The sequence below is a fragment of the Rhipicephalus sanguineus genome, unplaced genomic scaffold, assembly GCF_013339695.2.
Source record: "Rhipicephalus sanguineus isolate Rsan-2018 unplaced genomic scaffold, BIME_Rsan_1.4 Seq441, whole genome shotgun sequence".
Taxonomy (NCBI): domain Eukaryota; kingdom Metazoa; phylum Arthropoda; class Arachnida; order Ixodida; family Ixodidae; genus Rhipicephalus; species Rhipicephalus sanguineus.
Genome location: NW_023615264.1, coordinates 5,453 through 77,541, shown reverse-complemented (window position 1 = coordinate 77,541; position 72,089 = coordinate 5,453). Strand labels below are relative to the sequence as shown.

The following is a 72,089-nucleotide window of genomic DNA, read 5'->3' as shown; positions in this document are numbered from 1 at the left end:
ATCCGACGCCACGACCTAACCGCAACGCAAGACGACGGACTAGCGACCTCGATGTTCTTATCGACGGCCACAGCGTCACAGCTCTCGTCGACACCGGAGCCGACTATTCCGTCGTCAGTGGGCCATTCGCCACCAAGCTGAAGAAAGTAAAGACCGCTTAGAGTGGACCCGAAATCCGGACCGCTGGATGCCATCTGATAACGCCGATTGGTGTCTGCACGGCGAGAGTCACCATCAATAACCGGACTTATCCTGCGAGCTTTGTAATCCTACAAAGCATGCTCCAGGGATGTGATACTCGGAATGGACTTCCTAAGTGACCACGCGCCGTTATCGACCTGAGGTCTGTCTTCCGTCGCAACGCCGGAGTCTTCCGTCGCTGGCAATCTCGGCAGGTCTTAACGTAGTGGGCGACGTCGGCAGCAAGGCGTGGCCAGTAGTATTTTTCCTGTATTCTGGCGAGCGTGCGGGAAACACAGAGGTGCCCAGCCGTCGGGTCGTCGTGTAGGGCCTGGAGGACCTCTGGTCGCAATGATGAGGGCACGACAAGAAGGTAGTCGGTTCGAAGTGCCGAAAAGTTCTTCATGAGAACGCCGTTCCGTAAGAAAACGACGGCATTGCTCGCTTGAATACCTTCGGAACAACGGCGGTTGCACTCGAGGTACTCCATAAGGCCCCCCAGTTCCGCGTCGGCTCGTTGCCTTTCGGCGAAGTCGTCGGTACTTATAGTGCCGAGGAAGGAGTCGTCGTCCACTTGCGGCGGCGCGTCAACGGGAGCTCGGGACAGGCAGTCGGCGTCAAAGTGTTTTCATCCGGACTTGTACACGACGGTAATGTCAAATTCTTGAAGCCTCAGACTCCATCGTGCGAGACGACCTGAAGGGTCCTTCAAGTTAGCTAGCCAACATAAGGCGTGATGGTCACTGACAACTTTGAAGGGCCTGCTCAGCACCTCCACCAGTTGTCACGTGGTCGTGACGTCGACGAAGACAGCAGTCAGCACGTCCGAGATGAAACTGTTTATTTGGCCGAACTTGTGGCCGGGAAACTGAAAGTCAAACTACAGCAATACACTGATATCGTCGAACAGAGCGTCGACCGTCGATTCACTGACGAGCGGTCAAGTGCGTCGGCTTTTATACAGGTGCTATCGAACTTTCCAGCGATGTCGCTGGTGGCGGCGTTATCTCTCGATAAAGCTGGAACATTCGCGTGCGGCGCGAAATCTTAACAAAAATATCTACTACAATCGAGAAGCTTCTCGAACACTGCTTCGCGGACAGCCTCGAGCGTTGATAACCGTCCTTGCTGGTGTGGAGATAGGTTTAGCACAAAGTTTACCCTATGAGGCGACCGTGAAGGGACGCGACGTTCTCCACTGCCGCAGTTCGTCGACTCCGGCACGGCGCAGAAAAGGCACTCGAAGCAGGATGTCAACAAACAACACGGGTTTATTAACCCAAGATGCAGCACAGTACGACAGTCACGGGCTTGCAGGCCGTAAAGGGAACTCCGCAAGACCGATCGAGTACGCTTGCCAGCGGCGCTGCGACTATCACACAAAGGGCAGCAGTCGAGCACACGAACGAGAAGCCGCCTGCAGAGCAGCGCGTCAACCTCTCGTGCTAGCCTGAGAGCATCTGACGCGGGCAAGCCCGCGCCAGACGCTCAAGGGGAAGGGATTGTCACTCGTGGCCAATGAGGACAGGCGCAGCGCAGTGACGTAGGCTAGCGGGGTGCGTGAGCACGTGAGCATGTCGAGGCATGCCCGGACGCGTGCCCGCGCTCCGGGAGGCCGACGCATGGCTCGCACCAGACAAAGAGGCCTGGCGCTGCCGCCGTGGTCGCCATACTGCCGATTAACGGTGGTCCCCGGCGCTCGAGCCGCGCGCTATGGAACGAGGCGCCAAAGGGGAGGGCGCGCTCGATTCCCACACTGGTCAAACCCAAAAAACATAAAATAAAACAAGAAGTGGGCGTGGCAATACAACCCTCCTTCTCACCACTGCCTTGCCTCCTCAACTCATGAGACACGCTGGCGATTGCAGCGCTCTCGTGAGCGCACTCGACGGTTTGAGGTTCGCCCAGTCATGGCCTCCGATATTGCGCACCGACAGGTTGCGCGCAATATCAGATGCCATTAGAGTTACTGTAATGCTACCTTTGGGTAGCAGAGTTGCGCATAGGTCTGGCAAGCAACCATGGCTATGTCACGAAGACTCACTCCGTTTTTGCAGGCGACATGCCTTCCGGGTCACCGGTCGACATGTTCGGCGTGTCGAAGACCGGTGATTTACTTTAACGTGAATGACTAGTGTCAATCCAGTTCGCTGCAGCGGCGCCATCGAGAAATACAACACTTTGCCCCAGCGTCAGCTTCTCCGCAACGCATGGCTGCTAGCGGCGTTTGCAAGACAGATGCGCAACTCTGCTACCTAAAGGTAGCATATTCAGTAAATCTAGAGGCCATGGTGGCCACCCTAGCCATGGCACAGTGCGCCCGCCTCACCGCACGCCACAGGTGCCGCCACACTACCAGCCGATCTTTTTTTTTTTTCTCCTGTACGGTGACAACCTGTAAAAGCATGCGGACAAACAAAGAGAATTCGATAACGATCACCGATAAGCGTAAACTCTGGCAATGTGGTTGTGTCTTCAGGGTTGAAGTTACAGCCGTAGACACGTGGATGGTGGGGTTCAGGGGCGTAGCCAAGGGGGGGGGGGGGGGGTTGGGGGGGTTTCAACCCCCCCCCCCTCGGAAATTTTTCAATTTTGTTTGCGTATATATACACGCACACATACAAACGCACGCACGAACATACATAAAGCATGGTTGAACCCCCCCCCCCCCCGAAAAAAATTTCTGGCTACGCCCCTGTGGGGTTGACCGGATAGCGAGAGAGAGCGCGACGCTCATTGCAGCGAGGAGCTGCAGCGCTTCCGCTCGCCAGATGCCTCACAAACATTACGAGATGTCGCAGTTTTACATGTCACCAATTGCTATGTATTTGGCACACAACATAGCTAGGGCAATTCAGCTGTGTCCACTAGAAAAGAAACCTCGCGTCGAGATAAACACTGTCGCTCAGGTCACGTCAACACGGAGCACGTTGTAACACAGGCAGACGACGCTCGCTGCATACAAGGTTCAGTGACGTGGACTGGGCATATCCAATCAGATCGGTCGCTGGGTGCTACGTGTATTGGAACAATTCTATGTGTAAAAGGCGCGAGTGTGGTACAATTCTACGTGTAAAAGGCGCCTTACATTGCAGTGAGTGTGGCTCACTGTAATGTAAGGGGCCGGCACGTGACGACACCCCGTGGCAAGAAGCGCATCTGATCCAACGCCGCTCTTGATTTATGTTGGCTATTGACCAATAGTATGTTATCCGCTGTTCGACGTCTAAGAGCAGGCGCCGGGAGCTCCGAAGAGAGTGAGCACAGACCTCTGTATGAAAATAGGGCGCCTGAGAAAATGGGAATTTCAACCCCTTTAAACGAAAAGTCACAGTGAGTGAGTGAACAACTTTACTGGGTTTCTGCAGGTTGCCGGGTTGGGTTCCCCGGCCGAGAGACCGCATCTCTCACCGGCTTCTGCTGGATCGCGCAGAGTTCGTGGTCCAGCCCTGAGCTGAGCAGCGCGGCCCGCCAACGCGCCTGAACGTCCTCATTGGAAGCCACGTCCCCAGTTTTGGCAATTATATAGTGTTGGAAACTACCGGAGAACATGAGCTAGCCTAGTGAGGTCGTATTATTAGTACGAAAGGCGTTAATATTTATTGAATAGCCACAATGCGAAAAAAGAAAAAAAATATGGGTGTTCCCTCCGTCATAGGAATCGGTATAACACGAAAGTGAAACGTGTCTTCACAGAGGTAGTTGGCCCTTTATTGTGCATCGTTTCGCCGTAAGGGCGAAGCAATGAATGCGACAGCAACAAATTGAAATGTCACGCGAAGAACGACAAGCAGCTCGAAACTTGCAGCGTGCTGCTCAAGCACAAAGGACGCGTGAAAAGAACACACACAGGGCGAGCGCGAACTGTCACAACTGTTACTTCTTTGTGTTTGAGCAGCACGCACATTTAGCAAACGCGGCCGCTGCAGCGAACTAAGTGACTTTCGTGCACTCTGTAACTTCAGCGTAAACTTGCGGTGAAAGCACAAGACGTACAAACAGCCCATGGGGCATAGGCAAGAATTTGGGCAAAATGTGTCATAGGCAAAATGTGTCATTTGGCAAACGTAGGCAAAATGTGTCACGTGAAACGGCCTTTAAGGCCGTTTCACGTGACAAAAAACAGAGCGATTTTCGGGCTGCGAATTCGCTCGCAGCGAAAAAAAAACGGCCGATCGCTGTCGCTGCAGCGGTCAGCGGCGAGCGACCAATATGTTGGAAATTTTTCGCTCTGTTCGCAGCGGCGGAGCGATTTTTCAGTCCAGACCCGTCGAAATTGCGTCGACCCGGCCGAGCCGCCGAAATTGCGTTTTGGTTATGGCCGTTGTTGCGTGTTCTCAAGTGAATTTAGATTGGAAAGTGCTTTTAAATGACAAAACACGCGTGCTCTTCGCTACCGGTGATGAAAAGTTAAGAATATCATGACGCACAGATTGTTACATTACATTCGAAAATTATGCAGTGTCTGCCACAAACAACGGCAGCAAGCAGCTTTGCGCGCCGCGTCAGTAGCAGAGCGAAACCGCTGTTAGCGGCGGTTGCGAACCGAGCGATTTTCTTCGCTGCAGTCGCGGCATGTGAAACAGCCTTTAGCTGGCGGGAAGCGCGTGCTTTCTGATACTCGCCGAACATCGCAGCCCCGACGCAGTAGCGAAAGTCTTCGTCGCGAAAGTGCTTGTAGCATACACAACTCGCAGCCGACGGGTACCGGTGCAGGCTGCCAGGGCTCCGTTGCGTAGGCCCAGCACTGCGGCACCGAGATGTTGAGCAACATGTTCGTCGCCTTCGGAGGCAGCCACTTCTATTACAATGGGTTGTGTTCAAAATGCGAGAAAACCTCCGCATTTCAACAGACCGCAGCGCAGGCGGAACTTGAAACTCGTTTTCAAAACACGCTGCAGCGCTCCACAATCAGCCGACGCGGCCGCTGAGACCACGTGATCCTGCCAAGCACGTCGCGTCGACGGTGGTGCCGGCGTTTCCAGTGGTGGGATTCGCGCCCAATATCTGCCAAACAACAATAGACATTGCCATAGGCGTGCGCAGGGTTCCCCTCCAGGGGGGGGGGGTCATCGCGGCGCCCCCCACCTCCCTATTAAGTCAATGTATGGGGCAGACTTTGCGCCCCCCTCTTCTTCAGTGACTAGACGGGGGGGGGGGGGGGCCCCCCCTCCCGTGCGGACGCCTATGGAGATTGTACAAGCTCTCATGTACCAATACACTATAAAGAATCAACTACTGCGGTGACGACGCGTTACACTTTCGTGTTATACCGATTCCTGTGACGAAGGGATCAGCCATTTTTCTTTGTCATCTGTTAGTGTACATTTTGCAACGTCATATCCGTGACGGAGAACGTCAGTGAAGTCTTGGTGGGCCCAGGCATTAAACACTTCCGTGTTAAAAAAATTGCGTACAGCGGTGAGCACTGTTAGGGTGAACACGCGAGCGCGTGGCCGACGGCACTATCGGCGCCGCGTAACAGCCATTGTTGGAAACTTTGCACATGAGCAGCATGTGCTTTGCGATACACTCTTTCCACCACGCGCACTGCGTCATAGATATGCTTGTTGGGGATACGCTTGTGTGCGCGCGGTGGAAAGAGTATTTCGTAGAACGCACGATGCGCATGCGCAATGTTTCCACCGATGATCGTTACGCGGCGCCGACAGTGCCGTCGGCCACGCGCTCGCGTGTTCACCCTAAGAGTGCTCACCGCTGTACCTCGCACTGGAGGCGCTACCCTTAATAAAACAAATTTAGACAGTCTATTGACTGTCTAAGCCAATTTTTAGACAGTCTACATACTGTCTACATACATTTTAAATGCGAAGCATTTCTTAGCGAACTTCTGCGACTTTGAGCGTATCTATCTATCTATATCTATCTATCTATCTATCTATCTATCTATCTATCTATCTATCTATCTATCATCTATCTATCTATCTATCTATCTATCCAGCCGCCTACGACTTTGTGCTCTCCTGACCGTTTCGTTAATCGGATGTATACCAAAATTGGTGTGTCATAACATGGCCTTATTACGAACGGAAATGACAGGTCATATCATGAAAATCATGACACGCATGTCATGAACAGCATGATTTACATTTCACGGCATTTGGGCTCCCTGGCCGTTCCGTTAATCGGATGTGTGCCAAAATTGGTGCGTCATAACATGGCCTTATCACGAACTAAATGACAGGTCATATTATGAAAATCATGACACGCATGTCATGAATAGCATGATTTACATTCCACGGCCTTTGGGCTCTTGCGGCGGTTCCGTTAATTTCATATATACCAAAATTGGTACGGCGTGACAAGTGTTCATGACGAACATAATGACAGGTCCTAACATGCAAATCATGACGCGCATGTCATGTGCAGCATGATTTACATGACATGGTCTCGGGGTGCTCGCGGCCGTTTAAATGAAGGGATACATACGAAAACTGGTATGACGAGACATTTCTGTATGACTAACATAACTGACAGGTGGTAACATGAAAATCATGATATGCATGTCATGTATGACATGATTTACATGCCACGCTCATGGCGCACTCGCGGCCGTTTCGCTGGATTGATATACACCAAAATTGGTACTGTGCGCTGTGACTTTATGAAGAACATGAATAACAGGTGGTAGCATGAAAACCATGACATTCATGACATGTATGTCATGATTTACATGCCACGCTCATGGTGGATTCGCGTCCGTTTCGCTTGCGTCATGTACACCAAAATTGGTGTTACGCGACACGACAGTATGACGAACGTAAGTGAGACGTGGTAGCATGAAAATCATGACATGCAAGTCATGTACGTCCTGATTTACATGCCACGCTCATGATGCGCTACCGGCAGTTTCAGTAGATTGATATACACCAAAATTTTTATTGCGCGATGTGACTGTATGAAGAGCATGAATGACAGTTGGTAAGATGAAAACCATGACATGCTGTCATGTATGTCATGACTTAATTGCCACGCTCATAATGCGTTCGCGGCCGCTTCGCTAGCTCGATGTACACCAAAATTGGCAGGGGCGTAGCCAGAAATTTTTTTCGGGGGGGTTCAACCATACTTTATGTATGTTCGTGCGTGCGTTTGTATGTGCGCGTGTATATATACGCAAGCAAAACTGAAAAATTTGGGGGGGGGTTTGAACCCCCCGAACCCCCCCCCCCTTGGCTACCCCTGAAAATTGGTATTTCGCGAAGCGACTGTATGACGAAGGTAAATGGGACGTGGTAATATGAAAACCATGACATGCATGACATGCACGACATGATTTACATGTCATGCTCATGACGCACTCGTGCCGTTTCGCTTGCTTGACATACACCAAAATTGGTACTGCGCTACGCGACTGCATGAAGAACGTAAATGAGAGGTGGTAACATGGAAATCATGACATGCAGGTTATGTATGTCAAGATTTACATGCCGCGCTCATTGTGCATTCCCGGCAGTTTCGCTAGCTTGGTATACACCAAAATTGGTATTGCGCGACGCCACTGTATGACGAACGTAAATGAAAGCATGACATGCATGAAATGTACGCCAGATTTACATGCCATGCTCATGGCGCACTCGTGGCCGTTTTGCTAGATCGATATGCACCAAAATTGGTATTGCGCGATGTGACTGTATGAAGAACATGAATAACAGGTGATAACATGAAAACTATGACATGCGTGCCATGTATGTCATGACTTACATGCCACGCTCATGCTGCATTCGCGGCCGTTTCGATAGCTTGATATACACCAAAACTGGTATTGCGCGATGATACTGTATGATGAACATTAGTGAGAGGTGGTAACATGAAAAACCATAATATTCATGTCATGTATGGCATGATTTACATGCTCTGCTCATGGTACACTCGCGGCCATTTCGCTCCTTTTATATACACCAAAATTGGTATTGCGCGATGTGTCTATGACGAACATAAATGAGAGGTCTTAACATGCCAATCATGTTATGCATGTCATGTACGGTATGATTTACATGCCACTGTCATGGTGCGCTTCTGGCCGTTTTGTTAACATGATATATACCAAAATTGGTATGGCATGACACGAGTGCGTGATGAACATAAACAACAGGTCATGCATTTATATACCAGAATATGCGTTTCATTGGCATGGTGCACACTACATTGTGCATGCATGCTGAGTGGCAAACATGCGATATATGATGGACTAGATGCCATGGCATGAATGATTTCATTTGTCTCAAAGACAAACAAGGCGATGTATGCAGCTCTTTGCTGGCTGCTTCGCATTACATCGATTCCCACAGTGCGTGGGATCTGCCGAATTTTTTTGTAAGGGATTTGCTAAAGAGACAGCGGAGCTGATGGGGACCTAGGTATAGACCTGGCTGCAGCTGTTTTGCCAAACTTTGCACATTTTCTGTTTCTTTCTTCCTCTATTTCTTTTTACAGCGAAGCTGCTACCCCGCAACAGCTTCGTCTCCGTGGGCAGAAACGCCAGGCCCTTAAACCATCAACAGACGCTCGCGCTCACGTGCTCCTCTGCTAGCAGATGCGCGCGCTCCTTGCGTTTTCACCTCGGACACTAGTCTAGGCGAAAAACTTTCTTCGCGAGGCGAGATTCGAACCCGCGTACCTACGATCCGAAGGCTACGCTAGCAGAGCATAGCATAGCCTTGTATAGTAAGTATAGAAAGGAGGTGGAAAAGGGAAGTGAGGGTGAGGAGGAGGGGAGAGAGTAAAAGAAAGAAAGGGAAAAAAGAGGAATGTATATATATATATATATATATATATATATATCGCTACACTATAGTATCGCCTAGAGTTACTGTATATGCTGCCTTTAGGTAGCAGAGTTGTGCATAGGTCTGACTACAGCTATGCGGGGAAGTCGCACTCTGTTTTTGCAGGCGGCATGCCTACCGTGTCGCTGATTAAGATGTCTGGCGTGTTAATCATGTCTCGCGATAAACATCCCCTGTCGATGACTAGTGTTAATTCAGTTCGCTGCAGCGGCGGTGTCGAGAAATACAAAAAAATTGACCCGATCCGTCAGCTTCTCCGCAATGCATGGTTGCTAGCGGCGTTTGGAAGACAGATGCGCAACTCTGCTACCTAAAGGTAGCATATACAGTAACTCTAGTATCGCCAGAGAACATCTACCACTTTGTATCGCCATATCGCCTCTTGCCTGGGCACGCATGCGCAGATAACCTTTTGTGTCTACCTTCTTTCCCGCCGCTGTGCGCCTTTTTCAGTTGTTGGTTGCGTTTGTGTGGACTGACTTTTTCTCTCCTGTGTCCGTGTTACAGGGGCGTAGCCAGGGGGGGGGGTATTGAACCTCCCCCCCCCCCCCGAAATTTTTCGATTTTACATGTGTAATATACACGCGGACATACAAACGCACGCATGAACATCAAAAAAGGATGGTTGAAATCCCCCCCCCCCCGAAAATATTTCTGGCTACGCTTCTGCCATGTTAGTACGCCCAGTCTTTTTAACATGAATACCTACCAACTAGCTCAGCTCTTAGATAGTTTAAGGTTCTCTGCCGTGAGGAGCAGAAAGTTGGCCCCGCTGCCCACAGAGCGAAGCCTGTTGAAGCCATAACTCAGTTCAAATCGACCGCCTCATCAGAGCTGCGTATGCACAACCAGTGGGTTCACTGCCGTATTATGCCGTATCCCTGCGCCGCGCCGCCGCGGCTCCGCGGCCCTCTCCCCGTCGACAGCTTGAGCGCCCGCCAGGGGCGCTGCCACCAGTTTCTCCTGAAACTCTAGCGGGGTGTGAAGCGCGTCCCCTTGGTCGGTGGGGGTTAGGCTGGTTACGCTGTAGTTGCGGGGTATCAACAAACGCGATGTTGGTGGCGGGGAGAGGGCCACCACAATGACACAAGACACAAAAAAAAGAGGAGGAGAGGGTCGATTATTTTATTTTTTTTTTAACTGACCCAGGCTTTAGTTGAAGCTGCTGTTTCCATTTGTGTGTGCCCTGCAGCGCATGTTCACGCCGTTCATTCGTTTGAAGGACCTTTGTCGGCACCACGCGTGTCACTTTAGCACTTATATATGCTTGTTTTTCTGAAGGACCGGCATCTGTCTATCCGCAAATCGCAACTGTCTCAAAGACGGCCCGCCGTTTCATCTGGACGGGAGGGACGCGCTTTTTTACAGCCTCAGGCGGTCGTGCACATAGAGCATGAAGCGTACGTGCAGAGAAATTTCTGTGGCAGCGTTGACAACAAAAAAACAGCTGGACCCAACGAAGCTAGGAGTGACCGCAGAGTCAAGTGCGACAACAATAAAAGCAATGAAAACCATACTCGTGCTTTGTAAACGGGGGGGGGTCAGGGTACTTCTAAAAAAATAATAGAACGCTGGTACGTTGCTGCTTGTTTCGCTATCGAAGTCCTGAGCACAGAACTATACGGATGAAAAGGGCTGGATAGGACGTACAGAAAAAGGAGATGTAGAGGGGGCCCGGCTGAAGTAGCAGGGGAGGTCCAAAGGGATTGGGCTCTCTTTGGGATGCCCCAGTGCCTGGTAGATTGACGTTGTCGTCGGCTGTCGACTGCAAGCATCGCCGGCGTTTCTTGCTGTCCTTTATTTTCATTTTCGTAGTCGATTAGCAGATGTTCATACACGTTTTATGCATCTGTTTATCGTTCGACCACGAGTGAAAATTTCTGCATTGTTGATCCATATTGTGATATGGGAACATTCGCGCATACATAGGCAGGGTTTTGTGTAAATAAAATCAGTTTGTCAGCGCGTGACGCTGTCGAGTGTTTCTTCGTGTCCTGTTTTATCCGCGCTGCTGAAGAACTGGTGCAATAAAAATATGTGTACGCACGTGATGCATGTTACTTGTTATGTACTCATAATGCTATGTATAATTTTTTTTTCATTGGGCATACGAGTCCAATTGCAGTTTTGGTAACCCTGTACGATCTACGTCTGCAAATGAAACATTTTTTAAGAGTACGGTGCGGATACATTTATTACGAAGCCGAGTGATTCCGCCCATTATTGATTCGCGAAAAAAAAGAACATTAAGTGGGTTAGTTACACAGACCAGCTCATATATATGCGAAAAAAAATATTAAAAAATGAGGCGTTGTTTATATAGTCGCTATGATCGCTACAGTGGCGAAAGTGCATTGAAAATCGTATCGATCCAGAAACAAAAAAAAAAAAAACTAACGCCCCCACTACACACCCTGTTATTGCAGCGGCTGCGTGGGAGCATTCATCTAGCATATGCGCCGCTTAAAACATCACCCGCCCTCCGTAAATCAGTCACAACGACAGTAACTTATTTTACAACACACAGAAAACTTGCATCAAGACAACTTCCGTGAATTGCGCACCACAACTTTGACTTTCTTGCGCGCAAAACAGCAACGCGCGCTAGCCGCGCCCTGCAACCCGCCGGAAAGTTTCAGGTGATGCTGCGAGCCGCGCCGCCTGTCGGCGGCGACATGAAGTGCGTCACGCTCCGCCGCTCAGTGAGCGCACTACAAACTTCTAGAACACGTACTCGAAACCAGTGAAAATGCTCCCCACGGATTGGAGCAATGCGGATACTAATCTTGATCCGAGCCAGAGAAAGCATGTATGAGCTACAGTGCACTGTATTTGAGCCGAACCAAGCACTGATCTCCACTAGGAGGGGCTGGATGGCGCATCGAGCTTCACCGGAAGCCGCCGTTTTGTCCCGGAAAAGAGCTTTTCTTCTTTTTTTTTTAAAGAAATACTTGTCTGTAGCGCAGTAAACTGTACGAATCAACCGGAAAAGTCGTCAGGGAAGATATTTAATGCGTAAGTACCTCAAAGCTGCATTACTTTTTACGCGTTTTGTACGTTGCAGCACTCCGCTGTATTCGGACGGTGTCGGCACGGCGTCTGTCATCTTTCGTATAGCGTTCGTCGGCGTCTAAAGTGAGGCGTAATCGCAGAGTTTGAACAAATAAAAAAACGATCATAACAACAGCTGCCACCCGAGAATATTTGAATTGCGCGAGTGAGACGCACAGAAGACGCCAGCTTCCGGGACAAACAGGGGACCTTCCGGTGGCTTCACAAGCACCCCCTCGCAGAGCGGGGATGCGCCGTCCAGCCTTTTAAATGGAGGTCAGTGGAACCAAGGAGGATAAAAAAGAATTCTGGAGTGGAAGCTCTCGCAAGCCGGTGAAGCCCAGGATGGGTTCTGCCATTCCTCTAGGAACAACCAACCAACCAACCAGTGAAGTGGTAGCTGCTTGGAGATAAAGTGGTTTTGCTCCGTTAATGTAAACGCTGGGCTCATTATGAAATAAGAGATCGTTGTTCCCGACTTAAGTAATACTTTTATTGACGAACGTTCAACTGGTTGACCGTTCGGCAAGGTGTTCACTGCATGGTTCACTGGTTCAACCATGCTCGAGATAGAGTGTACTAGAACTTTTGAGTGGCGCGACCGAAACGCTCTCCCCTTGCTTTCCCATCCCCAACTTGCGGCGAAAGTAGCGGCGGCGCTGCCATCGCCCAATCTTCCACTTGGCTTGCTCGGCGGCATGGCCGGCATCTCTCTTTTGGTCGCGAAATGTAAAAAAAAAACAGCGTTTAAACATTTTACGCGCCAGGTTGCACAAATGGACATCCGCGTGTGTAACAAAGTCTCAAGTTATCCCTTTTTAAGGCCCCGAATGACGAAGAACAACGACTCCTTTGGGACGGAACCTCCATCGGCTTGACAAACCGCTTGACGCCGATTGTGCTGTGTGCGAATTACATTTCGAACCGCATTTCATTGTGAGAGACTACGTGCATATTATCAATTTTGCTGAAGCTACTTACATGCAGAGATTGCCTATGCATACCTTATTACAAGCCGCTTAAGCGAAGATAAAATTGAAAACCTCTTCGGTATTGTCAGGCTGTCATCTGAATGCAATGCTCATCCCACTCCGCAACAATTTCTCACGACCATTAATTGTCTAAGCTCCTTGCCAAGAGTGTTGCTGGATCACACTTTCAGAGGGGGTTGTAAGCTCGCTTTCACTGTCGCAGACAAGCCTGCTAACTTGTATAAGCAGCAGCAACTGATTGACTTGTTGCTTGATGAAGGATACTTGGAAGGTGCTGAAGGTTCGCTTCACAGAAGCTCTTTGACTGCACCAGACCACCCATACGTCAATCAGCATAGCGACTCCAGGCGTACGTACTTGTGGCAGGCTATGTTGCTAGAACATGTGTGCTCCAAAGTGCAGTGCATGCATGAATGAGCTTCTGCTGCTGCCTTCAGAGATGGCCAGTCCCTAAATGGTGCTGTTTTCACAAAATATTGTGATTTCGGTGTTCTTCTGTACCCTTCACAGAAAGCTTTTGTTTTTATTAGTGAACTTCAAGAAATTTTCACTGGTTGTTTTAGTACGAGTGACTTACACAAAGACAGCATCTTGGATGCCTTGGCAGTAATCAACAGGAGAAGCATTTTGGGGGTGTTGGCTGCAACGAACATTGCAAGCCATTGACTGCTCAGCTGATCCGTTTTTATGTGGTCACACGTATGCATGTTTATGTGAAGGGTTAACACGACGCGGGATGAGAAACAAAGCGCACAGCAGTACCTGAAATTGAGTAGGTTATAATTGCTACAGCGGCGTAAAAGGATGTCTTTTTCGTGCATATTTTATTGCACTCCTAATTTTTTTAAGGTACACCAAGAAGAAAACATTTTTCCGAGAAGAGGCTTGTAAGTGAGAGAACGTGCAAATTCTGACGCGATATCTCAAAATAAAACTTTGATTTTGAATCTTTTTGTATTAATAAGCCTGTGATGGTAAATTTAGCAGCATTATGGGTGTCGGAGCACAATTAATCGATCTAAGCCGATTCACGGTTCCACTTTAGTGTCCCTTCAAACGACTATGCAACCATAACATATTTTTTTTATTTAAATGTATTTTGGAAAAACAACCTAAACACTGTCTTTGTGTTTTCTTTGTTTTATGTTATTTTTGTATCCTGGCTCTATAATTTTGTTTTTTACAATTTGCTAATTTGCAAATGTATTGTTTCATAAATATGCAAACCTTGTATTTTGTGTTATCAATGATTATATCATTACAGTTACGACTCTGCTTTGCAGTGGTGCTGCGTTTTTTAAACTCTCAAATCTTCCATGACTATGTTTCACTGAAAGCCTTCTTCTGCAGTATTACGTATTTGAATTTTTGTGGGTCCTACAACAATGAATCTAATCCCATATTTCAAAATCAAAGGAGGTTTGGAAAAACTCTGCTGTTATTCAAACAATGTCAAAAGCCTGCTTTTTTGTCGTGTGTGCACGCAGCCACAAGCAACGCGCCCTTTGATTCCAGCTTTAGTGTTTTACATGGAACGGGCCAAGAGTTCTTCGTTTTGTGGGCAGCATACTCATTTTTTTTTCGGGGAGATGGGGGGGGGGGGGGGGGGGGGGGGGAGGGGGGGCTTCCGTTGTGTACCAGCCAGCTGGTTCTCATTTAATTGTACACTGTAAAACATGGCAAAAAAAAAAAAAAAACGCGCTCCTTATACTGTATAATGTGCTATGCTGCTTCAGTGCGGTCAGCAGCAACTTCAATAACAATAATGTCAATAATATTTATTTGCATTAATATTTATGAAAGAGAGGAAGTATAAGAATAAGAAAAAAGTGGGAGATCATCTTGGCCGGCACACTATAGGCGCGACGGAGAGGCACCAACACGTACGCGGAACGCCTGCCAGCCATCCGCCCGGGAAGATTGGTCGACGCCAGCGCCACCGCATCATTCCACGCTGAAACGCCCGCTCCCAAGCAGCCACTCGCGCCACTCAAAAGCTTCTAGTACACTCTACTCGAGAGATGCTCGAGAGCAATTGGGGGCCGGAATAGGAAACACGTCACCGCTTCTGCAAGCGCGAAAAACTGCCCCACGATGTCTACAGTGGTACCACTGTAACCAACGCACATCTCGCAGCCGTCGCAGCTAACCACACCCAGAACGGAAGCGCTCTGAGCTGGAGCGTGCTGCTCTGAAAGAAGCAACCGAATGTATTCACTATTTATACCAGTCGATTTGACGCACTTCGCCAGAGCGGATGCCAGGGCTGCACTTTGCCAGTGTGCTGCATAGATTTTTCTATTCCACTGATCCTATTCGGTGTGGAGAAGGAGGGTGAAAGGTGGCATCTACAGTAGTGGCATCGCAATCTACATCGCAAGCGATCGCAGCACCCTCTTGCCGACCGTTTCCGACTGCCTCGTCAGCGGTCTCCTCTCCTGGCGCTTGGATAGGCCGGCCCGCCTGAGCAGCCCAGCCCAGCCAGTCCAGCGGTATTTGCCGTTGTTTTCTGGTTCTTGCCGCCATTGTTGAACGTAGGTGTGTTTTATGTTGTTTTATCTACCAGTTTCTCACTTTAACTTAACATCCATGAGCGTTTTGGTCAAGTATTGCGTGCTGCTTGAAGATACATTTGAATCTTCAGCCAGCAAGCAATGGAGAATGCATGGGTTGCCGGTAGTCCTCGCGCAGGAGCCGGTGATTGTTAAGCCTATCGCATCTGACTGCACACATGCTTTTGTACTGAATTTCGCGTCATATTTCTGCGCATTAGGAGCTGTAACGAGTCGAGCGTGTTGTGGTGCGTGTGACATTTGTTTATGCGCTGTTGTGCTTTGTTTGCGTTACATTACACTTCTCTCTGTCGCTTCTTGTTCGTCGTGCCGATCGGCTGAAATGGCGATAGCGGAGAAGCTTCAATCGACGTCTGCGTGGGTGATGTAGATGAGAACGCCTTAGCGTAATTGCAATATGTCGCGTGCGTGATATGTTTTTTACATCGGACGCGGATGTGTTCGTATACTTTTTTTCTATACGCTGTTGACAGTAACATTCTTTTTGCTCGATGTTCGATGTCGCGCGCGCGCGGGAGGCGGCATCGTTTTACTAATTGCTAGTTTTGGCTGCTGACTGGAAGTGGCTTTTGAGCTGCTGTGGAAATATGGTAGGCTGATTGGTACTCTTGAGACTCAAGTATTAGCGATTTCCTTTTGTACATGTTCGGCTGCCTCGCTCGCATACTGCATGTAGCTGTTAACACTATTGTGCAAGCGAAGGATCTGCTAATTTCTTACAGAACAAAATGACAACTCCTGTGGACGACGAAGGGTTTGTTCTGCGCATTCGGGGCCTTCCGTGGTCAACGACCAAGGAAGAGATTTTGAACTTCTTCACCTCAAAGGGTAAGCGCGCCTGTTATGCACATGTAAAAGTAGCGACGTTTCTGGGAAGTTTTAGCTTGCTGTGTCATATTTTAAACGTTTAGTTTAAGCGTTGCACTGACTCCATAAAGCGTACACCTCACGATAAAGCTCGCTTAATATGACTTCAGCATCTGGTGAGGCGTTGCAGAGGTTCTTGTGAATCGCAAGAGTAGACGTAGGTAACTTGTGTATGTAGGTCAGGTCGAAAAAGCCACTAAGCCATTTTGCATGGTTTCATGAAGATACATAATATTTTTATGTTGACTTTGCTCTTGCTGTGGTGGCTTACTGACTGCTGTGTTGTTCAGGGTGGGTTTTGATGGCTGTGTTTCAATTATTGCAAAATGCAAAATATACCACTGTGTAAGATTTGAGAGCATGGGAAAAACCTCAAGTGTTCAAAAGTACCACACACCATACATTGGTGCTTGGTACTTGCAATAAGCGCCCTGATAGTTTGCAGTGGGCTCTCAGAATGTCATTTCTCTATTTTATGTTGCGACTGTGCTGAGTTCTACACAGGCCTGAAGTTTAAAGGTAACATATTTTTTGCTTCTTCTGCAGAGTGCCACATCAAAGGAGGCATTAATGGAGTGCACATGACACTTTCAAGAGAAGGCAGGCCCAGTGGTGAAGCATATATTGAGCTTGAAAGCGAGCAAGACATGGAGATAGGCCTGCAGCGTCACAATGAGCACATTGGTCACAGGTACATTGAAGGTGAGCATATTTAAACCATTTTAGGTTTGTGCCTTAATGAACTTGTAATGTTTGCTCACAAGTTACAACAGCAGTCGGCAAGGGTATGCACACATCATCCACAAAAGTGCTTGCATTGATCATGACTGTTGCCATTGCTGGTCGCAATTTCAACTTTAAATGATGCTTACATTTGTTAAAGCTCACGTGGGAAGTCACAGAAAAGGAATCTTGGTGGTTTTTAGACCTGAAGTTGTCTCTTTCAAGTCAACATGTTTGTTGGACGTATGAACTACGAGCAAAATGCTGTTTCCGCCGGTTTCGTCAGCCCACAGCTAGGTAGCCAGGAGGGCTGTCGCACATGCATGTACCGTATTTGCTCGAATCTCGGCCGACCCTGGAAATTCGCAAGGCCAGAAAAAAAAAAAAAAAACTAAACCCGAACGCAGGCCATCGCTTCTGAAGCACAGTTGGCGCAGGCGTTTCGCGATCACGTTTTAAGGCACGACTACACTGCATGATCGCTTCCAGAAAACTGACCAGCTCGCGCTCTGCCACCTCTGCGTCACGCGACAGGAAGAGAGAGGGTGTCAAAGTGTGTGGCATTTGCCGACGCTGTAATCATGTGACCCGATCCACCTTTGCCCGCCTTTGCTGGCGTGAAATCTCGCCGGCTCGATGACGACCCTTGCTGCATGAATGTGGGACTGTAAGATTTCGAAACAATGGACAGTACGAAGCAGACGACGCGGTTGGCCTGAGTAGCCATGGGGACCACCACTTTGCCGCTGAGCCTGAGCGACCTCGTCACCATGCAGCTACTGTAGGATGTCGCGAAAATGACCCTCGGACGCGCGTGCAGAGCCGTCTGCATACGGTAGCCTGAGATCTGTGCATGGTGAGCTGCCATGCCACTAGCGCAGCCTGCCGGGCCTTTAGGTAGGTGCCGGCTGCGGTCAAAGCATGGTACTGGAATCTTAAGCCGACCCCCCCCCCCCCTTTCGCACACCGTTTTTTCGAAAAAACATCGGCTTAGATTTGAGTAAATACGGTATGTGGAATGCACTCAGTAGATCTTGTCCCCATGCCATTAATTACTTCACAGTGAAATGGCTTCTTCGGGAAGAAGCTGGTTACCCAGCACACTTGTTCATCCTGGTGTCTGAGATGCTGTGCAAGAGGACAAGATGAGGTGACACTGTTGGTGAAGCACAAACAAGGAAGAAAGTGGCACACATCGCGGCCTGAATCATGTGTTTGGACATGGCTTAAGAAAGTTGGACAGTGCACAATAATTGCCATTGGTTTTAATGTGCTGTGCAGACTTCTATTTGTGTAGGCATGCTGGGGTGCAACAGCGATGCAATTTCGTTTTCTGTGCCAGAACTGCAATATTTGTCGAAATTGCACCACGCTGCGCCAAAACGCCCCAGGTAACCACATTTTTAGGTTGCGCTAGTTTTAGCCTGGTTTTAGTGCAGAACGAAGCCTGCATTGGCGACCTTATGTTGGGAAAGGCACCTTCTCTAATCCAGTCCGATCCAGTGGCGCTCGACTCAAACAAGACATTAATCTGTTCCGGCGTGTTTGCTGGTGGGCCGATGGGCCTAAATGAAGTGTTTGCTGCTGGTTCAAACACTGCTTTACAGGGTCATTCACCATGAGCAAAGGTGAGCACCCATTTATGTGGAAGCACGGCATAAAGAAAGTTAACTGACAAATTGGCCCTTTGACACGTACTGCAATCTTAGTGGGGATGTCGTTATTGTTAGGTGGCGTCCGGTTCAATACTGCCTTTGTTCAACTAGCAGTACTCACGTGCACGAATTCGCGAGTTGTATATACAGTAAAGTCTTTTTAAATGTATTGACGAGGAAAGTGTTGTTCAGAAAGTGCTACACGCGAAAACCCTGACCGCCTTAGCCGAACGTGTTCGTCAAGGTACTTGTTCCCCCCCAACTAGCGGTGAGGCCGACACCACAATGTGCTGAGAAAGGCCTTCTGCTTTTTGGTCACTAAACGCTGTACTTGTGTAGCATTGGCATTCTTGTCAAGTACAACAAAGCCAATATGCATGGGGATCATGTTGCTACAACTGCCTTTTCATTAGCAGCTTAGTAGAACATAGCCTGTCATTGCAAAATTAGTTCTGCCTGTAATTAATTATATCACATAAGGTGTCATGCTGCTAAGCTCGACGGTGCAGGTTCATTCCCGGCCATGGCAGCAGCATTTCGGTGGGGGAAAAAACAGTTGTATGCTTGTACTTAGGTGCACAAGATGGAAATTCGTATGGAGTCCCCCACTACAGTGTGCTTCATAATTGCATTGTGGTTTTTTTCACATGAAACCCCAGAAATTATTGTGCAGTTAAATATCAGTCCAGAAAAATAGATTTGCTCAAAAAAGTGTTTTATTCCACAAGTAGCCTTAAAAGGACATTAATACATTGTTACATGCCTATCAGTATGGGTTCTATCCGTTGCTGCTGAAACTGTACAAATAACAGGACACAAGGAGAGGGACAAACCATACTGCTAACTGAAACAAGTAAGGGGCAGGTCTCTTGTCATGTTCTTTGTGCCATTTCCGTGGCAAGTATGAACCCAAATGGGCACACTTTTGCATTCCAGCCACTGTCATGGTTTTGCTGTACATACACAAAAGTACATCTCATCACATGCGCCAAATATCCATCCCTTAGCAAATGAACAGGGTTCAATTACACTATTATGGGCTTCTTCAGATCAGTTGTGCAGTACCACTGCCCCTGTTAACACAGATGTTCGCATTGTTGGCACAATTTGAAGCTGTTTGGTGGTCTTGAGCGACAGTTGCTCGAGGTGTTAATCAGCATGTAAAAAGGCACAATACGAGACTCAAATTAAGCTTTGCAACTGTGGCTTGGCTTGGTTTGTCCCATTGTGTTTGTGCAGTCAGAATTGGCAGATGCATTACACTTCAGGGGGCACTCGATGTATACCAGAATTAATATATTGCTCCTTCTGCGACTAATTCATCACGCAGTCATGATAGGGAATCTGTTCTACTGAAACATGCTTTGCAAGGCATTCAGGTTTTCACTCGTCTTGGTAATACAGTCAAACCCACTTATAACGATCCCACATATAACGATCTATCGGTTTAACGACCATATTTGGGTGCACTTACGATTTTCCTATGCTAATCATTGAAGCTGCGTCCAGATATAGCGAACATTTTTCAAAGCCTCCTACTTTTACAACGAACATTTGAGACGCGGTCGCAGTAAAAATATGGCGCATACGAAGCGAAAAAAAGTTAAAGCATGCCTTCTAAAGCGTGACAGGGGCCCGCGCTCGCGCGTGCCCCGCCCTTTACTCGCGACAAGATACCCAGATCAGCGAGCACCGCACGCAGATTTCGGACGCTGCGAGCGAGGTCGCTCACTTTCGAGGCGTTTCTTCAGTGGTAGAATGGCAGTGAGGAAAAAAAAAAAAAATAGTAGGCAGCTGAAGCCTTGTGGTCAGCTTTCGCACGGGGACCTTTCCTGACGCCGTTCTCTGTAGCTATAGTATACGACCGCCTGCGATAAACCAAACAATGCCTTGGAACGCAAGAAGGCATAAATGCAAGAAGTGATAACCGCGATAACTTTTCATCGCAAAAAGGTTCACTGCGTCCCTAAACTCGTCGACGCCACAATGTGCCGCAAGAAGTCGTAGTCTTTTCGGTAACGGCAGAGACCGGTCGATCGGTGATTACGACTTCCGCGCGATTGCGGCGATGCCTTCGCGGATAAGCATCAGAAAAGAGCGAAGGCGAGGTGGCGGCCGTCGATAAACGTGCCGTTATGCCTTATAGCCGACAGCCTTATCACAGTCATCTGTAGATATCTGCTCGGCGCTGCGTGTGGCGTACGCCGTACACTGCGGATTGACGGCGGTACGAGCATGGCCGTTCGCAAGTTTGCCGCCGCCGCATCGTGCGAGACCGCTTTAAAGTGCGCGTCGCTTTGTAGAAACGAAAGTAGCTCGCTGTTGTTGAGCGGCGCTGGCATTGAGAAACGTCGATGCACTGACAGCGAGCGTATACTGCGTGTTTGACTAGGTGACAACTGAAGTGCGCCGCACATCGTCGTGCAGGGCCGCGAGAGCATCGCGGAGACGTGGTGCGCGTTGCTTGGAAATGCTTGTTTTCGCCGCGTTGACCGAAGAGGCTAGTCGCCGCATCCGTGCACGATCCGGAGTGAAGCAAGCACGAAGAACGTACATACAAACGCGCGCATACGGCATACAGCAAGCGGCCCGGCAGTGACTCCGCGACCCGAGTAAACGACGCTGCACGCAACTAGCCAGGGACGATCGGCTCCACATCGCGTATGCGCTTCGTGAAACGGTGTCAGCTCATTGCAAAGGTGGTTAATTCACTCGTGAGCACGCAGCGGCGTCGCTTCAAGACGCGAAAAGGCTTAGCTTGTCACCGAAGGGGTTGTTAGCACTTTAATAAAAGTGCACAAAGGAAAAAAGAACGGCTTGGCCGCAAAGCGCACGTTTTTAAGGGCGAGTCCATATACAACGAACTACTGATATAACGACCACTTTTCGCGACACTTTCGAGTTCGTTATAAACGGTTCGACTGTACGTGTATGGGGTAAGCGATCGTGTCATGAAGTTGAGGGTATTGCTGTCTGGCGACTGCTGTGGGAGTTATTTGACTATTGTTTATGAATTGCTGGTAAAATATTTACTTTTGTCGACAGTGTTTAAATCAAAGCGCAGTGAAATGGATTGGGTCGTGAAGCGCAGTGGAGCACACCAACAGGACTCTCTCAATGATGGCTGCGTCAGGTTGAGGGCCTGCCCTTTGGTTGCTCCAAAGAAGAAATCGCACAGTTCTTTTCAGGTAAGTTTCTTCATTAAGTAGTCTCTTAGGTGAGAGAGGTTTTTCTGCGGCAGTGATTGATTGGCCTGCATCATCACTGGGGAAACAAATAATGTAGGCTTATTATGGAGACATTGTGGCAGGAGGAAGAAGCACTGCTGCATTGTGCTTACCTGCACTTGAAACCTAAGTTCCAGTAATGCGTACCTTTTAGTGAGCACTTAGCCGGGAAATGGCGTCACTTGTCTTCAGTAAGCCTTTATGCAGCGCTCGGAAAGGCACTTTATGTATTGCATGTTTTGTGAACTGGGCTGCTTTCTGACGACGTTAAGGGGTTGGGGGTTCTGGTCTGTATACAGCAGAAAAGAAAGCGTCCTTTAACTTGTTTGCATCTTGTAACGATGTAATTACCTGCTGTGGGAGGAGTGTTCTTTGCATCTAGTGGTGAGGCAGCTGATATGGCGTTGCTTTAAAAGTTTTTATGTTCGAAATGCAAAACAATTCGACTGCTAGAAGTTAAGATGGAGCTGTGAGCATTGTTGCATGGTGGCCTTAATTTACAGCCGTGTTGTGGTGCATTGTTGATGAGTTAGTGTGCCTCTTTGTGTGCAGCGAGAGCAGAGCGAGTGACAATGTGTTTTTCTCCCATTCTGGGCCTTATTGAAGGGTTGGAGATTGTCCCCAATGGGATTACACTTCCTACCGACTACCAGGGGAGGAGCACGGGGGAAGCTTTTGTGCAGTTTGCCACACGGGATATAGCTGAAAAGGCGATGGGGAAACACAAGGAAAAAATTGGGCACAGGTGGGAACAGAGTGCTACCAGGCGGTCAACTCGTTTGGGCCTCCATTTCTCTCTTCATTTTTCGTCTCTCCTGTGCCAATTCTGTGTACCATGCTCATTTATCGCTGCTTGTATTTTGGCGTGTTGGAGCACTTTTTCCTTCAGAAACGTTAATCTTGAGTGCTGCTTGCCTAGCTTTATCTATTTTCACTGAATCTGGCAGAGCTAACTTGAAGTGAAAACAAACTGCATTTGTGTAAAGTTAATTCTTGGAAAGGATAGCAATGCTAGTGTTTGAAAGGTGTGAATGCAGCTTTCTTGTTTCACATTTTGGTTAGAGCACTTGAAAGGGATGTGTCAAGTCTGGAAGAAGATTGCTGACTGAAATTATAGCAGAAGGTAGTCGTTCATTTATCTTACATCTATTACTTCTATTGCAGTTTTCTTACTTCAGTATACTCTGCCTTGTTCAGTGTGCATTTCTACACATTGAAAAGATTTTAAATGAATTTGCAGTCTCTCTCTGCAATTTTATTGTGAGCCAAGCAGCACTCAAAGATCTGCCATTTTAGCTTTCTACCCTGTTGTAAAATTGAGCCTTTGTTAACGCAATATTCAACAAACTTAGTGCCGATAGACACTTCTCCAGCCTTACATCGATTAGCCACTAAGTTGTGCTTTAATAAAGCATTTTCCTGTTTGTATCTCGCATAATTCGGCGTAATTATTCTAACAACTTTTCTTTCAGTCTCTATTGTGTCTCGCCTGTTAGAAGGAAAAAAAAAAAAGCTTCTGTAAAAGTTACTGCAGTTGATATCGCTGTCAGGATGTTCAGCTTGTCGCATGCTGTTCATTTCACATATAAGACATTTCTATGCTCATAACACTTTATTAATGATTTCCTAAAACTTACTTGTTTAAATACTGAAGGGCATCTGACCAAGTTTCAACATAAGAAAACGCTGCTGCACAGTGAGGTCATGATTGAATGTGTGGACTATTTATCATTGACAAGACTGAAATATCAAACAAATGCACTTGTGCTTTGTTTGGAATATGTACCTGGAATATGTGTATGGATTGCATGTGTACTGAATAGTTTCATTGGAGGCATAGGCTCTCTTCTTGCAAACAGTACAGTACGAACAGTGGCAGATACCTGCGCAAGGAAACATTTGCCCTATAGGTGTTGATACTCGTCCTTTCAAACAGTAACTGGACAATGCTTGCCTGGCGTTGCCATGTAGTTGCCTTTGAGCAGTAGAACCGTATTGCTTTTTTAAGTTTTACTTGCTATCTTGCTACTCGCACACGCTTAACCAAAGTCCACAAACTTCAGATTCTGGGCTTTTGCTCATTTTTTTTACTATTCCTGCGAGAAACGTTAACGCGTTCTGCACTCCAAAACAATTGCACCCCTTGGGAGTCGTTTTGTCTCTGAACGATAATCATAATCTCACTTAAAAGGCCCCAAAACCACCTCCGATATTTTTTTTTTTTTAACATTTCAAACGAACACATGCATTTAAGTTAAGAATTCCGTCACAATCGACAATGCCAACGCAGCAACGCTATGCGCCACGGGCGCACCACAAAATTAAAAAAAAAAGGATCCATCTTGTGCTCCTCTCGGGCCTTTCCGGTATCGCTAGCGCTGGCCATGACGTCACCTGTCGAAGACGCAGATAGTGACATCACAAGAACGTGTTCCTGTGCTAGCAAACACGTGCTCCCTGCTCTTCTTTCATTCGTGACAAGAAGCTCTTGGAGAGAAGGAGATCAGAGCTGACGAGCTGAGCGAGCGAGCGAGCGGGGGCTGTTTCATTCGTCAAATGCCTATAACTCTATTACGGTACCATTTTGCAGTATCCTGGCGGCTGTGTGTTTGTTGTTGACTCATGCACAACTGCGGAGCCACTAAATTTTGACCTCTGGGTGGTTTAGCGGCTATTTAGGTTTTCTTGAAAAACTGCACTTCTTATTTTTCTATCAGAATGCCATGTCACACTGGTAGTGCACAGACCATTCATGACTTGAAAGTATCAGGCGTGCAGCGTTAAAGCAAGAAAAGGCATGCAACATAGATTACAATTATTGTCGGGGCACAATGACTCCAAAAAGGGAGCGTTTTTATAGCATATCAAGTTCTGACTACATTGGTTGCGGGTCCATTAAATCTATTTAAATGGGTGTAGTAAGCTTCTGCTCAAATGTGTGATGATCGTGGTGTAAGGCGGGACCCTGCTTCAGAAACATATTTTTAAAAATTTTTAGTGGATTTTTATAAACTTCTCACAGTTTATGTGCATTCGAACCTTGTTCTATTCAAATGCATATAACGAAATAATGGATATAACAAAGTAAGTGAAATTCCCTTTCAAAATTCGCGTGACAGGAGTTCGGTTTACTGAGAAATGAACAGGAGTGCAGAATACAAGTATGAAACCAATATTGTCAGAAGCACTTGTTCCATTTAAGAGATTTCTGTGTGCTGGGAGTCTACTGTACTTGCATTTGAAACCTCATTTTAAAGAAGTAAAATTGACCTGTCTCTGAAACCAAAAAAATCCCCACGTTTGTGCTGACCATAGGGCGTTATAGCGGCGACAGTAACCGTACTGTTTACACTATCGTATTACCGTTCTGTGTTAAATGTCGCACATTTGGAAAACAATTAGCTGCGCGACTTGCTTGCTGTGTATGGTTATTATAGTGTCCAATGCAGGTCTTGCAGATTAAAATAGTGACGTGCTGCCATGACGGTGGGATATTTTCGCACTTAGCGCACGTTAACTGACACTGCTAGAACACCTTTATATAGCTTCCCACTGCCTTCCGTACTATTGCAGTCTCATAAAATTCTGTTCAAAAAACATAACATGTTTTCTTTCCTGAAGGCTTAGTATTTCTGGATGTCCATATAAGTTGAACAGAGTGTCAGTTGCATAAAGTATTGGGCCATAAGGGCTTTCCTGATCTGACTGTGCAGCATCTCTCTAATATTTGCTGGCTTGCTGTTACTTGTTGATTGTGAAGTTAACCAAGGTGGATTATAGGCTACTGTACATGTCTGCAGTTGCACAAAGCTTTGCAGCATTATCCTTCTTGAATGTTTGAAGGGCTTCCAGTAATTATGATATAACTAATGCACTTTTGCATTTAGATACCTGACTGCTGTTTGTTTAGGGCATGATGTGTCGCACCTAAAAAAAAATCTAGTTCATATTTAGTTTTGAACCCTGTTGATAGGTTTTTATAGATGGCTATGAAAAAGTAACGCATGATTCGAAAAGATTAACGTCTGATAACTCTTCTGGCAACAGTATGGCAAAAAGCTTCTTCTAAAGACTTTGAAGTTAAATAAAGAGCAGACTTTTAAAAACACTAAAGAGAGCTTTAGAATAGGTGCAGCCTATCTTTTTAAGCCTCAGAGATCTTCGCATACAATGGCCTCAGGTCACACAGGTTCAAGATTTAGAATAGGCTACTGTGAATTACCAAGCCACTACGACTAAAAGCTGATACAGAACACTCCTCAGCAAACATGGTTTTAAATTTTTTCAATGAAAAAAATAAAATCACTGGTAATCACCAGCAAGGAAATTGTATTTAGTTTCTGGTTTGTCTTTAATAGAAAGCCAAGTTTGAGTGCCCTAGTGGCTTTAGGTCTCCATGTCAACAACTAATATTACTGTGGTGATTTATCGCCAAACATTTTTCATGCGTATGAGACAAAAGCAAGCAATAGGCTACATCAGCATCTATTTTTTAATGTTATGAGTTATTCAGAAGTCAGTCCTGTATGGTCCTGGATGAGAGTAGACTGCAGCAATGTGTGTCGCCGTCCATTTCTTATTAACTGCAAAAATGTAGCAAGTATCTGTCAGCGAGGTTTTACCGAAGATTTTGAGAGCTCGTGTTGCAAAATTTAGATTCATTTTTAGTACATCCCATCTGATACCATAGTTGTACCCCTTCTCTCACTGATTTTCCTAGTTGAGCCAAGGCAGTGCATTATGACTTCATTGTGGAAATTCTAACTGTATTGTTTTATATGTGAAATGGCACAGCACCAAACGATGAACTACATGTGTTTAATATTGTAGGGCTACTTTACATTAAAAATAGGTAATATGGCAAAGCTGCTAACAAGACTTAAAATTGAACACACCAGTAATACCTGCTCTCCAAGTACCCTTTGTTTTGCAGCTTTGTCAAAAAAAAATGCAGACAAATAGCACTAAAATGTAATTGATGCATATGTATTTACTTTCTGGCCCATGCTCATAATTGATTAGTCTAGCTTAATTTAACCTACTTTTCTTTATGTTAAGTGCTATTTTTTCTACAGCTAAACTTGGCAAAAGGCAGCGCAAAATTGAAACAGGACACAAGACGAAGGAGGCACGTTATCGTGCCTTCTTCGTCTTGTGTCCTGTCTCAATCTTGCGCTGTTTTTTGCCAAGTTTAACCATGAACCAATTAGCCCAAGCCTCGACCATAGTAAGCTTTAATTCTTCTACAGAATGTAGTTTCCTCTGTGTAAAGAACTGGTTCCTCTAAGGTATAAACTGAGCATATTGCAGAGGATTAATTTCAAAAGACAAGTGGACAAGGAGATGTGCTTACTAGTTCTTGTGTCCTATTCAGTTCTGTCAATGTGCAGACCTGCGTGTCCATATACTTTATGTGGCATTTCCAGTTTCTGCCCCAACAGCTTTACGATACATCGGTCCCGCTGGTTCTCAAGTTGTGCAGGAGAACTTGATTAAGCAGAAAAGTCTCCTGTGATATTTTGGCAGTGCATGTTTTTAAAAAAAACACGTGGCATTTCTTTGCATATTTATTGCATGCAGAGGTTGTGAACAGCACAGTATTTTTAACTGACCTGAGTGAAAAAAGCACAGTTTGAGCTTAACATAGACCCTTCTCAATAACCTCTACTAAACTACTACTGACACTTGTGTTGTGAATTTTTCATGGTACTATGCTGTGCAGAACTACTTTGTGGGTGTGGAGCCCTAAACAGCTGCGGTGCTACAAGTCTGTCAGATATGTTTCTTGTACTTTACTGTAATTTGGTCATATACCTGTGAAGGGTTCACAAAACATAGTTATTTAAAGGGCGTCTTTGTGTGTGTGTGTGTGTGTGTGTGGTGTGTGTGGTGTGTGTGTGTGTGTGTGTGTGTGGATAGATAGATAGATAGATATTTTTTATTGAAGTGCTATGACAGTAGTGCTCCTTACGTCTTCGCACACAAACTATACGTCCTGGAGGAAATGAAGTCAAAACTGACTATCGAACTCTCGTAAATCAATCAATGCTATAACGTCAATGCATAAGGAAATATACGGCTACGCCATATAGTGAAACGCTATTTCACGATCTGGCGCTTCGTGCTGAGGGTGGCAGCAGTGATCTGCTGCCACCAGACTCGGCGGGCTGTATTATATCAACGTTGTCGCACAGGAGTTGCACTATTGCGGGGTTTTATTTGAGCTCATTATATGACACTGCATGCCGCACACTTGAACCGGAGATTTCCAGCTGGCCCTACGACGTACACACTTTTGCAGAAATTTCAAATGCATTGTTTCAAGTCACATGCACCCTGTCATTTTTTAGTCAGTGCTGGAAATTGCGAAGTGGCGAGGGGCATACTGTTATATATAATTATTGCGAAATCTCCACATTACATTGAAGAGACTGAGTCGTTATAGTTTAATTAATGAGATTACGTAGAAGTTCAAGTGCCAACGTGCGAACCGCGCACTATGCACACACAGCACACGATCTGGATAGATTGTGAACTTGCCTTTCCATCGGGAAGGAACAAAGACGGCAGTGCGTCGGCTTTGAGGGGATACCTCTTCACACCGAGGCCGAGTCGCTGCATAAACACGGAACTGACGCGTAGTCTTCCGGCTTAAAGTTGACTGCAAACACGTATGTCCTGCCGTCGATGCGATACAGAGAGTCTGATGCACTGCAGCCACTCGGCGCGCCTGCTGCCTTCCAAAGGCACACGGTGTCATATTTTCATTTGTTGCCAATCGCTGGACTTCCAGCCCACAATGCAGCAAGGGCGATTCATGATGTCAGACAAAAACCTAGTGATACACACTGGTCGCGCAGCTCATGTCAACATGGAGCGCGTGGCATCACATGCAGTTGACGTTCACTGTGCGCCGGAAGTACTGAAGCCTAGTTGTGAATTGCAATTGTGTTCGCTTTATTAGTGACTGGTTTTTAACGAAAACAAATTATAAAGAGTTTGAAAGATCACGAACAACATTTGTTTGCAGTTATGTCGAAAAAAATTACCTGTGACGTGTACTGCGGGTCCAATCAGATCAGCCGCCTGCGTGACGTCGCACTTCCAATACACGCACACTGGAAGTTTGGCGGCTTGAAAACGCTTTGGCTGAGCTGCTGTGATCGATGGTAATTCGCAGCTTTAAAGCCTTGTAATTGGGGATGCTGAATAGTGATTTGGTCGAATAATTTCTAATCGAATAGTTCGAATAGTATTTACCGCATATTATTGAAAAAATTTGCAGTGGCTTAGCTCTGCTATGCCAGGATATACGTAGCGTTAGCAAAGTTCAGCTGATTATTCTTAGCTTTCCAGATTGTGTAGGATTATTAGCCTTCTTCTGTTCATTCTTCGTACGCTGAACCACTAATTGCCAGGCAACTACTTCTGGATCCGATGAGATAACTTCTCGTCTCTTCTGCACCGTTGAGCACCATTTGCGTTCTCCTTCTCCATGGCGTTACCCACCTGCAAACGCCAGTCAGAGGCCTATCAGCGGCTCCAGCACAATGTCAGAGGGCGACTGCACAGCGAAGGCGAATAGCTGCACGTGCGCTGGCGCCAATACATCTGCCAAGGCTACGACGTCACTCCTCTAAAAGCGCAGACCGGTGGCGGCGAGTCGCGCTCTGCGGTGGCGGAGTCTGCGCACGCAAGCGCGCCGCCGCCAATTTGTCTGCCACTGCTACGACGGCACTCCTCCCGAATGTGCAGACAAGCAGCGGCAAGCCACGCGCGGTGGTGGCGGAGACGCGTGAGATGCCTCCGGTGAGCCAGCTGTGTGACATCACTGATCCTCGCGCATGCGCCACGGCTCTTGACCATCCACGCGAAATCGGCTCCGGCTAAGCAAGTGTAGCTCACGCTACAAAATGAACGTTTTTGTCATGACCCTTGCACAATATTTTTTAGGATTGAACTAGGTATGAGTGAATGTCACTTTTTTGGTTTGAAATGAGTGGAAGCCTTGAATAGTATCAATATTTGAATAGCAGTAGGTGCAAGTTATATGTGGTGCAATATTACAATTGAAAAATTACTATACTTATCGCATATAAGCCCATACAGTAAAAGCTCGTTAATTCGGATTTCTAGGGACCAGAAAAATGTCCGAATTATCGAATGGTCGAAATAAGCACAATAAAAATTACACCATCTCCCGCTAGGGGACCATGAGGCGATGCGAAGCCGGAGCACTTGCACGATCGCGTTCCGTTGGCGTTCGTTGGGCATGCTACCGACCTCGCGTCGTGGAACAAAGAGGGACGCTACGCGCCTCGTATCTTCCATCTAGCCTGGCCGTTAATTCTCACAGGGCGAGCGGGGAACGCGGTCGACAGGCGGCGAGAGGGGGGCAGCGTAGGAGAGGAGAGAGAAGGGGAGGGGACGCGCATGCGCTCGAGCTCATCGCGGCGTTGCGCAGGAGAGAATTTCGGCATGTCTAGCCCGCGTTTGAAGAGTGGAAAGGGGGAGGGGGAGTGGAGAGGTGTGTGGAGAGGGTATGCGCATGCGCAGTAAGGTGGTCACGCCGCACACCACCGGATTGAGCTCGGCCTTAAGATACTTCGCATCTAAAATGCAAGTTTTTCAACATACCTTTACTTTACAAGGTAATCGTGGATGCGTCTCTTGTTTTCGAGCAGAAATTCGCACGGACAATTTTTCTGAGCCCTTCAAGGTGCTCAGCAGCTTGCATGCTGTCTGCAGTGCCAAAACAAATTCTTTAAGGATGACGTGGGCTTCCGCGGCTTCCTTCACAGTATGAGGGGCCCTGTGTGGCTCATAGTGTGGCTGCTCCTCTTCAGGCTCATCGTTTTCGGATTCGTCGCCATGCATCACTTCCTTGACGATTTGCTCATCAGTCAGAGAGCCGGCAGTGGCAACGCCATCAATGCCGATATAATCGTCTAGTGTCACTGCATCAGGCATAAAGGTACATGCACACTGACGGGAAGCATGCCGCGGCGGCGTCCCGCCCGTCGGCGCCTCTGCGCGGCAAGCAGCAACACGCTGTCCACATTGCCGGCGCGAGAATCACGAGACAGAGCGGACATGTCGAGGAGCGCGCACCGCCGCTTGCTGCCGGCTCGCGATTTCCCAGAAAGACGGAGAGGATTGCGCGGGTGAGGAGAACAATGTCTGGTTGCTATGACGTAGCCCGCTGAGAAGGAAGAGGAGGTAAGCAGGCGCTGATTGGTGGTTTGCTTGCGCGGCAGCCGGCGGTAGCGGCGAAAATAGGTCCCCGAGCGATCGAGTCGGCGGGAGAAAGATTTTGACGCTCCGCGGGAGAGAGAGAGAAAAGCGGCATCGAGCGAGCGGTGAGCGGGGCGGGAGAGTGCCGCGCCGCCAGTGTGTTCGTACCCTAACACTTCCGAATCCTGCCCGTCATCGGCACCGTCGTTCGGCGACACTTCGGCCACTGCGGCATCGCTGGAGTGGGGTACAACAAAGCCACTGTGCCTGAAACAGTTGACAATGGCGTGCGCAGGCGTGCTCTGCCACACATACGCGAAGAATGCTAACTGCGCTCAGGAGACTCACGTCGTATTGTTTGCCGATGTCATGGCACAGGAGCTACTTCTTGCCGGGGAGCCCATTTTTCAGGGCACGCGAAATTTCTACTTTGGTGGTGAAGTCCTTGGCCTCGTACTTGGGCCGCTTCGCCGGCGTTGCCATCGGCGGAGAGTGCGTTCACTGAGAAGTCAGCACAAAGGCACCAGCAACGATCAAGCTAAAGGAGCCATACTGAATTGTTCCTCGATAAAACGGCATTCAAACGATGCAGCACACAACGGGAACAAAGCAACGAAAATGACACCGCACCAAACCCACACGCTATCACGCGCGAAGACTGCGTTCAACCAGTCTCAAGTCAAGCCAGCCGATAATTGATGTCCGTGGCGATGCTGCGTTTGAGCTTCACTTTTGTTGGGAATGGTTCTTTTTTCGTTTGCGAGCCTCGCCAGCGGCCCGAAGTCGCCGATGATGATCCGATTTGTGGTCAAATCTGTCCGAAATAACATAACGAGCGCCCAGTCTCATAGAGTGATGCATATATTTACAGGGACCAGATGACGTGTCCGAATTAACCGATTTTCTGAAAACGAGAGTCGAATTAACGAGCTTTTACTGTATAACACGCTTTTAAACTTTAAAAAATGTGTACATTTAACCTTGAAGTGCGGCTTCGCGGCAGTGCAGATTTCCCCTGGATGGGTTGTTTCACGGCACAGGAACTAGACGCTGCAGTGAAACCACCTTTACAGGGGGGTGCAGTGAAATGTATACATATCCGTTCATTTGGAATACTTCGAAATTTCGAATAATCCAAATTCGTATCGAAGCGAATTCGAACACTGTAATATTCGTTCGAATACAGTAGAACCTCGTTGATACGTTTCCGCTTACTACGATTTCCCGGCTCCTACGCTCGAAATCGCGAAAATTAAAATAACCCAATACAGCTGTGTGTAATACGTTCCGGTTAATACGTTCCCGGAAAATACGATTATCGTAGCAACGTTCAGCACAGCGGAAAACTGCGGTCGTATGATACGTTTGTACTCGGAAACTCCCATTCAGGCGCGCAAAAGGGCCCTCTCGTGTACTTGTGAAGCGAGAACGGCAGACAGCCGCCACGCGGCGACGGCAGCTTCTCCGCAGTGCCTTTCCCCCCTCCGCGCTTTCTCTGCTTTGCACAATTGTCTCCTCCGCGTCTCTTCCGAATTGCTCGATCGCCGCTCTGTCAACCACACACCGGAAGGCAGGCGGCGACACTGGCCGTCAAAATCTTCTAACGGCTTGCCGTGGAAACACATGCCGCCGCCGCATCGCCACCGCTGCACAACACGCCGCAACCCGTAACCATAGCAACGTTGCCATTGTGCCCAGTGAATATGGCCAATAATTTCCCCACGCTTTTCTCCCGGAGCGCATTTGTTTGTGGTTGCTGCGCCCGGCGCAATTCCAGTCGGCGATTCTGCCTACCAGCGGGTCGTCAGAAGCTGCCAGAAAAGATTTGTTCTGGAAGATATCTGGAAAGTTTTTGGTTATCAGACGCCAAAACGAGACGATGCGCGCTCGCCGCCATCTTTTTGAGGACTCGACAGATCAAAGTGCAGGTGCTTAGGGGCTTCACCTTCAGTTGGCATTACGCCGGGCGTTTAAAGCCCGTTCCGCCGTGTGAGATGGTGCGATTATGAGTGGCGGCGAACATAGCTCGTGTCTGAAGTTAAGACAGAACGCAAACTGATCAGCGCGAGTATGCAACGTAGTATGTGATTGCCGCGAACAGCTGTCGCTTTCGGGGACGCTTATCACTTTCGCGAGATTTCGCATATCGCGTTGTACCACGATTGTTTCGTGCACTGCGAAGAGTTGAGCTTGTTAAGCCTTTAGTGGGGCGGATTTTTCTTCACAGGGGGCAAGTCACGCGTGATCTCGCGAACGTACGTTAGCGTATCCCAAATGCGTATGCTCGAGAATATCACTTCTGCTTTTCGGCAAACCTAGCCCCATATTTCCAAGCGGCAATGCAGAAAGGACCGACGCTCATGCGGCGCAAAGTTTCGTCTGCTGACATGGTGGTAGCGTTTCTTTACGCTTGCGCTGGTTGCCACAGAGTTTGATTTTGCAATATTCGGGTTGTCTCGGGATTTCAATACACGTGACCACGACGTTATTTTCGGTCAGGACCGGAACTAGCTGGCTGACCTCTGGCTGCCAGCGAGATGCCAGGAGTACGAAAATCGAAGAGTCCCTCCATGTTTCTTGAGAAATAAATGTTTTTTTCCCTTGCACCTCAATATGGCCTTGTCAGCCTCAAGTTTTACTGGATTCGGATCGTACGTTTTCCCGGATCATACGTTTATTTTCCGCGTTTTTTTTTTTTTTTTTTCGGAAACGTATCGAGGTTCTACTGTATTCGAAAGGCCCGAATATTCGCCCATCCCTGTTTGTAATAAATTGCATAGTTTACGCACAGAGCTTAAATAGGTCTGTGAATGATCCTTAGGACTTGCTCTACCGGCCTGGTGTGTTTGTACAAATCGTCAAAAGCATTTCAGGGTCCCTTTAAGGCATACCCATTTTTAGAAATCTTAAAGGTACAAATTTGAAATTTAATGGTGATATTAAAACTGATCACGCACGAAACACAGGAAACGCAGCCATTGTTACCACAGTGGGACTACACATGAAAAGGAGGTGGGGGACGAAATTGAATGAAGCCATATCTGGGCAGTATTTGTCGTAGAAAGCACCGAATCATCTCACTCGCACCAGTGGATGCCTTGCAGGCAGACAGAAGTGTTTTGGTGCCTGTTTATAGGTTAAGCACCACACATCGTACACAAAGAATAAGGGGTCTACTCAGGTATTTCAGATGAGGTGCAGATTTCCTGGCCAGATTCTGCTTCAAACCGCACCTTGAGTTAAACTTCGTCACTTCTTGTCACGGTAGTTCTGGTCTGATGTAACAGTGGCCGCGTTTCCTGCGCACCGGGCACGGTCAATTTCGATACGCCTTTAAAATTGCCCTGCCACCGTGGTCTAGTAGTTATGGCACTCAACTGCTGACCCAAAGGTCGCGGATCGAATCCCGGCCGCGGTGGCTGCGTTTTCGATGGATGCGAAAATGTTTGAGGCCCGTGTACTTAGATTTAGGTGCGCGTTAAAGAACCCCAGGTGGTGAAAATTTCCGGAGCCCTCCACTATGGCGTCTCTCATAATCATATCGTGGTTTTGGGACGTTAACCCCAGATATCGTCATCATCGCCATTAAAATTCGATTTTGAATATCTGAAGTTATGTACAACTTTTGTAGTCTCTAAAAAATAGATGTGCCATAAATAGTGGTGCCCTACAACTTTTCCATAAGCAACTGCCCTCTTGTCAATAATGAAAAGTTAATGCTTAATTTGTCGCTTTAGCTGTGTCAGCTAAAGTGACAGCATCAGCTTGTGTGTGAAGACAGGGGACTGTCATAACATTTTTATTTTAAAAGTCTGTATAAACAAAAAAAAACTCCATGTGTGGGTGTTTTGATATATAATATATATATATATATATATATATATAATATACACATACATCCCACACACCGGGTGTCCCAGCTCTTTAGTCAGGGTTAAAGATGCAATATTAGAGGCAGGCGAGTGAAATCAGTTGCAAATTGCTGATAGTCACCTTGCGCACTACAATTTTTTATTTTGTAATTAATTTGTTAATAGAATTTAACTAAATTGCTAAATATTGACTTTAGGCAAGAAATGGACTTGTAAAGTTCAAGAGAGTCTTCAGAAACCCCCATTGCATTATTTGCGATAAAGTCTCACATATACCATTTTTTCTAAGCTGCAAGGAAAGCCCACGAAATGCGAAAAAAAAACATGTAACTAGGATTCGTGTGCAGTGGGCCTGCTGCTCTCAGCCGTTGTTTGAGCAACGAATCAGCTGCGACCACAACTCGTCGGCTCCGTTGCAGCGGTAGGCCGATAAGTTAACGGTGGTTTCTTGGCCAGCACTCGCTACAACTAGCACAGTCACGCGCGCTAACTGGCTGACGCAGGCCAAGAAACCACTGCCAACTTACCAGCACTGCTGTAATGGAGCTGGGAGTCATGGCCGCAGCTAATTTCGTTCGTTCAAACCACGACTGAGAGCAGCACGTGCACTGCACACAAATGCGCTAGTCACATGGTTCTTTTTGTATTCCGCGGGCTTTTGCATAGAAAAATAGACTGTTGGGGCGTTGGTTTCTTTGCAGCTTGGAAAAATGGTATACATGAGATTTTCTTTATCGCAAACAATGCAATGGGGGTTTCTGAAGACGCTTTCGAACTTTGCAAGTCGCATTTCTTGCATAAAGTCAATATTTGGCTATTAAGGTAAATAATCATAGTTAACAAATTAAATAATTGCAAAACAAAAATTGCCTGTAGTGCGCAAGGTGACTGTCAGCAATTTGCAACTGATTTCACTTGCCTGCCTCTAATATTGTATTTTTAACCCTAGCTAAATGTAGGGGACACCCGGTATGTGTATATATGTATGTGTGTATATATGTGTATATAATGAAACAACCATGGTGCATTGTTGCTGTGCTGCTCTTCCGAAATGATTTGAGGGTTCTGGTGTGATTGACTGTATGTGTGTTTGTATATAGTGCGTGTAGTTCTGTCCTAATGAAGTGTGTAGGTAATCGCAGTGTACTAATAAAGTAGGTAAGATCTTCAGAGCTGCTTGGCCTGTCCAACACATCTTTTCCATGCTGCTAAGTACTGTTAATTGCTATATACAGTAACCTCGTTACAACGGATCTACTTACAACAGACTTCAGATACTAAAGACCAATTTGCGGCATTATGCCAACCTCCCTATCCATTGTTCCATTGATTGAGCTTTGTTTACAATTGATTCTGGTACAACGGACATTCGGATATAATTGGCCAAAATGTGAGGCCAAAAAGGGGGCCAGGACCCCTTTACAGCGGACTTTTCTACCACGGACATTCCAAATTAACCTCAGGTTTCAAACATTGCTTGGCATACTTTCGGGCAGGAACAGCGTGCCGGATATCGCGTACAGATTAGAATGAAGGCTGCCGATCTGTCAGCGACCATTATGCCTAGCCCGCCGACAGAAATTCGGCGCGCAGCGTGCTTGGTCTTGCATTTTGGGGTGCCGACCGTGAAACTGCTAGCCGCTGCTACGAGCGGTCGCTGCACGGTGAGCTTGGACAGGGGGTACGCTGCCGAAGCGTAAAATGCTCATCTGCGTTTCGTGAGCCAGCAGGTGATGTAATTCGTTGCTTGCAATGGAGCACATTATGGCTTCTTCGCTTTCGCATGCCCCCTAGCGCAATGTTCTTGCCCGCAAGTTCGGATTCGGCTCGTACATGACGCCGTGAGTGTAGCTAAGCCTAGCCACGACGTCGAGCAAAAGCTCGGTTGCGATGTGCATGGCCGCGGTGCCCGATGTTCAAGTACGTCATGCATGATAGTGAGTACAAGAGTTGTCCCTGGATGGTCTTCGTCACGGGGTCCCATGTGATGAGCAGAACCTCTAACTGGGGTCCGTCAAGTCGGTCCGAGACGCGCGTCTGCGATGTTCGTGACGAGTGCGGTGCGATATCTTGATTGAGCTCTGCTTGAAGCTGCCAAACTAAGCTTAATATATTCTAAATGATCGTGGACCCGTGAACACAAAACAAGTGCGAACGCGTCAGTAAGCACCGCAATTTTCGCCAGCCGTGATCTCGCGTGATGCGCAAGCAGCAGACGACGCTCTCCCAGAGCGAGCATCGGATTGGCAGAAGCACCCAATCGGAGGCCTCGAAACGAACGTCAAACGTTTGCTTTTTGTGCGCTTGTTTCTGAATGAAGGAGATAGCTGAAGCGGGAAATGTGAGTACGGAGAAATGCTCTTTCCGACAAGCCCAGTATGGCGGCGTCCGGTTGCACCGTTGCGGAGCTATAATTACTTTTATATCAGCAGTTTTTTTTATTTTTGTGATTTCCGCATTAATTTTTGCCACCTTGGCAGGCGCAGCAAATTTTTTACAGCACGCCTTTGTAGTTTTCAGTGAAGATATTTTGGAATAAAAAAAAAGCTACAGAAACTGAAAATGTGACTTTCAGAAATAGATTTTTTTTTTTTTTTCCCCTGCTGCAAAAAAGACGCGTCCCCCATTAAAGGGACACTAAAGGCAAATAACAATTTATGTCAGAGTGAAAGCTCAATGTATGACAACTTCTAAAACGGCAATATTATCAACAGCAGTGCCCTACTTACCGAGAAATTAAGCTGAATGTATCACATGATGAGTGCCACAAGTGGGACATTTTCGAAGTGATCACGATGGCGTATGAGAGTCTGCTTACAATGAATCACAAGTAATCAAACTAGCAGCAATACAAAAAAACCTTCCGTGCATCAAAAGACGTAATAAAATTCTGCTTGTTTGTTTCCGTTCGATTCATGGAAAAAAGAACCTCTGTGGCGTTGACATGAGGAACGGCGTGCGTGGTTCAAAGGTTCCGTTTTCGCCGAACTGCGCTTCGCCCGGCGCCCTGCTTCGCTCACGCGGTCGCGTCTCAGTGGTAGTTTCGGGATCACGTACTGCCGCGTGTCTTTTGCGCGCTCCTGAAAGTCGCTCTGACAGAAAGTTCGGCAAAATGCCGCACGCATGTGATATTGCCGGATGCCCAAATGGTGCACAACGCCAGTGCTGCAGCAAGGAAACCGATGTGTCTTTTCACTGGGTGCCGCGGAATGAACCCTCTCGCTGAATTGGAGCCCAGCTTGGCGAGCCAATGTCTCGTCAAGTTCTCCGTCCACATACATTGCGGCGATTGCAACAAGCTTCGATGGCTTCGATGGCCGTTGTTGCTGCTGTGGGTCCCGCTACCTTTCGCTCTGCTGCTACTAGTCGGTGGCTGCGCAGTAAGGCGGGCAACGTTGGGCACGGCAGCAGTGACGTATGAAAGTCTGATTTCAGGCGGGTGATTTGAAGTGCGCTAATGCGATGCGGACCACTAAAACGTGATTTCATTTCAAAATAAGCACTTCCTTGGCATTAAAGTTGCACTACGAGGTTTCTGGACTGCTATTTCAAAAATCAATGTCGACTTAATATTTGCCTTTAGTGTCCCTTTAAGAATAAATCCGTTCTTTGACTGTGTTTGTGACTCTCAATTCTCTCCGGTTATAACAGACCCATTCAGCGTTTACAAAAAGTCTGTTGTAACACCACTTGGATTTTATACTCCCTTTACAACGGACCAAAATCCTCTTCACTATAAAAGTCTGTTGTAATGAGGTTATGCTGTATAACCAAATTTTATTTACCTCCCAAATATACACCAAGGTAGCACAAGTGGTAGTGCATGTGTGTGTACAGAGACATGTGCTGATAGTATGTCACCTATTAATATCTCACTTAAGTATAAGCTCATTCGAGCACTTTATGAAATATTAGCTGTATGTTGCATTGAGTCGCCTGCATCACTTCGAAATATATATCACATTAATGGGGTGATAAAACAGAAAGGGGGCCTAGTTGGTTTGGTTGCATAATGATAATATTGCGCACGCAACACAAAGACACAGACGAAAAGTTCACAAGGACCAGCGCAGTGAATTTGTGTTGCATGTTGTGGCTGCAGGCATATTGAATGTTATAACTGCCAATGAAGCAGCCGCATATGTTTAAAGTTGATTGTGCTTGTTTAGTGCAGTAAAATGCATTCTAAACTGATATATATCTCCAATGTAAAATGCCATGCATGCAGCGTGGGCTGCCACTGTAGTGCGCAATCCCAGTAGAAGGTGTGAACATGTGCAGAGAGATCCAAGTATCAACTTTGCCTGTCTGAGTCTTGATATTCTACAAGGGGGACGGTGGGCTTATAAGTCTTATCCCCTTAGTCACCTAAGAAGAGGGGTCCGCAAAGTCTACCCCATACATTGACTTAATAGGGAGGGGCGATGGCCCCTTGCACTCCCGAAGGGGAACCCTGTGCACGCTTATGGGCCTGGAAATTTTCCTGTCGTGTGCCCTTCTTAGCGCAGTATGGTAATAGTTCCCCCAAAATTTGTGCGTCTTGAGCGGATTCGGTGAAAACAAGGTATTGATATGGTTGTAGTGTGTTTGGGAAACAACACACATCTGGGAGCCTTCTAAAAGAGCAAGAAATTAAGCACACACAAGCCGAATGCGGGTATGGTAACGGAAGGAATGCGGACGTAAACAATAAGCCGACTGTAGCTTGCACTAGTGGCGCAAGGCTAAAGGCACAGCCTAGCTGATCTGTTCCTGGCTGGTCCTGGCCATATGTAGTGATGGCAAGTGATGCTAATTTATACGAAGTAATGCCTAGTGATGCCAAGTTCCATTCAAGCATAGTCACCTCTCGTCGTTTCGGCTGTACTATGTCGAGTCTTGCGGTCTCACTTGGCAGCGCACCACGATTCGCAATAAGTGGCTTCTTCATTGGCAGTGTGAACCTTCTGAGGTCTTCCCATGTCTCTGTCTGGCGCCGCCGCCACGCACCAGCTTTATACACAAGTGGAGTTGGGCGTGACATCACGTCTGGCGGTACTGAGTGGTTGTGCGCAATGTCCAGGCAAGCGGGCGGGTTGTGGAACAGTGTATGGGCTTGCGAAGCAGGCGCACAGCTGTGCAACCGGTTGCTAGGCTACGCACGGTGATGTCATAGCGACGTGGAGATTTTTGTTTGCGTTGAACTGATTACAGCTGGCTTAAACAGCTCCGCTGTAAAAATGTTTGTACGCGAACTCCCACAACTATTTTCACACCGTACTGAACTACTGAATCGTTAATTCAGCTAGATACACTAACGAGATATATTTTAGGCATCCTTATATAACAGAGCAAACATCACAACTCATAACAAACTTGTGCAATGTGTAGGCAGAATTGTGGAGGTTGGCGCATTGACGCTATTTTTAAGTACCTTCAGTTGGACATCTAAATAACGCTTGCTCAGAACGCTTGTAATTGTGGCATATTGTAATAGACAAACACGAAATCCTACTCAAATATTTCAGAAAAGTTTTTTTTTTCCGTAATGCTGGTTATCTTGTATTAAAAAGAACTCGTGGTCAAACACATTTGGGACATTTGTCTTGGAATAGCCTGTAGACACTACTGGTGCATTGTTGATGTTTAGAAAAAGGGATAAGGCTAGTGGTTGGGGTGGTGATACTTCGGTTATACAAGGTGCTATGCAAGAGGGCATGTATTTCGCTGTCAGATTCTGCCTATATATTGCACTCTAGTTTGAGGTGCCTTAATGCCTTCGGTCTTTTGTGCTGACACCAAGTCTGACCGAGAGCAGTTTCTTTGTAACCATCATCCTTTTATTTGATTTACGATTTGTGATGCTACCAGTATGCAGAAAAAGCTTGGTAATTATTGCTTTTTGAAGTAACTGAACAATCATTCAAGCCAATTGTCTTTTCTTGCTTTTTCATGATTACTTACTCAACCACTCCCCCAATTCTTAGATGGGGTATTTGGAAGGAATGGGGTGGTAGTGCAGTGAATGTTGTGTTTTTCTTTATGGTTTTATTTGAGCCATAATTATTTTTGGTTAAGCACCTCTTGGGGATGTATCTTGTCTGCAGCTCTTGCGTTGAAAAGGAAAACTAATAAACTAATACAAAGCTTTATGACTTTCCCATGTAAAGTGTTAAAGTACTATTGTAGTCTGTCTCCACTATGCCTGAACCCATGGTAGGGCTCCTCTGTGATGAACGCCTCATTCCACTTGCAGTTATGTTTACAAGGCGATGTTTATTGATCCCACTATACTTCCGATAGAATTATCGTGAGGCTTGATCTGGTTTATGTGCGTGGTGTCAGATAAGACAGCTTGCCAGTCATTGTGCTGCCAGAGGAAATGAACGATGTATGCAAGCGATACTGCAGCATACACAAACGCTCAGTTTGGTGTATTTTGTGGGGATCCTGAGCATTCTGATTTGGTAATTCACTTTGTTTTGATATTGTGTAATTTCATCCTGGATAGCAACTACATTACTGCTTCCCATTGCAGAGGGTGCATTTCGAAAGCCCCCCCCCCCCTTTTTTCTTTTTTTTTTTTTTTTTTTTGTGACTGTGTGACGTGCACAGTCCATACATGTTTGCTGTGTGTATACAATGCCCTGAATAATAGTTCGTTGTTGAGATAGAGCGGTCTCAAGGTAGTTGTTTGTTAGAATATTGATTACAGTAATATATGAAATAGTGAAATATTGAGAGGGGTCTGTGGATTTATGAAATCGTAAAGTTAGACTGAAAGTTTGATAACTGGAAATTGTACAAAGTAAAAGCTCGCATCTGTTTCCTTCAAAGTGAAATGCCCTGGAGAGAAGCTTTGTCTTGCAAGTGCGCTGCATGTCCTTTTGTATAGGGATGTATTCTTCAAACCTCATGTAACAGAGTAATGCCAAAATATCCTTGAGGCTTGTTAGCATTGTCATTCATGAAACAAGCCATTTTGGCTGCCAGTATACGTTGGCAGCATCGTTAATGTTTATTATTTTGTTCATTATTTTGCTGTATTATCCTGCTCCTGGTTTTTCTAAGCACATTGGTTTCTATATATGGATGGAATGATGTATCAACTTTCTTTGGCTGTCCAAAGTTAACAAACTTAGGTTAACTGCACAGTTCTTTCTCTAAACTTTGGTTAAATGGAACTTCACCTAAGTTACCAGCTACGTTGTTAAAATTGAACAGGAAAATTCCAACTATTATGTACAGTGGTGATGGCCTGTAGATAGCTAAGAAAATCTCATCAGGCTGTTGTAGGATGTATGCAAATTAAGGATGTTGAAGTTCTTGCACTGTCACCATCATGATGACATCACTAGGAGAGTAATGATCCAGAGGAGGAACTACAGAGGCTGAAGTATCTTTGTCAGGTTGGCTCTGCTAATTAATTTACATTGCCAGTAATTCGAGAGACTGTAACCTTGATCTCTAAGTATCTGTGAAGTTTGTGGCAGAAACTGATTCTAGTGACGGACATAGATGTTGCTTTTGGAATAGGCTGCAAGAGATGCAGCTAAGTCTGCAGCACTTTTTTGAATATTACGACTGCATAAAATTATTAGGAATTCTTTCACACATGAAGACAACCTTGTATTAGAAACTAAAAAGCGGAAGAAGCGTAGCTAATTGGGCGAGTGTGTACAAATGCATATTTTTTGCAGCACTTTAACTGCGACAGTGCTTTTTTTTTGCGGTAATTTGAGAAAAGACGGCAATTCTTGATTTGAATTGACGCATTCTTCTGTTCCTTAAAAGTTCTGTTCAGGCGGAGCCTGCTGTACATTATGATGCAGTTCTGTTTAGTCTTGGATAATCCAGTCATGGCAAATGTACTTTTGTGCAATATGCCATGTGACCTAGTTGGTGGTCATTGTGAAGCGCACTAACTAGTTCAATAACTAGGCAAATGATGTCACCTTCCAGTGTATGTTCTGAAAAAAAAAAAAAAAGTGTGCAACAATATGTACATTTTTTTTATTTAGCCTTGTGTCATAGATTGAATGTTCCAGGGAATATGTAAGTGCGATATCAGTCACTTATATCAGTGGCCTGGTTTTCTGGCCAACCTGTTTTGCCCCCTCATAGGTACATAGAAATCTTCAAAAGCAGCCTGCAGGAAATTCGCTCAGCAGTTGGCATGGGTGTGCCCAAGATGATGCGTCCCATGGGCTCTGCCAGACCAGGGCCCTATGACAGAGCTGAGCGCTTTGGTGGCGGTCCTTCGCGCTATGGCATGGGCCGTGGGGGCCGCAACTTCCGTGGTGAGTTATCCTCTAGTCAGCTGTTCACTTTCACTTTAATTTTCAGAGGACGAGGACTGGCTTTCTTGAGCAAATGCACCAGTATTGAGAGAACTACTTTATACGGACTTCATGCTCCAAACCTAATGGCTTCATTATCACAGAGATAGTTATGGCTGCTGCCTTGTCTCACCTTCATTTGTGAGGCCGTTCCTTCTTTTTTTTTTTTTCGAGTGCCATGCAGCATCTGCCAATACGTCTCCATTGTAGCTCTGATCTTGCCTGAAAGTGTAAATACTGTGGCTATGATAGCTTACACTGGCTGATATGGTGGTAGGGAGCAAGCAGTTGTAGAAACATCTGTTGCTAGTGCCTCGGTGCATAATTGCTACTAAGGTCACCTGGAGCAGTTGCTTAGCTCCATGAGCAATCAACAAGAATTGCTTTGGATGGAATGGGCTCACCCTACACTTACATTGGCCACCTTGCTCAAAGCAGCTTGCCATAACGTATATGTCACCGAAAGAATACTTTCGGGTCACTCACTGTTCTCGCATCTTATTTCCAGAAATGACGCCTTTGCGTTTGTCAGCTGGTTTCTGAATGTATATTCCCGAACTGGTGACACATTGAACATACTGCACCGATCACGAGGATGTTCAATGCTGTTATGTCAGTGATCAAGGAAGATTTATCCCGTGGTCTTTCTTCATCGTCGAAGGACGAATCTTCTTTTTGGGAAGCATTATGTTCTAATTCACTATAGGAAGCACCGACATACTCAGAACGCCGCAGCAACCTCATTGGAAGCATCAGTGTCTCTGTCGCTAGGCCTCGTGGCAGCAGACACACTTGCCATTGGGCCAGTGTATGGCTTCAGTTTGTGCCAGCGTCCTCAAATTGTTCACCAAGCGATACTTCACTAGCCGGTGACTGTGCTTGCTACGACTTTCTGAAGATAGATGCAAGAGAACAGTTGTTCATTTGCGCAGCTCAATGAGACAGGCACCCTGCAAGTAGGCTTCGCAACACTAAAGGCATGCAGCGGCCCATGGCGGTTGCCCATCCGTGCCACATAATTTGAAAACCAGTCTCAGCGCTTGAAAATCGCAGCAAAAGCATGCTTTTTTTATTTCTTGCTCTGCAGCAGCCCGGGAAACCGTGGTTATTGGAAAATGAGGCTTGGCTGATTTTTTTTTTTGTGGTGTGACAACCAAATACAAACCCTATCTGAGTCATCATCAGCCCATTCTCATCTGGCCAGTGGGAACATGTAGAAAACAGATTGAATGTGGGGCTGAAAGTCGAAGAAGAGGTGGCCAGGGGCGCACTATATATATATATATATATTACACACACACACACACAAACACACACACACACATTTTTGTATTCTGTCAAAAACCGAAGACTTATTGGTTCTGTGGTCATTCAGAAGTGGGATGCTTGTTGAGTGTGGAGACTCCAGATGCCTGCCTGGATCGACAGGTGTGTTCGGCGAATTGTGGCAACTCGGGTGTATGCCTCTGTACTGCTGCTGTTTCATCCGAAACCTTGCTGGCAAATGCCATCCTGCCTCACATCCCCATTTTGAAACTCTCAATCCACTCTGCATGTGCCTCCAATATGCACATGTCTGTGGCGTCTGTAAACCGCTTTTGTGCAGAAGGAATTGAAAAGGGGTGCAGGTCAGGCCCTTGCCAGCACCCCCCCCCCCCCCCAATTTTCGATACATGGTGTTTTTACCAAAATAATGAAAATAGGCGTTTTTCTCAAATAGTCAAGGCTTTCAGCAAGGGGCTCTCCCCCGCCCCCCCGAAAAATTCCTGGCTATGGGCCTGGTGCAGGTCCATGTGTGCATTGATAGAGGCCCCCTGCTGGCTGCATGCGTAGATCCACTGTAGTATAACTTAATGCATTGCCAAGTGTGCTGGCTGAACTTTTTATGCTTCCACATTTCATATCTCTGCTTGGTTTCATTGAAAGCAATTGGGCTATAGAAGTTAACATTGCATACTTTATTTCTGACAGGATTCGTTGAAGAGGATGGCTATGCAGACTTTGGTGAGTGTTACATAGTCATACTTTCGTGCCTCAGAACAAATTTTCAAGGTTCTCTTTCTACCATATAAGGGTCAGACAAGATACCTGGATAGAATTGAAAAAAGAGTTTTAAGATAATTCCTTTTTTAAACAAATTTTCATGCTCACTATCAGGGTGTCTACCAACTTTAAAAACCTGGAAATCCTAGAATAGTCGGGGAATTTGGGCATGTCTGGAAAAGTCGGGGAATTGTCATGGAATTCTGCAAAAAACAGCTAAGTGGGAGTGTAAAAAAAAGCACAGTGCACACTGTTGCTTCTAATGATCATCCCAAGCATGACGTTACCTGCTCCGATAATCTTATTCTTGTTTGTCTTGGCCATGACCTCGGCTCGACTTGAAGGCATTCTGGTTTTGCCAGAAGCACTATGAGCAGAGGCTCGATGGGCGGGGTCAAGCTCCTTCAGTGGCAATGCAACAGCAGACATCCTCTGTTCTGTGCTCAGTTTATGCAAGTGCCTTGTTTTGCTTTTTTTTTTTTTTTTTTTTTTTTTTACACTCAAGGGCTCATTTCCAGTACACAGATAGTTAGTTTTCCAAGCAGGCTTACCAGTCTGAGAATGTAGAAAAATTGAATTGGCAGACACCCTGACTATGCTTAATTGGCTATACTTACCCTGGTTCAGCTTAACTAGCATAATTATGAAACGTTGCAACGCATATGGAGCGGGGACGAAGGAAGAATACGCAAGACAAAGCGCTGAACTACAACTGATACTTTATTTCTGATGGAGCAAACTTATATGGGCTTCACAAGCCAGTGAGAGCCCTTTTAAGCCAAGCACCAAAAAAACAAAGCTAGAATTTCGCACTCTGCCCTATGACATTATCAACGGTAAAAAATGCTACCTCCTTTTTTGATAGCGTCACGGAAGGAGCGCTCGTGCGGTTTTCATTGTGACGATCAATTTCATAAGCTTCTATTACTTCTCGGGTTAGCTTGTCCTTCACCGAACACTGGCCAAAAAGTGGGTTGACAGGCACAACTTCTACAGTGCAATGACGAGTGGCCTGAAACGGACAGTCTTTCCAACAAGATTCTTGTGCTCCCTGAGTCCTGTCGTTCACGCAGACTGTTCAATTAGGCCGCATGAAACTCAAGTATTGGTGGTCTTGGTTTCATCACACACAGTTAGTCTTAATTAGCACTAATACTGTTGGTAATTATGGTATGTTCCTGAGCTTAGCCTCGTTGGGAATTCGACTTCGGTTGCCTGCTTCAAACCATATAATGAAAAGCTTAACAGCTTCGCTGTAAAAATAGTACTTCCTGCACTCTACCTAACAAAATTTGTATTCTTAGGAGGTTCTGTGGAGGTGCTCGCTTCTCAGCCACTGGTCACTTCGTGCACATGGCGAGGTCTACCATTCCGGGCCACTGAGCGTGACATCTTTGAGGTGAGTTTTTGTATTTTGCAAAAACTGTTCTTCTGTATTTGCACTGGTCTTTCTGTTGGCTCTTAATCCTAGTGTGATTATTGCACCTTCAGACACTACTCCTCATGTTTCGTTGGCATGAGGACTTCGCTACAGGTGCAACATAAGGTCAGTGCTTCAATTAAACTTCACGTGAAAATTGATGGTCATGTGAGGGTTGCTTGTTTTGAGCACAACAAAATTTTTTGATCATTTAAAATTGTCACATAGTTTTGGTCATGGAAGTTGAAAGGGAAAAAATTTGCTATGCAGTTTTTTTCAGCCCATGAATCCAATAAATGTGCACCTGATCTATGAGGACAGTGGCCGCCCATCAGGTGAATGGACGTGAGTTTGCCACTCATGAAGAAGCTGTCAAGGCCATGAGCAAGGACAAGGCCCACATGCGTAAGTAATCTGTTCTCAGTGATTGTGGTTTATTTATTTTCACCTTAAGGCCCAAGGGACAGTACATGGACGGGGTATAATTCTATGCAAGGTGATAACTATAAAATTAGAGCTATGCAAACAGCAAAATTTTGGGTGCGAAGCAAATCCGAGGATTACAGTTTGAGTGTAAATAGAATATTTTTTGGAATACGTCGAAGGAAGCGAAATTACAGAAAAAAGTTGCAGAGGATCCCTAAGCATATATAAATAATGAGGCAATGCAGAGGCTGAATTGTATTAACACGATTTGGTAAAACCAAAGTGGTGTCGACAACACTACATGTGAGAGGAAAAAACACATATTACGTCAGCCTCTTCTCCTCAAACTTCTGTGGAGGCCTAACTGATGTGGCAGACAAGAGCGCGGATTTCCCTCTCCTCCTTCGCGGCTGCGAGTAGTTTCTGCGGCAGTTGTTGCATTACCGGTGGTGGAGTGACGCATTTTCCTCAGACGGGCCTTTTGCGGGGGCCAGATGTGTGCGCGCTTTCACAAACCTGGCCAAGTGACCTTTCACAATAAAATTTAATGCAAAACATGGCCAAAAAGAATTTTCCTTTGCATGGCACCTGTAGGCCTGGCATAGTGCGGTGTCCACTGTGTGATAAGCGAATTGTGCTAGCTGCTGCGTAGCGACACCGGGTGACTTAACTTGCGGTATTGCCACAAAGCCTGGATAACTTGACATTTTGCAGCGCCAAGGCATTATTCGGAAAGCATGTTTAGCAAAATGAGCCGATTGAGTACGAAACCAACACCACGTTCACGGCATTAGTAGCAGCCGACGGCCAGTGGCAGATGTAGTGACAGGCGCCATCACAAAATGGCGACTGAATGCATTTTAAAGCTAGTCTACTAAGCCTCGTTTCATGCTCGACTGTGGTCTGTCTGCTTCACATTTGTTTCCAACGAAGTGGAAACGGTAATGCACCCCTTTCAATATGAAAGCTCATGTCAAAGGAAAGTTCATTCGTGCACTAAGGACAGCTATGGTTGCGTCTATTCTGCATGCCTGAAAACCCTGTGTCCGTGAGGGGTGCAGACAAAGGAAGGAAATCTTCAGCTGCATTCGACCAGGAAAAGTTTCTACGAGCCGAAATGAGAAAATATTCGGATCTCCATGACAAGCTTGTATGGTAACATCCCTTGAAACTGCACACGATCGAGGCGTATCCAGAAGTGGCCTTAAAGCCAGTAAAACTGGAGCACTGAATGAAACTGCCAGCAGAATAAATTTCACTTTCTATGAAGGTGCACTGTGCTTGCCTTTTTTTTTTTTTTTTTCTTCTGATTGTCAATATGGCGGCAGGCCATAGGTTTGGGAGATCTTGTAGCATTACGTGCAGATGCATTTATGTTTAGGACTGTTGAAAATTGGGCGCGCATTACATTCGATTGAGTATGGTACAAGCAGATGCTGCTCTTGCGCTTTATGTTGCACTCCTTCTGGTCTGTGCGTAGTCATCGTGCCTCCCTTGTCTAAAATAGTGTCAGGGTGTGGTGACAGCCACTAACCTTTGAATAGGTCGAAGTTCGCGAGGAGAATTGTGCTTACACACACCATTTAGAAGCGCTATGATTTGGTATTAAGTGAATGAAACCGTTTTATTTTTTGGAAGTTCGAATACTTAGAATGGTGAAATTCTGATGTGAATCAAATAGAGTAGCAAACACTATTAGAAACATATTCGAAAGTTCGAATATTCGCACACCCTTAACAAAAATAAAACTAAGGACAAAATAAAAACAAGCACTATCGTATGCTTACAATTGCAAAGTGCTGCGGTTTGGCATATGGACATAGTCACACAGAATAGGTACATCATCATTCTCTCAAATTTTTTTAAACGTTTCCGAAGCACACTGGCAGCGAAGCATAGCCTTTGAGATTCAAGGGAGCTGTTGCTGAAGCTTCAGTCAGTGACTATGGTATTCGTAATGGATGATAGATGTTACCAGTACATTGCACCATCTGTCACTTGGTAAAGTGACCAACCATTACTGGGAGAGCTGGCCAGAGTGGTGTGCAGTATTTGGAGTGAATCAGATTTGCATGTGAATTGCTAATCCTTTTAAGGGGAGACGCTCCTCGAAACAACTTTTTTTTAATTTTTTGCAATAGAGACTTGAAAATTCTGCTATATGTATAGTTTTTCATGCAGATTTCAAATATGTCATTACTTTCCATGTAGCTGCTACAGTTGTTATGTCATACACAATAGAAAAATGTTACACTTTTTGCGGGAACTCTTTTATGTACTAAACTTTCAGTAAAATCATTGGGTTGAATCTTATTAGACTCTTTGTAGACTGTAGAGTGCTAATATCTATCCAGATATTCCACAGAGATAATGGAACTAATAAAAAAAAATTGTACTCTGTAACTGATTATTTTCAGTCTCCTTTGAAACAGTAACCGAATATTTTCACAAGTAATGCTGATAGATATTGCAATTTCAAGTAGATATTTGCATTCTACATGTCTTGAAGAATACGTGTGCCAAGTTTCGTTACTATACAATAATATAAGTTTATAAAAGGCTGCCCGCAAAACGTGAAATTGTCGAAAAAAATGAGAATGAGAAAAACAAGTTTGAAAGTTTGAAACGTTGGCATTTATCAGGAAAAAACACTATTTACATCAAATTGGGCCACCATCCGCCTCCACGTGTGCGTGGACGAAAGTGTAGACTCGGGCAATCGGAATTTTTACAACACAGTTCGAGGAATGCCGAAAGTCTGCGCTTTCCAGCCGCCTCTCGGACGCCGAGCTTCCGTTCGCGGCAAGGGTGGCATGCCGAACCCGCCACAAGTGCCGTGAGCGCGGCCGATTTCGCAAAGCATCGTGTTGACAGTAGGAGCACCTACAAGTCTAGGCTCACTCTCAAAGAATCCAATCTTCTTTTGGGATGCACTGATAAATTCCACCGCAGCGTCAATTTCACCACCACTGTCGCGGGGTTCGGTGTCGGCGTTAGGCCTATCCGATATCGGAGCGTCGGGGGCATCGTCCATCGCTGTCGCTTTGGGAAGCGTCCGACGCCGTTTCCCTCGATACTTGTGGCGAGTCCTGAACTTTCGAACATCAGAACTGTGCTTTTAGGGCTTGCCATGGCACGAAAATACAGAAGAAACGCAGAACAACTCGGTCGCGGCGTTTGAGGCTTCGTTCTTTTGCCGGGGAGATGGGAGGGAGGAGAGGGTGGAGCGCGCCGCCGTCCAATGGCGGCCTCGCGCTGCGTGCCGCGAAATTCAAAACGCTCGACGTACGCGTTGTTTTTCTCGTTTTTTCTTTATTCTGCGTGAAGATACGAGACTAACCCCTGGTGTATTGTGGAGAAGACAGCTTTACGCTGCATGCGGGCAGGATTGCAAATGGCGGGCACCGCGTCATTTTCGCAACAGAAGGACGCAAACTACACCATTTTTTCGCGATTTTTGCGCATTTCTCGCGTCACCGCTTCTCACTTGGAAGCCTTTTTAGATAATTTCTCGTGCGAATTTGAGCTTGATATTTTCAGAAATAAAAGATTATAGTCCAAGGATGACAATACAGCCGAAAAAAAAAAACCCAGATTTTTTTCGGAAAACCGCGACTTTTCGACCCGCGTCTCCCCTTAAGGGGGGACGCGGGTCTTAGAATAGTAAAAAATGGACAGAAAATCAGTTTTGAGAAAAACGCATTTTAGGCATGTTTGCACCCCTAAGCAGCTGCCCTCAAAATATTATCGCCGATTTCGCCCGGGAAATGGGTTAAAACTTATTTTTAAGACGCCACGGGAGCCGCAAAATGCATCTCAACAGGCAAAAATTGTTCAAACTTCCCGCGCGCGCCGCGCGCGCAGCAGCTGGCTGATTGCCGCCATCTTTTTTAAGTAAAGTAAGTAAACTTTATTTGGGCATAACACATACAGCGTTTGCCCGCGAGGCAAGGCAAAAGGAGGACTTAAACCCCCTGACTAGGCCTTACCTCGCTGGGGCAGCAGAGACAGCGGAGTCGAAAGTTCCAATTTCTCTAGAACGTGATCAATGAACAAGAACATAATCACTAATACAATAAGAACACGATCACTATTTACAGTAATAACATAATGACAGTAATGACATAGTAGCAGAACATAATCACTAATGCAGTAATAACAACAAGAACATAATGAATAATGCAGTGACCAGTAATGCTCGCTAACAGTAGCGCTTAGTACCATTACTAATGCAGTAACCAAACATATTAACATTTATACAACACATCCAGTTCCGAAGCAAGAAACATGTTCATTATTAGATGTTTAAATTCATGAATTGTTTTACAATTTCTGGCTATTTCAACAACATTAGGATACATATTACATAAACACATAGTTTCATACTCAATGGTTTGCATACCATAGTTTGTCCTGGCCTTCTTTATTACTACTGATGTGTGGCGTAAACTGTATCCTGTGTCTCGACTGAGGTACCGATTTGAAAATGTCTCAAAGTTGCTGGAAACTTCTTTAAATAGCCGAATGCAAATCTTTGCTCTGTAAGAGTTTCTAATGTTAAGGATATTGTAGCGCATCATTAATTCAGAAGACCCTATGTATTCATTTGAAGAGTTAAGCAAACGAACAGCTCGACGTTGTAATACTGCCAGTTTTTCTATGTCGGTTTTGTTTCCGTTCCCCCATACTAATAAGCCGTAGCTAAGGTGCGAATGTACAAGTGAAAAGTACAATTGTCTGACGAGCTTGACAGGCACATAGCATCGGATTCGTCGTAGTAAACCTACAGAGCGTGCAACCTTGGTGCGGACCTTATTTATGTGCTCTGACCAGCTTAAATGTTTATGAAATATAACACCTAGAAAAGAATGGCTTGTCACATGCTCTAGTTGCGATCCACAATAAAAAAGTTTTACATCGTACCTTATTTCTTTATTCTTGGAACAAAAAACCGTAAACTTTGTTTTCTTCGCGTTTAGGTTAAGCTGATTTACATATAGCCATTGGTGAAGTTCTTTTAACCAAGAATTTGCAGTAACTTCTAGTTCGTGAAGGTCAATACCGGAAAAAAACACATTAGTGTCATCCGCGTACATGATCATTTCATCTGTGAGTGGAATGTGTACTATATCATTTATATACACGATAAACAATAGTGGCCCTAAAATTGAACCCTGTGGTACCCCATATTTAATCGAGCTTTTCTGTGAACTGTAATCCTGCAGGGAAGTATACTGCAATCGAGAATTAAGGTAACTATTCATAAGTTCTAAGGCTGTGCCGCGAAGGCCATACACGTGGAGCTTGTTAAGCAATATTTCATGCTTTATAGAGTCGAAGGCTTTTCGAAAGTCTAAAAATATACCAATGGTCAGTTTTTTTTCTTCAATATTATTTATAATTGTATCTCTGATTGTTAATAATGCCATTTCGGCTGACTTGTTCTTTTGAAAGCCATATTGTTTATCCGAAATAATACGCTTATCCAGTAGAAAGCTATTAAGGCGCTTATATATAATACGCTCAGCTACTTTTGAAAATAATGGCAGTACCGAAATCGGTCTGTAGTTGTTTAAGTCGTTGTGATTCCCACCCTTAAAGATTACTGCAACACGAGCTACCTTCATTTTTCAGGAAAAATTCCAGTGGAAAGTATACTGTTGCAAATATGTTCCAATGGACCGCATATTATGTGAGCAACTGCTTTAATAGGTTGAGCTTTGATGCCATCCTCTCCAGCGGCTGACTTGTTACTCAAGGAGTTAATAACGGAAGAAATCTCACTTTCAGATGTAGGCGTAAGAAATATTGTCTCGCTGACATGATTACCGATGTAGCTTTCATAATTTCGATTATGGGAAATACCCGATATAGAGGTTGGAGCACCAGCATTAATAAAATGATTATTGAAGAGATCAGCTGCATCATTACCACAAAACTTAACATCATTTACAACAATCTCTGACGGAACATTTTGTGAAGAGGAACCTATTAGCTCGCGGTATATGTTCCACATTTTACGACCATCATTCATGGAAGTTTCAAATTTACGCGTGTAGTATTCAGATTTTGCTTTCTTCAGATCACTGTTGAGTTTGTTCCGGACTTGTTTGAATTCTTGAAATATTTGGGGGTCTCTGGTCTTTAAGAAGTAACTGAATAATTTGTCTCTGTGCTGAATGCGTTTATATAGTTCATGATTTACCCATTCCTTTCTAGCTCTTTTATGCCGGACCACAGGGGAGAAAGGAAATGCTACATTGTATATTTCTTTCACTTTGGACACAAACAGATCATACGATGCTGAGGGATTTCCTTCAGCATAAACATCAGACCAATTTGCATTGGAAAGTAACGTTTGAAATAGCTGTATATTTCGACTATTTATGACGCGCTTGAAGTTGTGATTTCTATCAATGCGCATACAGAATGGTACGCAGCAAATATCGGCAAATGATCACTTATGCCAGAGCTTAGCACACCAGAACATGTTTCGTTTTTGGGGAAAGAAGTAAAACATAAATCAATCAATGTTCTTGAATTCGGAGTTATCCGCGTAGGAAGTTCTATAAGGCTTTCACAACTATTTGCTAACATAGTTTCAATAAGTTGGATACTTTCATTATTTTTTGAAAGTAAGTCAACATTGAAGTCACCAACAATAATCGAATGGAATTTCTTCATGTTAGCAAGTTCAAGCACTGAATCCATATAATGAAGTAGTCCTGTTAGGGCACCTTGCGGTGGGCGGTAGACAGCAACAATCAGAATGTTTCGAGAAACTACAGCAACACATTCAAAATCATCGGTCACACAAGTAAATTCAGGCAAGATTTCGCAACCATGGCATTCGCGAGCATACAGGGAGACGCCACCGCCTCGCTTTCTAGAACGATAAACTGAAATGTGTTTGTAACCCGTGAAATGTATGACGTCATGCTCAGCCGCGTACCATGTCTCTGAAAAAGCTAGGAAATCAAAGTAACAATTTAGTTGCGATAGGTATGTCTCCATGTCAACTTGCTTATTTCTTAAACTTTGCGCATTCACATGGAACAGTTTAAGCCCTTTTTCACGAAAACAGCTATTCTTCGCTACCAAGTCGTTAAAAGATGCAACACTCTGATAGGATTCCATATTTGTGGAAGTTGGCGGTGTGTTTTAATCTTAGACGATTTTTTCTAAGTCACTTTCCGTGGCCAGCCTTATTGCGCGAGCATTCGGCTGCTTGCGCACAAAGATACTTCCCTGTGAACTCCAAACGAATTGATAGTTCAATTCCCGTGCCCTGTTCTTTGCAAGCCATAGTAACCGCTTGTTCGTAGGAGTCAGGTTATCAAAGAATTTAATACCCTGTGTTTTGCTCCTGAGATTTTTCTTCTTTTCGAACCACGCAGTTTTTAATGTTCTTGTGGCAAAACGGACAAGAACGACAGGATCCCTACCCTCTTTTGCACGCAGACGGTGCATTCCGTCAATATCTTTTTCAGATAGTGACGGCAAGTCAAGCTGCGCGGCAATCTTATTTATTTCTGTTAACAGGTTCTCTCCTTCTCGTTGAGACAAACCATGAATTTCCATGTTCTGTCTGCGGCTGTACTGTTCTAGAGCGTCCACTTGTTCTTTTAACTTTGAAAGCACTGTCACGTCTCGTGACTGTTCAACAGCCTCCATTCGACGGCGTAATTCATCGATACCTTGTTCCTGCTTATTTACAGCGTCATTTAGGTGATCGTAAGTATCAGACAAATGCTGCACTGACCTTTCAATGTTCTGCACAGTTTCTTGCAAGCACATCAGTTTATCTAACTTTGCTTCTAGCGCTTGCATTTGCGACAGCTTTTTGTTTATTTCAGCAAGCTCAGTTTGAAGGTTCACAGATTGGCCTGCTGTGTCAGTGTTCCCTAGAGCAATCTTACATGTAGGACATCTAAGTGACTTCTTAGTCGCATCTTTCATCATCTTAAACGACCTAGCTGTGATGCCGCTACATTTTCCGATGTGAAAGTCACCGCTGCAGTCAACACATCGCATGACCACATCATCATCACTAACGCTGTTTTACAAAAGGAACAAGCCTTTGCAGACATTTTTGCTCGAAGGAAATGATACACATGTGAAGACAATTTAAACAGTGTTCAGGGCAGCAGCAGCAGCAGCGGAAGTGGTGAGTGATAAATAAGAGTCCAATACAATATTGCAGACAATTTGCACTAACCTGTAAGAATATCAGGCTTGCATTTAGACGGGATCCACCCACGCCAACCGCTACCGCTGCTGCCCGAGTGAGTCCGTTGGCCGAATGCCGATCCTTTTGTAGGCTCCGTCAGTCGTAATGTCCCGTGTCTCGGTAAGGGTCACGTGTCTCGACAATCCGTGGTGGCAGCGGTTTTGTTGCGATGCAATTTGATCCGGCAGCGCGAAAACGTCAAGCGATGATCATCTGTAAGAATATCAGGCTTGCATTTAGACGGGATCCCCCCACGCCAACCGCTACCGCTGCTGCCCGAGTGAGTCCGTTGGCCGAATGCCGATCCTTTTGTAGGCTCCGTCAGTCGTAATGTCACGTGTCTCGGTAAGGGTCACGTGTCTCGACAATCCGTGGTGGCAGCGGTTTGTTGCGATGCAATTTGATCCGGCAGCGCGAAAACGTCAAGCGATGATCATCTGTAAGAATATCAGGCTTGCATTTAGACGGGATCCACCCACGCCAACCGCTACCGCTGCTGCCCGAGTGGCTTGTTTTGAAGCTGTTTTCTTTGTGTACATTTTGCGGCGTTTCAAAATGGCGTCGCTGCAACAGAACAGCCGCTATCGGCGCTTTTCCGAAGGATGGTTGTAGAACGCTCATTGGCCAGAGCGCTCGCGAGACGAGCCCCTTCTCTCGCGCCTCCCATTGGCTGGCGCAACCCGAGGCGGCCATTTTCTTTTTGTATTTTTGTTCTGCGCTCACGGCTGCCGTGTTGCCGGTGTTGTGTGCTCGTGTGTTGTTACAAGTGTCATCTTCCTGTGTTTACGCTCGTGTTCGTGACACCTTATTTTGTGCTGGCACATCCAGAGATTCTCGTATAAAGAAGACGCGCCAAGCGTACGAGGGCGCGATGCCGAAACTACTTGTCGCTACCGGAGCGCCGAGCCTACGAGAACCGCCCGGTTCCCCTTGGTCAAGCTGCAGCCATTGGATCATTAGGCAACGCTTCAGTGGCATTCGAAACCGCTTTCGCATGGCATACTATGCGGGACTGCCGAGTGCGCGGGCGGGAAATACGGCGACGGGAGGAGTGCTTGGCATCGCAGCGCGCAACGAAGCAGCGGAAGTTCAAGCCGTTGGATGTTGGTGAACGGCGGCAAGGAAAATGGCACAGAATTTATCCGCGTGGACTTATCCGTCATAAAAACGTTCTTTAAGCTTGTGCCTCGTTCCGAGTTCGGCTCAAGCAGTGACCTTTTTCAAGGCAGAGGGTATAGGCTGCTTTCAAAGCCTGTGCTTCATTATCATAGGTGCGACTCGCGCGAGAAGTGTTTCTCGTAGAAGGTAGCTGGTGATAGTGGTGCTAAAATAATTAATGTCATTTGAAGTGAAATGCATTAAATTAGGGCCACAAATACTGTCGACAAGGGTGCAACGGTAGTCGCTTCAACCACGACCTGACAGAGCAACACCGAAATTGCAGAGACGCCGTGTTACACTTTGGGAAATTGATTTGTGCTCCACAGCCTTGAGAAGGTTAAAAACTGACATTGGAAGTTGCAAAAGGAGCATTTATACAGTAGTGACACCAAGCACAGACTTTCAAAATTACACAAACCAGCAGGGGACCCCGAGTACAGCCCTTGCCTGCTGTTGAGCCAAGTGCTATTGCTGGACACTAATACCGTATTTACTCGCATAATGATCGCACTCGCGTAATGATCGCACCCCTAAATTTTGTCGTCAAAATTCGATTTTTTTTTTCCCCCGCGTAATGATCGCACCCCGAACTTGCCGCAGCGATATGTCGTGTGCCAAGTCTAGCTGATGATCATCATGTTTACCATCTGTCGAACGTTACGTAAATAACTCTTCAAGACTCACCAAGTGAACTGCACGCACCAAACAGATTCCTAATTTTTGCCCACCGTTGGCGGAAGTGTGCCGTCTTAGGATAGCAGTAAAGACAAATGCCGTAGTTTTCACCACATGCCCGCCATGTGTTTCTACGTCTGTGGCAGCTGAATGCGCCCATCTCTGTTTCTGTCCTTTAAACATGGCTATGCTGTTGCCGCAAATTTACCGATTTAAACGAAATAATTCATTATTTCGACGGAAGAAACTGTTCTGACGCGCATGACCCACTCACGAGCTCCATGACTTAAGAGAAAAAACGCGTTCGCTTAGCTCCGCCAGCCGCCATGTTTGTTTTGATCACGTGGTTTTGATATCCCGCAGTGTTAAGGCCCAACCGCATGCACGCGATTTTCGAGCGACGGAGACGAGGGACAGGATTTGCTGTCGCGGAGGGCCATCCATCGCCGTCGCTTGTCGCGTTGCAGGTTTTTGGGAAACCAGAAAAAATCGCTTGTCGCCCGGAAGCGAGTGTGACGATTTCCGGCAACATGGCAGCATCCCTGATCCTCGCTTTTGCTTCGGTTGCAATTTGCTCTTGATGCTTCCAATCGGCGCGTGCTTCAAGGAAAGCAAGTTATGGACTACCTTCTTTACAGCCCCATCTCACGTGGAGAGCGAGGCAGCGGCCGTATTTTGTCGTTAATTTTGATCGACGGTTCGTTTTGATGTTTCGGTGGTAGCTTGCTGCATTTATGGTAGCTTGCTGCAATGTCAACATCGTCGTCGTGTGAGGTAGCCCTTCTCCTTGCGAAGCAGCGATGTGAGGCGCTGCGGCTTTTCTTAAACGTTTCATGACAGCAAGAGGAAACGTTGTCGAGATGCGCCTCGTGGGCTTGTTTGAGTGCCGGTTCACGATGGGGCGATACGCGAGTTTTACTGCCGCGTTTAAGCTGAAGGCGGTTACGCGCTCGAGCACGGCAACCGCGCTGCCGGCAGGCATTTCGGCGTCGACAAAATCAGAATTAGGTATTGGAAAAATCAGTGTGAGAAGCTCATAGCTACCAACAGCACGCGCCGGGCTTTCCGTGAAACCAAAACTGGCAAGAGCAAAACTGTCGCCAACAGCTTCAAGAAGACAGGCATATCTAACGCGCTCGACGGAACGGAAGGTAACCTTCTGTGGGACTGTGATGACACTGCCGGTTTCAGTGAATGAAAAAAATAGGGCAATATGCAATGCATGTAGTTCCTGCGTAATGTGTGCGTTGATTACAAAGGTAAGCCTTACTCTACTTTTATTTTTGGTTATGTTCAAGATAGCTATCGTAAGAATTCCGATACGCGACTTGTTTGCGTTTTCGGTGCTCAAAATATTTCGCGGAAAATTTACCCTGCGTAATGATCGCACCCCGAAATTTGCGTCAATTTTTTTTTTTAAAAAAGTGCGATCATTATGCGAGTAAATACGGTAACTGATTTTTGGTTTATTAAATAACCCACGTGCTTTTTAGACTTAATCTCTCTGTCTATTTTATTTGCCTGTTGCAAAGCCACATTCATAGACAAATTTGTATTTCTTTAGCTTGCAAGGAATTGGTACAGGCCTATGAATTGCTAAAGGTGGAGTTTATCACTCTGGTACTGGGTGCACTATGTGGCTTTATAAGAAGATTTTGCCAGTACATTGGCAGGTCATGGTCACATATTTGGTATGGCTGTTCTCGTGAAGAAGAAACCTATCAAATGATATAACCACTAGTGCTGTGGCTGCACTTCCACAAAAGTTACAGTTGTCTGAAACTTCAAATGCATTTTTCTCAGTTTGATATTTTTGCTCAACGCACTCAGCCTTACGGGGTTTTTTTCCATGTTGTTGCGGAGTAGAAATCACAAATTTGGTATCATTTTAATCGTATTGAAACGATCTGTGGGGTGATGCTATTTGCATTACTCTAGCACCATTTTACAGCTTTTAATTAAAGATACTAATGAGAGTGAATCAGAAAAAATAACCACCAGTGAGTGTTCATCTGTTTTCTGACCTTCACAGTGCTCTCAAGGGAATAAAAATAGCATCACCCCCTACAGCATGATCTGGGCATTGGGCCCATGCACTTACATATTGGTTTTAGTAGGTCGAAATTGCCTAAAAGCCCCGTAAGAAGCAGGCACTAATTATTGTTTCGAACCTCGAGATCTTTTAAACTAGTGCAGCTATTAAAAAATTAATTACAGATCTGAAATCAGCATAAAAAGCTGGTCAAGACAGTGAAGTTTAGTTCATATTGACTCAAAAATAAAGAAAAAATTTTAGGACCCATGTCCCCCCTTAATGCGTGGAATTCTGTAACGCTTGGCTAGACCGTGCCACTAGTTCGAATTATCTAAAAAATTTGAATGAATGAGGTTCACAATAAGCTTTAACTGTAATTTGATTACGCTAACTTATACAGTTGATCACGGATGTATCAAATGCGATTTTATCAAATCATTGGCTATATTGAACTGTTCAAAAATCCTTTTGAAAATTCTATGCAAACGTACAGAGCTGGTGTGCAAGTGTATCGAACTGCATCATGTCAAAGTCTTGAAGGTGCATGTTTATGGACAAATATTGATCACTTTTCGGCCGTGTTCTAACAAGTTGCAATTCCTCCTTGTGCAAGCAGGTGTCGTTGAATCGCCTTGATAGGTTGTGCAGCGCTTGTGAGCACACCTGCTTGTTTATTTTGCTGTTTTTAAGTTGCAGCGTGGCACTACAATGTTTCTCAAATAGACTAACTGCCAAAGGAACTAGAATCGCGTCACTACGAGTTGCTGCAACTCTGGCAGTAGTCTCTACCGGCAGCTTTGACGCAATGTGCGCATTCCCATGGTTGCCCATGCACGATGTCATGCAGTCCCCAAAAGCATGCATAGCCTGCGAGTTCCACGACCTAGTGAAAACCTCTTCTTTTAGCTTACCGTTCCAAAGCAGTGGTCACCTGCTACAAAACACAAGTGCCACTGCCAAAGGGTCGACGGGTGGGTCTTGTTCCTTGATTGGTGTGCAGTGTGCCGTGTGGTTGTCTAGCTTGTGGCACTGTCGACTGTGCACTTCTGATGACTGGTGCTTGGCACTATGTCAAACAAAACCAATTTTGTAAAGCGGGCTTTGGTGCCAGGTGACGATTTTGGGTGTATCATGACTGCAAACAACAGCATTCTGTGCCTAGATAAATTTCATGAGTTATCAGTGTTCGTGGGTGCCATCTGAAACAGAGGTGCGGCAGAGACTTCATTGGTGCTGATGACAACGGAGCTGTTTCTGACTGCACCAATGCAGAGATCATGGCGATGTCACTGGTGCTGTGAAAGTGGACCTGAGCAGTGAAGATGCCAACACTATACACCCTTGCACCATGCTACAGATCTTGCATTAGTGCTCAGCGTCATTCACTGAAAACCAACACCAGATTTGCTTATTTGGAAGAAAGCCTCGACAATATTGAGATTGGCCTGATGAACTTGACGGCAACATACAAGAAGCAAGTCTCTAACATGATACAACTAAACAAGGCAGCAGAATTTGCCCCTCAAAGGTGGATGAACATGAGCCTGCACCAATAGGAACTCAATCTAGACTGATGTCACGAGCAGGACTATTTCTTAAAGCAGTACTGACACGAATATTAAAAATTTTCGGATTGTTGCTCTAAATAAAAGTACTGGTGTTGAGAAACCTAAAACGGGTATTGTGGTGCTTGGGAATGCATCGCATGTATTTTAATTACCGCTACCTTAGAAAGATGCTTTCGGTTTCGATATCGAGGGGGCGGCTTCTCAGTGACGTTTCATAGCAGTGTGACGTCACAGGGATACAGAAACTTGCGATATACTAGCAGCAAATCAGTCATCGGCTCGTGGTGCACATAAACGAGTGAATTGTCGTCCAGTGACACTACGATTTAGGCTGCATGCAGGACTCTGAACTCGCTAACTCGGGGGGACTGTCTTGACTCGTCGGGATAATGTCCATTGCAGCGGGGCTGGCTTCCAGATGCTCAGCGACGAAAACTTCAAAGTCAAATGAAAATATTTTATACATGTTCTCTGACCCCGGTGTGTGGACAGCGTTGACACTGCATACCAAGGAAACGAAAAATGTCCCTGTTGTGATGTCTCAAACTCGTGTCAGTAGCGATGTCTCAAAATCGTGTCAGTACTCCTTTAAGCCGCAGAGGCAATCAGTGGTTGATTTTAGTCATCTGGGTGGGCCCTCTCTTGCCTTCAAAAGTTGTATCCAACTATAGCTTACAGGCTGTCTGTTTGCGAAATAAAGAGCTGTATCATGCTAAAGAACAAGTTGTCACATTGTTCTTCTGTATATTGTGCTCATATAGAAAAGTTTCTGCTTGTTGCAATGTCTGAAAACCATTACGAAATTGGCATTGGTTTATATAAGTATGCATACTTTGTAGTTTATATCATCTACATAAATGAAGATATAGTGCGGTCCCCTTCAAGTTCAGTAGTTTATCCAGGATCGATGGTTTTGCTTTCTTCCTTGTGTGAAGAGGGGGCTGATTTGTGGCTGCTCCCACTGTTGGCCTTCTCTTTGTTTACATGACAGCAGTAGTTCTGTTTGCACAGGGATGATAATCTGCACCAAATAATTACGCACCTAATGTTGTACTGCACCAAGTGGTGCCAAACACCACTTTCTGTTGCTGCAAATGTTCTTGCAAATCCTAAACTGGCTTGACCACCACCACTGGAATTGGTCCACCTGTGGGTGAGAACATCCATTACTGTGAAGGCGCCTGAATTGTGATGAGAAAAAGCATGAATTTTACATTTAAATTACATTCTTGCTTACCTTTACACATTTCCTGAAATTTTTCTAGCTACGAATACAAAATGTGACAAAGCTATTTGTTGTTATTAAATATTAAATTCTAACAATGATTTTTCTTTCAGAGCACCGCTACATTGAGTTGTTTCTGAACTCAACACCGAGTGGCTTGAACTCTGGCAGCAATGCTGGTGGCTTCGGGAATGGAGTAGGTCCCATTGGGTCTGCCTCTGGCACCCCCGCTTTTGCAGGGACCATGGCTAGTGGAGGATCTGGCTTCGGCTCCAGCAGTTTTGGTAGTGGCCGTTTTGGAGGTATAGTCAAGTTTATTCAGTCACTATACATTTTGCTTAACTTAAAACTGAGCAGTACAATGGAGCATTGTTATTGGGGACTTCATGTTAAAGATTTTTTCTGCCTTGTGGTTTGAAATAATTGCAGTGATGGAAGTGTTAACCAGCTGTACTGACAAGGAATTGCTAATATAGTACTAAAGCCTTGGTAATTTGAGCCCATTTAAGGGGAGACACTGGTCTCGAAACGAAAAGTTCTATTATTGGAGATATTGTAATGAAATTGGGTGTGTATATGTATTTCTTCCTCCTGTTTTCAAAAATATAATTAGTTTTCATGTACTTCAATTAGTTATCAAATTGTGAGAGCATAAGTGAAATCTAATTAGGTAATTTCTTACGGGTCATTAAGACACTTTCCCTCAGTATTTTTAGGTTCTGTTTAAGATGCAGCTGTAACCAAAGACCTGCCATGTGGAGCTATGCTATTTATATTGTCACTGAGATATATCATCATATAAGAACTTTCAATTGTATTGACATTGTGTAATCTTGAAATGCAATTAGCTCACATTATTGTTCACAAAATTTCATATGTTCATCTTAGCCACAAAAAAATAGCATAGCTCCACAGTCCTATTTCTTACGAATTCAACGGTATAAAATTTATCAAAATTACCTTACAAAAACATAATGAAAAGATCCGTAAGGCTGGTCAAGTTGGCAAAAAATGTGAAGCTGAGAAAATCGCGTTTGAAGATTGACACGCACTGTATAAATTTCTAAAAGGAACCTTTAACCATAAATTTTATTCACATGTTCCCCATCTGTTTCCCTTCAAAACAAAACAGAAAGTGTCTTGTTCCACCCAAGGAATCATATCTAAAAAAATTTTCCAATGTGCAAAGCATGATCAAAACCCCACCATGACAAGCGGCTGGGGGGTTCTGGAAAAGCCATGGGGTATGAGGCTCAAGCGACTGGCTGCTCATGTCTTTTCAGTCTTTAGGAAGAATCTTCTAGATGTTAGGCAGCATGTTATCCTGGGTAATAGGTTGCTATGCTTGAGAGAATACCTTCAAAGTAGTCCAGGACTGTAATCTTCAGTTGCACCCGTTTTGTGTCTCCTTGCAAGAGTCTTTTTTGTGTTGGTGCTCTTCAGATGAGTTGCATTTGCCTTGCGTAAACGCAGAGAGTCTTTTTCTAGGCTGTGGTCCCAGGGCACAGCCGAGACAAAAGTTTGAGTAAACAACATGGTCAATTACAAGGCCAGTGTAGAGCTCAATGATGCAGCCCACACCTATGTGTGAGCTCCGACCTCGCGTCATCCATGAGCCGTCGAACACAACATCGATGTTCCCTATGGGGTTCAGGAAGTCTGTATACAGCTCTTTTATTACTGCCACACTAGCAGCTTCACTTTCAGTCGCTGTGTTTTCGCAGGCTTTCACTAAACTTTTTAGGTGTCCCTGAAACGTCTTGTGGTGCAAGCCTCGGTGCGAAAGGTTCATACACGCACAAAAGTCCGAAAGGGCAGTAACACCTTTGCCTATCATCTGTATCCCCTTCATGGCCCTCATGTTGACTTCGAAGGGAGTGATGGTGGCAGTTCCGCTCACTCTCGGAGAAGAAAATTGCTTCTTCTCGAAATCACAACTGCTGCAAGAAAAAATAAGCTTTACCGCAAGGCCGTACTCCTTGTCCGTTGCCTTCCTCACGCTGAGACTTTTTGCGTCGCATTTGTCGCACTTCGCTTGTGCAAAAAAGTTATTCAAAACTTTCATATCGACGAGCAAAAAATCGGTCCCGGCGTCACCGGTCTGGCACTCCGCGCTTACTCCAAGAAGGTCGAACTTGCGCTGGGTAGCCGACTTTCCAGACAGAACGGTCTTCGTTTGCGCCGATCTCTCAACTCGCTGCGCCTGCTCCGCCGTTGAGTAGTACGCGGCATCAACCCGAAGTGTTTCGCTAGTCGAACTTGGTCCCACGGTGTCGTCAGTTGAAGTTCCCGGCAGGTCCAAAGGGTCCGGCCGCGACTCCAACTCCGCTGCCGACGGTGCACTTGTAGCCGGCGCCTTCTTGTTCCAAGCCCGTTTTTTACGGCTTCCAAAAGCTCGTTGCGTCGATGGTTTCAGACGAGAGTCTCCAGGCATCTCGATCGCGTGGAAAAACTACCGGCACAAAGTAGAGACACGGTCCGTCGAGAAACACGCACGATCGCAAAAGCAGGCGCACACAAACGGACAGCCACGGCGGAGAACCAAACACAAAGAAAAAAAAAATGACGTGTCGGTCGCGCCAGCCAATGGGAGACTCGGAAAGGCGCGCTTGAAAAGCGCGCCGCGTGAGAGCCAATCAGTGGCCTGGAAACGACCTTCAGAAAACCCGCGACGGCGGCCGTTCTGCTTGAACGACGCCATTTTGAGATGGCGCAAAATGTGCACAAAGAAAACAGCTTCAAATCTAGCCCAAGATGGCGGCGCTCGGCCCGCTGCAACGCTCATGGCGCGCGCGGGAAGTTCGAACAAATTTCGTCCTTTTGGGGACATTTTAGTGCTGCCGGGGTGCTTTGAAAGCCGATTTTATCGCGTTTCCCGACCGAATTTAGCGTTAGCAATTTGAGAGTAGGTGCTCAGAAGTACAAACGCCTCGAAAATAAGCTTTGCGAAAAATCGATTTTTTGACCATTTTTGACCGTTCCAAGACCCGCGTCTCCCCTTAAATTGAATTGCTGCAGTCCCGTACTATGTAAATTATGGGGGGACACAGCTTTCGTATTGCGAAAAATGGCAGAAATATCGATTTTCTGAAAATCAAATTTTCAGTTTCTGGAACCCTTTTTCTATCTGATTCCAAAATATCTACACTGAAAACCATCCAGAAGTGCTTCGAAAAATTTGTTTTGCCCTCCGAGGTGGCGAAAATTATTGCGGAAATCACAAAAAAACAGCAATTATCAAAAGATTGGAGCTCCGCGATGACGCGACCGCGAACCAACTTTTTGGGCTTGTCGGAAAGGGCATTTCTCCGTGTTCAAATTCCCCGCTTCAGCGGGCTCCTCCATTCAGAAAGAAGCGCACAAAAGGAAACACTTGACAGTCGTTCCGAGGCCTCAGATTGGCCGCGTCCGCCATGTTGCCCCAGCTCGCCTCGCCATTGGTCCGATGCTCGCTCCCGGAGATCGCGTCGCGAGTTCACGGCTGTCGAGAATCGCGCTATTTCGTGACACGTTCATAATACTTCTGTGTTCACGGCTCGACGATCACTTAGAATATAATTACGCTTCAGTTTGGAGCTCCAAGGGGAAGTTCGATCTGATTACGATGGTGCGCCGCGCTCCTAGCGAACATTGCAAACGCGCGTCTCGGACAGACTCTAGCGTTGACTTCAGCGTCGGATTCGCGGTTAGATGTTCTGTTTATCAGCACTTCTGACATCGTGGCGAAGGCGATCGCGGGACGACTCTTTGTACTCACGACCACGCATTACGCACTTTGAAGCAACGGGCACCACGGCCTGCGCACCTATATACTGCTCGGAGTCGTCACTAGGCCTAACTCCGCTCACAGTGCCGTTTGGCGACACGAACCTCGAATTTTGCGGGCAACAACAACGCGCTAGCATGCTCGCGGCTATGTGCTTCTTCGCTCGCCTGCACTTCGGAACCACGGATGGGCATTTTACGCATCGGCAGTGAATTCAACAGCCAAGCTCGATCGTCAGACCCCATGGCCACGGACTGCTCAGAGCAGCGGTAGCAGCAGCCCCCCTAAAATTCTCGCCTGTCCCCCCCCCCAGTGAAAAATTCCTGGCGCCACCCCTGTGTCACACATTGTCAGCGCTCACGAGTTCTCGCTCCCAATCTCTTCACTACACTGGCACCGCGAGAAGTCAGTGCCCACTTAACTGACACTGGCTTCTCACATTGTCAGTGTCGGCACAACTGGTGATGTGACCACTCTCCCATTCCAAGCAGTGAAACGTGCGCCATGGTCTCGTCTTTCTTGGCACTGAGCATTCCCATGTTAATATCATTTGAAAGCTGTTTTGCATTCCCATTCCCAACCTCCTTGCATACGACTATGAAGAAAAATAAGTTGGTTCATTAGGCACATTATTATGGCGTTACTTTATTGCCAAACATCAGTACAAATAATTCCACATCTTTCATAACATTGAACTTGGTGCTGTGTTGGTAATTACAAACTTGATTCTCTTGCAGGAGGAAGTTATGGAGGTGGCTCCATGGGAGGAAACATGATTGGCGGGAACAACTACACTTCATTCTAAGCATTTGGAAGTGCGATGGGGATCATGAGTTCATTTTAAAATTCTTTTCTACTGTATAAAGATTGTACCTGTGTACCTCATGTCTTAACATGTAAAGTTTTCAACCCGGAAAATCATGTCATTGTGAAGTGCTGTAGCAGCCCACACACAAAAACGAAACTGCAATGAAGTAAATGTCTTGAGAACATGTGTTTTGTTTGTTTTTAATTTTCTGCATGCTTTAGTGGTGATTTCACAGGAGTGATGAGCAGCTCAATATTAGCCATCCGTGGCCGTTCGAAATTACTGTTGAGCATCTTTATTCGGCAGCCATGGTAGTCCATTGCTAGCATAACTCATGCTTTAAACCATATATGCCCAAACTCAGAAAAAAATGTGCTTGTACTACCCTCAAAAGAAAGCACAAGTTCTTTATTTTCTGCCAGGTAAACACAACACTGTTTTTCAAGCCGTCCTATACATATAGGACACTGGGCATTAGGGGTGCTATGTGTAGGTGTGGTAAGCCTTGAAACATTTCACGTGGACGCCGACATTGCACGTCTTCCTCTCCATGACATCTTTCACACAAAGCACGCGTTTGCTCTGAGAAAGCAGTCTGCACGTGGCAGCATGAAAAGCAATGTCTAGGCTTGCACACGTTGAGAACTAGGCCTGCTTGATGTGCTGTAGGTAGCGCTAGTCATCAGCTAAAGAAATAGCGATGTTAGAGTGCATCAAAGCAGCATCCTATACGTAAGACGCGGCATATATGATGGGTTAAGGACCTGTGTGGTTTGCAACCAATCCTGCTTCGACATTTTTATTGGTAAAGTTATTTTGACCGTTAACACTTAGCTTTAAGCTATGTATTTTTTGTTATACAGTGGTGGAACAGCACCAAGAGGAGAGTCTTCGCTATGCTGCTCAAAACTCTGGTTTCTTTATGATCACTGGTGAACAATGAAATAAAAGCAACTTATACCGAGAGCGAAAATGAAGCAATGTTGGTGCCATTTTCTATGAGGTTGTAATGTGTGGCCTTCTGTTCAAAAAAAAAAAAAAAAAGCAGTTCAGGGGAAGATAGATCGTGAACACACGGTATCGCTGCAGCCGACGTTTCGGCAAGCAGACTTGTCTTTTTCAAGGCTGCAACCTTGTCGGCTCCAGCGACACAGTGTTCACGAATTTATTTCTTCTGTTACTATCCATTTTCGCGATCCGCATCTTTCATTTTCCTGTGCTGCTGTTTTGGTAGGGGCCGGGAGAACCGGTATTGTCAGTAGCAAAGCCTCCGAGATGAGACGTTTCGCGACTTTTCCGCTAGGGGAGAGTGCATGCGCCGAGGCGTCGTGAAAAAGGTGGATTGTCTGACTAGGCAGTGTAATAGGTTTTCTGGTCTGAAGATGTCAATGACTGTGCCTGCCAATTTTCGAACACATGTAAGGCAAAAAAATGTTCGAATATTGAATATGCATGTATCGTTAAAAAGTTGTAACAATAGCTTTTATTGCTGTTTGAAAGTAAATTACGACAATCTTCAAATTATCGCGGTGAAAAATAAAACTGCTCGACATTTTCACATGCATGGTAAGCACTGTGCACATGTAATAGATCTGAAAGTGCGAAAGGCCCTCTCGAGTGGAAATATTGGTAGCAGGATGCAATATGCGCCAAATTGGATTTACTGTGCCATCTGATAATGCCGACGGAAATCTCGCAAAACTGCGCCGGAGTCTCGGGTTTCGGGGCTTTTGTCACAGGCACTCGCACCGCCGGCGCTTCAGAGCATGTACAGCTTGATCTTGGGGCCGCCGAAGTCGCAACCATAGACGGAAGAATTATTAAGGCGAAAGCCTTAAGGCCCGAACACACGTACGCGTTGCAGTGCGCCAACGCGTGACTTTTTGACGCGGCGTCGCGCCCTCTCCCTGTGGAGAGGGAGGGCGCGCAGCTTCGCGTAGCCGCGCGCCCTCTCTCTCCATGGGGAGAGGGCGAGGCGCCGCGTCAAAAAGTCACGCGTTGACGCGCTGCAACGCGTACGTGTGTTCGGGCCTTTAGATCCCTCATAAAACTCGAAAATTGGCCGGCGTCCCGCGTCGGCGGCGTCAATGCGAGTGATGTAAAAAAATTATCACGTCATGACGTCACAGATTGCCAAAATTTGTGGTGTGATGACGTCATCACATGACGTCGTAGCTTTGTCAGAGGTGGCCCGATCACGGAGAAAGTAGTGTAATGTAAAACAAGGTGAGGCGCATGAAAGCTGGCAATGCCTGCGTCCTGGAGGCGGTGCAGGTTGGGGGGGGGGGGGTGATTCTTAAAAGGAAGCAGGAAATGAAAATTGGGTGTGGAGTGCACGATAACTGTCTCTCAAGTGAGGACACCTCAACCGATACACTCACGGGGGATTGGGGAATGAAGAGACAGTGAGAGTGAAAAGAGAATGGTAATAGAAGAAAAAGAAAGGTATGAGTGGAAGAAAAAAAAAAGTGAGGGGGGGGGGGGCGGGGCAGGAGAACGGGCGTCCGAGTCACCGTGGTGAGCGGCTAGAAAATTCGTTCGACTAGGCCAGCATCCTCGAGAAAAGCGAGTAGGGCCGCAAGGGCTGATCGGCGACGGTGCACGCGGCCGGTGGGATGGAGCAAGTCCTGAAGGGTCGCACACGGCAGTCCGACGAGGCGGTACTTCATGACAAGCCGCTTCCGCGCATTGTTGAGAGAAGGGCAGTCAAACAATAGGTGGCACAGGGTTTCGATCGCGCCGCAATCGGCGCAGTTCGGTGCAGCGGCGCCGCGAAGACGATTCCTGCGTTCTGCGGGTCACACAGAACCTGTCCTCAGGGCAAGGAGAAGCGCGCGCTCGCGGCGGGTGAAACCAGTGGCTGGGATGGGAGGAGGCGGGTGTCCGGCGGCGACCCGTGCGTCGGGATGCTCGCGCACCAGCTCCCGGCGAAGGTTGTTGCGTGCCGAGTCGAACGAGCTGGCGTAATCCGTCAGCGAAGTCTCAGCGGAGTGTGCTCGTTTTGCGAGCTGTCTGCAGCCTCGTTGCCCGCGATGCCGACGTGTGAAGGGAGCCACTGAAGGACCACATCACAGCCGCGTTCCTGGAGGGCCAGCAGGCTGAGAGCGGCGCGCTGAGCAAGAAGGGGGCCTCGTTCCTCCCTCGCGAGCTGGCGCAGGGCAGGTTTCGAGTCGCAGAAGATTGCTGCGCTAGTGACGGCCGGCGAATTGCGCAGGAGGTCTGCAGCCTTCTGGAGCCCGACTAGCTCAGCTGTTGTTGAGGACGCACAGTATCGCAAGCGGCACTGTTGTTCCGAGCTGAGCTGAGGGGCTATGCAGGCGGCCGCGGCTGAGCGATCCTGCAGGACGGACCCATCGGTGAACACTTGCGTCCTCCCGGCCAGGTCCTCATACATCCGCGCCGCGGCCTCCTGAGCAATGGTACTGAGGGGGGTGTGGCGTTTGGATCGAATGCCCGGCAGGTGCAAGTTCACTCGAAGGGGCACTCGACGGTGAGTGGGTGGCCAGCGCGAAAGGCGTGCGGCATCGTCAGCCACAACACCGTCGTACACGTCGAGAAGTTGGCCGACACGTGAGTTTGGCACAGCACGTAACCGCGAGAGGAGGGGACCTGCATCAGGCGCTCGGTGGAGACGCTGCACGTGGCACAATGCGCGCAGGTCCGCCGTGAGCGACGCAGGCCACGCACGAGCCTCCGCGAGAGTCTCGGCCACACGAGAGCCACGAGCCATTCCGTGACACATGCGGATGACTCGGCGGTGGTCCTGGTCGATCAGTCGCCACTGTGGCGCCTGGAGTTTGCAGATCGCCAGTGCGTAGTGGATGGCAGACAGAGCCATCGCCTCGTAGATGGTGCAGGCGAAGGCAGCGGGGCAGCCGTTGCCGCCTGCGAGTGGTTGGCGCACGGCCGATTCCACGCGTCGCGTCGTCTGGCGTACACGCCGCACCGCCGGGAACCATCGGAGGCGATTGTCTATCGTCAGGCCGAGGTAGCGGACGTTGCTACTCCAAACTATTGGTGCACCATCCAACTGAAGGCACGGAAGACGTCGTCGGGCCTCAGCACGAGGGTGGACGACGAGGGCCTCGGTTTTCGGCGCCGAGATCTTGAGGCCGATGTTTCTCACGAAGGCGGCCACACATTGGAGGCCCTGCATGCAAGCGTGCACCACCGAGCACTTTCGGGTCGGTCCACGCAGATACAGTGCGACGTCATCAGCGTACACCACTGCGCGAACAGGGAACAGAGCCGTTTCTGGTAGGCACTTGACGAGCGGCGCGAGCACCAGATTAAACAAAAACGGGCTGAGGACGCTGCCCTGTGGGACGCCATAGCTGACAGATCGCGGCGCACTTGTCGCCCCGCCCACGCGCACAGTAAACGTCCGGTCAGCGAGGAAGGCCTGAACGTAGTTCAAGAGTTTGCCCTCAACACCTAGCGCGCGCACAGCACTGAGGATAGACGAGTGGGGGAGCGAGTCGAACGCCGACTTTATGTCAAGGAGGAGTAGGATGGCCATTTCTCCATCGTGAAGGGCTTGCTCGAGGGTGCTCACGACTGCAGCAATGCAGTCGATGGTCGCGCGATGTGGCCGGAATCCACACTGCTCTGGTGGGAAAGCGTTGCGCACCTCCGCGATCCACTGTAGCCGGCAAAGAGCCATCTCCATAGTTTTGCCCGCCACAGAAGTAAGGGAGATGGGCCTGTATGACGTCACCGAAGGTTTGAGGACAGGGATCACAGTCGCGGAACGCCATTCTTCCGGGAGGACAGCACTGGAGAAAACTCTGTTGAATGCATCTAACAAGAGTGGGCGCTGGGAGGCATCCAGGTTTGGGTGCCGAGAGCTTTCAGAGGGGAGCGGGGGAGGAGATCAACACATCGAGTGAAGAAAAAGAAAACTGCTTTCCTTTTCGAGCCGGTGTAGCTTAGGCAAATGCGCGAGGAACTATATATATATATATATATATATATATATATATATATATATGTTGTGACGATGGAAAGCGTTTATTTACAAGATGGGAAAATGCAGAGGTGTAGCTCGGCCAAGAGTCAACGGCGTCGCTCGCGAGCCAGTCCAGCCTCGTTCTCCTCTTCGTCGAATCTTCCCTCGCGCGTTTCACTTCCCGGTTAGCAGACGATGCCCTCTGGGCGAGTCACTCAGATGGTTGATGGTAGCACGGCTTAAGGCGCGCAACGTGTGCCAGCTGTGTTTTGCTAGAGCGGC

General features: G+C 46.5%; 1 protein-coding gene across 1 annotated transcript; it reads left to right on the top strand.

The window, feature by feature from the left end:
• Nucleotides 1-15,461: 15,461 nt before the first annotated feature.
• LOC119377371 (heterogeneous nuclear ribonucleoprotein H-like) lies at nt 15,462-67,043 on the top strand. Its single transcript, XM_037646871.1, is given in 14 exon segments — nt 15,462-15,567; nt 16,329-16,434; nt 17,020-17,175; nt 21,897-21,986; nt 21,989-22,039; nt 22,685-22,823; nt 43,288-43,463; nt 45,474-45,510; nt 46,853-46,901; nt 46,903-46,944; nt 47,216-47,310; nt 47,312-47,370; nt 62,399-62,587; nt 66,789-67,043. Coding segments are annotated over 13 exon segments (1,251 nt in total). The 5' UTR covers nt 15,462-15,567; nt 16,329-16,334; the 3' UTR covers nt 66,857-67,043.
• The last annotated feature ends 5,046 nt before the right edge of the window (nt 67,044-72,089 follow it).